The sequence below is a fragment of the Apium graveolens genome, chromosome 11 (assembly GCF_009905375.1).
Source record: "Apium graveolens cultivar Ventura chromosome 11, ASM990537v1, whole genome shotgun sequence".
In the NCBI taxonomy this organism is placed as follows: domain Eukaryota; kingdom Viridiplantae; phylum Streptophyta; class Magnoliopsida; order Apiales; family Apiaceae; genus Apium; species Apium graveolens.
In genome coordinates this window covers 156,720,397-156,792,485 of record NC_133657.1, presented here as the reverse complement: position 1 = coordinate 156,792,485, position 72,089 = coordinate 156,720,397, and the positions used below count along the sequence as shown (strand labels likewise).

Sequence of the window (72,089 nt, the reverse complement as noted above, 5' to 3'; positions counted from 1 at the left end):
GCAAAGAAATTTCAGCAAGGATTGGAGCCTTGGATCAGAGATAGGGTAGCTATGTTTGAGCTTGAAACTTATGCGGGAGTAGTACAGAAAGCTGCTCTGATTGAGAATAATGGGATGCAGTCAAGGAAAGAGAGGGATAACAAGAAGAAGAAGGTTCCATTTTATGGAGAAAAGTCTGAAGCTGGAAGTTCGCAAGATCGGAATGTAAAGAGGATTGGTTTCCAGAAGGGCGGAAATTTTCAAAAGAAGGGAAATTTGGGCAAAAGGCAAGAATCAAAAGGGAACAACTAGGCAAGCCAAGGGCAAGTTGGAGAAAACAGGTTCCAGAGGCCAGAATGCAAGCACTGTGGAAGAAGGCACCCCGGAGTATGCAATAAGCTAGGCATGACCTGTTATAGGTGCAATCAGAAGGGACATTTGGCAAATGAGTGCAAGATGGCGAAGCCAGGAGTTACATGCTACAAATGTGGGAAGACTGGACACATGGCTAGGGAGTGTAAGGCAACAGGACCAGTCAAAGCTCTGATGAACGTGGCAAGTACCAGTGCAAGCGTGCCAGCTGAGGTATTGGCATTACCTCCACCACCCGCACCAACCCCGCAAGCAACAGCAAGGACGTTTGATCTAAAGATGAAAGATGCTGTTCAGAATTCTGAGGTGATAGCAGGTACACTTTTACTCAATAATGTCAAAGCTAAAGTATTGATTGATTCGGGAGCAACAAGATCTTTCATATCAGAATCTTTTGTTGATGAACTTCAATGTGAGAAAATGATTATGAGTGAGGTAGTAAATGTGGTAATTGCAAACCAAGAGAAGATTCCTGTGAATCAATTTTGTCCAAAGTGTGAGATCGATATTTCGGGATATAAGTTTTCAGCCGACTTGATACTCTTCAAGTTGGGAGAGTTTGACATAATTTTAGGAATGGATTGGTTAGGAGAGAATAGCGCTCAGATTAATTGTAAGACCAAGAGAGTGTATTTAAAGACGAAGAGTGGAGAGAAGGTAGTATTTAAGGGGCAGAGGCAAGAGCAACTATTTCTTACAATCGTTCAGGCTAAGAAGTTGCTTAGAAAAGGTTGTGAGTCATTCCTAGCTTATGTAGTGGATTCGGAAAAAGGCAGCCCCAGCGTGAAAGATATTCCTGTAGTTAGTGAGTTCCCCTATGTGTTTCCCGACGAACTACCAGGCTTACCACCAGATCGACAAATTGAGTTTGAGATCAACCTTGCTCCAGGCACGGAACCAGTTTCAAAGGCCCCATATAGGATGGCACCAGCAGAAATGAAAGAGTTGGTGAGCCAGCTACAAGAATTATTGGATAAAGGAGTGATACGACCAAGTATGTCGCCATGGGGAGCACCTGTTCTGTTTGTAAAGAAGAAAGATGGGAGTATGCGTCTATGCATAGATTACCGGGAGTTGAATAAGGTGACGATCAAGAACCGATACCCGCTACCAAGGATAGATGACCTTTTTGATCAGTTGAAGGGAGCAAAATGCTTTTCGAAGATTGATTTGAGATCAGGATACCATCAATTAAAGATCAAAGAAGAAGATATTCCTAAGACCGCATTCAGGACCAGACATGGGCATTATGAATTCCTAGTAATGCCGTTTGGATTGACCAACACTCCGGCCGCATTTATGGATCTGATGAATCGGGTATTTAAGAAGTATTTGGACAAATTTGTCGTGGTATTCATTGATAACATCCTTATTTATTCTAAGTCGGAAGAAGAACATAAGCAGCACCTCTGGATAGCCTTGGAGATACTCCGACAAGAGAAGTTGTATGCCAAGTTCACCAAATATGAGTTTTGGTTAAAGGAAGTTCAATTTTTGGGGCATGTTATTGGAAATGAGGGAGTTAAAGTGGATCCGGCAAAGATTGAGGCAGTTATGAGTTGGGAGAGGCCAAAGACTCCTACAGAAGTGCGAAGTTTTCTAGGATTGGCCGGATACTATAGAAGATTCGTCAAGGATTTCTCGAAGATCGCCACGCCATTGACCAAGTTAACCAGAAAGAATCAAAAGTTTGAATGGAGTGCAGAATGTGAAGATAGCTTTCAAGAGTTAAAGCAGAAGTTGGTAACAGCTCCGATGTTGGTACTTCCAGATGATCATGGGAATTTTGTAATATTCAGCGACGCTTCACATAAGGGTTTGGATTGTGTGTTGATGCAATACAGTAAAGTGATCGCATATGCGTCAAGACAGTTGAAGCCGCATGAGTTAAAGTACCCGACGCATGACTTGGAACTAGCCGCCATAGTGTTCGCACTCAAGATCTGGAGACATTACCTCTATGGAGAGAAGTGTGAAATCTACACGGATCACAAGAGTTTAAAGTACAATTTTACTCAGAAAGAGCTCAATATGAGGCAGAGGAGATGGCTGGAATTGATCAAGGACTATGATTGCTCGATAAATTACCATCCTGGAAAGGCGAACATAGTAGCCGATGCTCTGAGTAGGAAGGAGAGATTGAATATGATGATAACATCAAAAGAGTTAACTGAAGAAATCGAAAAATTGGAATTGGAACTTTGTGCTTATGGAAAAGTCGAGGAAGTTTGTCGTGCAATGACCTTTCAGCCAACACTAGTGGAAAAGATAAAGAAGTGTCAAGAGGAAGTAATGGAAAAAGAGACGAAACAATTATCTGGAGAGGAGATTAATACTCAAAGGGATGAGCAAGGGATACTAAGGTTTTCATCCAGAATATGGATTCCCCATGTACCTGAATTAAAGAATGAGATCCTCCATGAAGCCTACAATTCGAAATTTTCAATCCACCCGGGAAGCACCAAGATGTATCGAGACTTTAAGAAGAACTTTTGGTGGCCAAATATGAAGCGAGACGTGGCAGAATGGGTTGCGAAGTGCTATACTTGTCAGAAAGTAAAGGCAGAACATCAACGACCAAGCGGATTAATTTAGCCCCTGAAGATTCCAGAATGTAAATGGGAAAATATCGCTATGGACTTTATAGTAGGACTACCGCGAACGAAATCCGGACATGACGCAATATGGGTTATAGTTGATCGTCTTACGAAGTCGGCGCATTTCCTTCCAATAAACGAGAAGTCGTCATTGGACAAGTTGGTTCATTTGTATGTGCACGAAATCGTACTAAGTCATGGAGTACCCGTATCAATAGTTTCAGACAGAGATCCCCGATTTAACTCGAGATTCTGGAAGCAATTTCAGGAATGTCTTGGCACAAAGTTGAATATGAGCACGGCGTACCACCCGCAGACTGATGGCCAGAGTGAAAGGACAATTCAAACGATTGAAGACATGTTGCGCAGTTGTACAATCGATTTTGCAGGAAGTTGGGACGACCATTTGCCGTTGATTAAATTCTCTTACAACAACAGCTATCATTCCAGTATCGGCATGCCACCATACGAAGCTTTGTACGGGCGAAAATGTAGATCACCAACAAGTTGGGATGAAGTAGGAGAAGGAAGAATTCTCGGCTCGGATTTGGTACAACAGTTGCATGACTCGGTCAAGTTAATTCAGAAAAGGTTGCTTGCTGCTCAAGATAGACAGAGGAAGTATGCGGATCCAACACGTAAGGACGTTCAATTCCAAATTGGCGAAGCTGTGTTGCTGAAGGTGTCACCTAGAAAAGGGTTGATAAGATTTGGCAAGAAAGGGAAGTTAGCACCTAGATACATAGGTCCTTTTGAGATTTTGAGTCAAGTGGGAAAGGTAGCCTATGAGTTGGCCTTACCACCTCAGTATCAGCATGTGTATAATGTGTTCCATGTGTGTTGCTTAAGAAGTACAATCCTGACGCTAGCCATGTGATAGAATATGAACCTGTACAAATTCAGGCAGACCTGTCATTTGTGGAGCAACCGGTTAAAATACTCGACTGGCAAGTAAAGAATCTTAGAAATAAGTCAGTAAAGTTAGTAAAAGTACTTTGGAGGAACCCTAAGGTCGAAGAGTCGACTTGGGAGTTAGAGTCTGATATGCGTTCCCGGCATCCTCATCTTTTCTCTTAGATTCTGGGGACAGAATCCCTTAAGGGGGAGAGGATGTTACGAACGACATTTTATGTAATATTATTTGTGGATTGGGTATAATATTAAAGTCAAATGAAAATATATTCAATGATTGTACGCTAGTGTGAGTGAAAGTTTCTGCATTATAAATTTGCTTTGTGTAGTATATGATTTTTCAAAGCAAGAGTTTATTTAATTTCTTTATTTTTGATTTATAAGGAATATTCTAAGCTTTGGAAAATTTTTCTTTTAAAAGGTATTTTGTTCACAAATTTTGAAAATGATTTATTAAAGTCTCTAAAAATCCAAGTTATTTTATGATATAAATTTTATAATTTTTGAACTTGTATTTTATTTTATAAAAATAAATCATTATAAATTTTAGTTGTCATATTTATCAAATTACATAAGAGACCATGCATGTAAATCACCCTTCTATTCTCTCAGAGGGCAAACAAGACTTTTCCAACCCCACTAACTCATTTGATTATTACCAAATTACTACCTTAGCCTTGCATGCAAAATGGCCTAACTTTAATCAAGGGACATTTTTGTAAGTTCTCACTTCCACACATCATTTGTAAACCAAATAGCATAAAATAAAGAAATCAAAGTGGGAGAAGTCATTTCACTCATTCCACACTCCAACACACCACAAATTTCTCTCCTTGTCCCCCTCCCACCTTGCTCTCGGCCGAAGGCCAAAATCCCCCACCCCCTTCCATTTTTCATAACATTCTTCATCTTCCCAAGTGTAAATCTTTTACCTACATTCATCTTATATACTTTCCAAGTGTTTTGTGACTTGGAAGTTGAAGTTCCATGGATGCATGTGTAGTTCTTATGTGATCTCCAAAGAGAAACTCTTGATTCTTGTGAATTCAAGAGCTCTCTATGAGATATATTATGTATATGTGCTAACTAAGTGCTTTATGGAGATATCATGCTTTAAAATCCTTTGCATGCTACTGAAATTTCATTATATATTTATATTTAGCCATGCATGTTAGTTTTAAGACATTAAAATGATGATCAACCATGTTTTGCATGCTACTCTTTTCGAAATCATGTAGTTATGTTTAAAAATTTATAAATTCGAAATATGTGTGCTTAAAATAGATTGTTTCCATGATAAATTTCTTATTAATACTTAAAAGAAGTTATATTTCATGATTATTAAGGATGAGTATTAGGTGCAAGTAGATTTTGCAATCATTTAAAACTTTATGCCTAGCCGAAATCTTGTTATGTGCTTTCCATGAGTTGCATGTTATATATTTGGTTGCATGTTGTTGTTATTGGGCATGGATGATCTCACCCAATTTTATTTTGAGAATAAGGGAGTTATTTCAGTAGATCACCATGTATAAGTCTTGGTTTAAGTATTGAGTTGTTGTTAGTTGAGTTTGTCAAATCAAAACCTTGGAAAATGAGAGTTATAGTTTCTGCAGAAAAATCAGTATAGCACCCTGAGGTTTAGAGTGAGTTTTGACCATGTCATTGGTGTGCACTTTGAGGCCCAAGCTACCAGAAGTTAGTATTGGGAGTATATAAAAGGTTTAGGAGTTGGTTGGAGGTTTGCATGTCATTTGATTAGGTGCACAAGTAGAATAACAAAATCTGTCCAGCAGGGGACAGTTTTGTTGCAACTTAGAAATAGGGAGATTTGACCATGTCATGGGTAGGCCCTCATTAGGCCCAATTGGGCCTTAGTTAGAGGGTATGTCAGAGAAGTTTTTAAAACCATAGTTCATAGGATATGAGTTAGAACCATGTGTCACAAGGTAATTCAAGTCAGGGCATTTTCTGTCCAGAAAAACAGGGGAACCTTGGACTTTTAGCTTAGGCCCAAGAAGGCCCAAGCCAGGCCCTTGAGCCACATCAAGTTTTTCAGATTTCATTAGGTCAGGAGAGTCATGTGTAAAAGTTTTGATGGAAAACTTGTAGTTTAAGAGTGTCTAATGTACTCAAGAAACCATAGTTGTCATTCTGAAATTTGCACCAGTGAGCACTATCACTTATCACATAGTTTTAGAACACTTAGAAGTGAGTATTAGGTAGACCACCATAGTTGTAAGATAGTATAAGGTCAGTAGAGAAAAAGGCACAAGTGAGGGTCAATAGGTTTTGGATAATTTAGGAAAGGCACATCGAGTTAGGAAGCCAAAATTTGAAGACCTTGTCTAGTTTAGCGACCAAGTGACTTAAGTTGTGAGTCGAGATCATCCAAGCCTAGTGTTGCATTATAGTATATATGGTGTTATTTGGTGTTAATATATGATATGTGAATATGTGGCTATGTGTGTGCAATTATAATTTAAAGGTGAATATAAATTAAGTGCATATAGGCCTAAGTGCCATCCGTGTTTAATTTCGAGTTGTAAATAGGTTAAGTTGGTGAGAATATATTATAATGAGGATTATTATTATTTATGTAGGATCTGGAGATGAGGGAAAACTTGCCATAAAAGTCGAGTGAAGCTCCAGTTGTTGCTCCTACCAGTCAGACCAGACCAGCCTATCTCAAGGCAAGTGATTCAACTTGACCTTCGTATTTACTATAAACAGTTCATATATATATCGATGTAATTATCCTGAGTCATTTTGATATATTTAAATCAAGCGTATCTTTTGTTTATCTTTGAGTTACATAGAGATGCCATGAACCCTCGAGTATGTATTACAAGTAGTTCAAAAGTCTTTCATGATAGTTTAATGCCATGATAAAATGAAGAGTTTATATATTTCTTGATTGATCCTCTTGATTAACATGTTGATGTTTCCTATGTATTGATATCTCATCCTGATACTTGAATCCCTATAGAACCTTACTTTGAACCCTGCAAGTCAGAAACTTATCAACATGAACCCTCAACGATTGATACCCCTCCTTCTTATCCTAAAGCTTGTCAATTCTGATATACCCTGAGTTAAAAATCATTCTTCATACCTTAACACCCTTAGTATTCATAAAGCTTACATTCTTGATGATCCAGCACTTGAACCTTGATGAGAAACCATTGCTTTAAGCCTAATTTGGCACTTCCTTTCATGATATCCAATAGCCTCACTAAATTCCCTTGTCCAAACTTTGATACATGAAAACCATTCAGTTACCCTAATAGAGTTTAGTTTTGTGAATCATGGCTCTGAGATTTAGTACCATACTTCCCGTGTTTCGAGTTGATCTATATTCCCATAATAAAAATGTTTACTGTTAAAAGAGATTTTGTTACAATTCGGCATCAGCTTTTGAAATAAATAAAATGTGGGTTTTCAGTCCCAAATGGGGATAAATGTTTTCTTGAATGGTGGATCTGGATTGAGACGCGAGTCCTTTCCACACTTATATTAGGCTTAAAAGTTGCCTAGGGATTCCCATTAATGTTTTAGAACCCAGCGAGGTTCGGAATTACTTCGCGGCTGATCACCGGCTGTAATCCGTAGCATCATAAAATGATTTTGATTAAGACATGATTTTTAAAATTGTTTTGATACAAGCAAAATGATGCCATCTCACATAGTTTTATCTCTCGTTATCATTAGTTATGTCTTTCCATTGACATTCTTAAAAGTATATCTCAATTTATGTTTTATGTCGTACTGTTAGCACTTGTTGAGCATTTGGCTCACTTCTTGCTTTACCCTGATATTACAGCTAGCAGCTATGGTTAGATTCAAGCAGACTGCCCGTAAGACCTGTGATGCTGATGCTTATGTTCGAGCTCAGGTAGAATAAGTAATAATAGTTGTGTGAGGACTCGGTATTTTAAATCAGATGTAATAGTTGGTAGTGTTGGGCTGTTCCAAACCCTAAACTGTAAGATCTTGGATTTGGTTGTGTATTCTTCATTAAAATGATGTAATAGCTATATTTATTTTGCTGTTTAAGTTGGGGGTGTGACACAGAGAGTCCAGATGAGCTTGAAGAATTGCCTTGGTACCAGCATCTGTAGTCTCCTGAAGGGCCTTCTGAATAGTCATTACTTGCCTGACCAAAGTGACACCAAACTCTCCTGGTGTAGATGCCTTTGCTCATGCCCAATCAGGGAGATCTGGAACAGAACTTGGGCTTGCTTCTCCCCCTAAGTTCATGCTCTCATCCAAAGAATCAGAGTCATCATCATTAGAATTTACTCCAAATTCTTCAGATGGCTCACCAGCTAGAGAAGGCAGCCTGTTAACAGCAGCTTTGTCTCTGAGAAGAGATTCTGAAGTGTGTACAATGTTTAAAGTCTGTTCTGCCTCCACATTGCCCTGAGCAGCCAATAATTGATAGGCTGGAACAGGGTGAGTAAAAGTGTCAGCATCCAAGGAAATGTTATCAATTACAGCTTTGTAATGTTGCTAAAATTGTCTTTCCTTTTCTGCATCATCCACTATCATTGACTCACTAGCAATGGCTGGATGCACCCTTATAGCTTCTGTACCTGCCTTTCTCTCATTTTCTCTATTTTCTTGCATCAAGGGCTCCCCCTGGCTCACACACACCCTCACACCCTCACCCTCACCCTCACCTTCTAAGGTGGCACTCCCCTCACTCACTTTTGCCATGCTGGAAGAAATAGCATGCATATGGTGACTCTCAACCTCTCCTTTTTCCTGGGAGCAACCCAGCCTCTCACTCAAATTATCACTCCCTTCCCTCAAACCTAAAAGTGATTGTACAGTAACCATGTCCTCTACAGTTGGAATTGTTTCTGTTATATGTGTAGAGACCATCAACGGATAGGTAGTATCCGTTGAAGTGGAAACTGATGGTATCAACGGATAACTACTGTTAAGCTTATCCGTCGAAGAACAACCACTTGTCAATGGATGAGAGATATCCGTTGAAGAAGGAAAAGATGTAGATATTGAAAGTGACATAATTGTTGAATCTGTGTGAATTGATTTTAAGTGAGGTGACACAGATTCTTCCACTATATCTGAAAGAATTGGCTGATGATCCAACAAATCATCTAAAAGATGATGATCATCAGGTTTTGAGTGGGGCTCCTCCCTAAGTTTTAATGAGGGAGAATCAGGAATTGAGGTGAATATCATATCCACATCCAGAGAGGGTGATGGAGAGTTTGATGATTGATGTGTTTCTATTATGAGAGAATGGGGCTGTGACTCCACATTTGCTGGAGTCACATCAAGTTAAATTTCAGAAGGCAAAGATACAGGTGGATGTATCTGTGCTGTGTGTGCCCCCTCTGTGGAAACTAGGGTCTTGGCCTTCTTCCTTGAAAAGGCTTTGATTGGTGAGTGTGTAGCCTCAGTGTCCCTCCCTCTTTTATTCTGTGTCCCTGGTTGGGGACTATTTTCAATAGTTGCACCCTTTTGGGATGATGCAACTAGGGATGTGTTTGACTCCTTTTGAACCACCACAGTCTTTTGAGAGACTGTGGCTTGGCTGGCTGGGGTACCACTCACCTCTCTCACCTTATCCTGTGGGGTTTTTTGATGTTCACCCCTCCCCTCACCACTCACACCCTGTTCACTCCCTTCAGGGTTTATGGTAGTTGTTACAACTGTTGACTCTTGAGAGACAACATAGGTGGTTTTCTTTGTCTTGTGTTTTGAAATTTTAGTTTTGGTGGCTTTGGTAGGAATCTGTTTGGACAAAGACACAGATTCCATTGCCACACTGGAAGGAAAAGAAATAATGGGGTTGGAAACAGTAGGAGTTATAGAAGTGTTTACCTCACTTACCTGTGGTGCATTCATGTTTGGAAAATATACCAATGGCACCTGGCTATTGAGGTTGATTCTCAAAAGGTCTGCAAGGACCCTTTTCTCTTGTGCCCAGCATTTGAGTTTATTGTTCTCATTAGATATAACCAATCCTTCAGCAACATGGTTAGCCAATAACATAAAGAATCTAGCGTAGTAGATGTTATGTGGTCTATTAGCTTTTTTACCTAATCTGGAACCTAATTCTAGCATGACATAGTTGCTAAAATTAAAGTATCTATCAGAAACTAGCATATAGAGCATATTAACAAGAGATGAAGTTATGGCATCAAAATTGCTAATCTTCCCAGAGAAAACCTTGATAAAGGCATCTCAAAGAAAACTCCATTCTTTCCTAAGGCCCTTCCTTCTAATACTACCTAAGCTAGCAGAATCAAAAGCATAGCCTATGGAATCTAACATAGCAGATACATCTTTATCAGTGTGTGGTGTCATGGCATTATTCTCAGGCAACTTAAAGCAAGACTGTATATCATCACAGTTAATGCAATAATACTTACCTTTGAGAGAGAAGGCAATAGTCATATCTGTGGAGTTGAACTCTGCAGTTGTCCAAATCTCCTCAATCACCTCACAGTAGATGGTTGGGGCTTCCAGCATTGCATAGCTTAGTTTGCAGTTTTTGATGAAGTCCATCATCTTGTGATAATCAGAATGGGCTTCATTCTTTTCAACCAAGGCTACGAAATTATTCTTTTCATAAACAAATCCAGATTGAGACATAATTTTGACTACTGGTGCCATTGTTGTGAGTAGAGGTTGCAGAGAAAAACTTGAGAATTTTGGGAGAGAAGAAGAATAAAAATTACAAGAAAGCGTAAAGTGAAAATAAGAATTCAATGGGCTTTTATACTTTCTTGAATTAAAACGTAAATAAAATGATTAAATGATACTTTTAAACAAATTACAGCCATTTAAGAATAAAGAAAGCTGTAGAAATTCTGAAAACTGCCTTTAATACAAATACATACAACAGTGTATATCTGTATCAACGGTTAAGTAAAAGAATCAACGGTTGTGACTCACTTAAAGTAACTGATGTGACACTTTAATGGATAAGGTAAATAGTTATCCGTTGATGATCAACACTATTTTATCGGTTGAGGGATAAAATTACCAGAAATGTATTTGTCTTTCAACGGATAATGAACATCCGTTGATAGAACAATTTTGGCTTTCAACGGATAGAGAATATCCGTTGATAGAATAAGTCTTATTTAAAGCCAACTTTGTTCTTGCAGCAAATTCATTTCAGGCTTCAAGGCAGATTATATAGAGGACATAAATTTATGAATAATTAAGCATACCTAGCTCACTTACTAATCTTGTGAATGTTGGTTCATCAAGTGGCTTGGTAAATATGTCTGCAATCTGCTTTTCACTTGGAACAAAATGAAGTTCCACTGTACCTTTCATCACATGTTCCCTAATGAAGTGGTACTTGATGTCAATGTGCTTGGTTCTTGAGTGCTGCATTGGATTTTCAGTAATGGCAATGGCACTTGTGTTATCACAGAATATAGGAATTTTTTCAACAGTTAGTCCATAGTCAAATAGTTGATTCCTCATCCATAGTATCTGTGCACAGCAACTACCAGCAGCAATGTACTCAGCTTCAACTGTTGATGTAGAAACAGAATTTTGCTTCTTGCTGAACCATGACACAAGCTTGTTCCCTAGAAATTGACAGGTGCCAGTTGTGCTTTTCCTATCTATTTTGCAGCCTGCATAATCTGCATCTGAGTAGCCAACCATGCCTCTATAACTAGAAATGTCCACAGACTTTTCATCCTTGTTTAATTCAAGCTTGGTGGCAGTGGAGTTTTTGTAGATGAACAATCCATTAAGTCAAACTTCTTTAAAAGATCATAAATATATTTAGTTTGACTAATGAAAATTCCACCACTAACTTGTTTAACTTGTAAACCAAGAAAATAAGTTAGCTCTCCCATCATGCTCATTTCATATTTACTTTGCATTAACTTAGCAAACTTTTTACAAAGCTTATCATCTGTAGATCCAAATATAATATCATCTACATAAATTTGAACAAGTATTGTAGAGCCATTAACATTTCTAAAGAAAAGTGTTTTGTCAACAGTACCTCTTGTGAAGTGATTATCTAGAAGAAATTTTGACAAAGTCTCATACCAGGCTCTAGGTGCTTGCTTTAGTCCATAGAGTGCTTTCAATAGATAATACACATAGTCTGGAAAGTTTGGATCTTCAAATCCTGGAGGTTGGCTTACATAAAATTCTTCCTCCAATTCCCCATTTAGAAATGCACTCTTGACATCCATTTGATAGACTTTGAAATTGGCATGGGCTGCATAGGCTAGAAAGATTCTGATGGCTTCAAGTCTGGCAACTGGAGCAAATATTTCATCAAAATCTATTCCCTCTTGTTGAGAATAGCCTTTAGCAACCAATCTGGCTTTATTCCTTATGACAATGCCATTTTCATCCATCTTGTTTCTGAATACCCATTTTGTGTCAATAGAACTCTTGTTCTTTGGCTTGGGTACCAGCTTCCAAACTTTGTTCCTCTCAAATTGGTTTAGCTCCTCTTGCATTGCTAAAATCCAATCTGGATCCAATAGAGCTTCTTCCATTCTCTTAGGTTCCTCATGTGATAGAAAGCTACTATACAGACATTCATCTTGAGTTGCCCTTCTAGTTTGCACTTTAGATGTAGCATCACCAATGATAAGTTCAAAAGGGTGATTCTTGGTCCATTTCCTTTGAGGTGGTAGATTAGCTCTAGATGAGGTTGCCTCAGTATTGTCATGATGTGAGATAGAATGTTGATTGGTTGAAACTCCCCCTGAGTTGCTGATCCTTTGAAAGGAATTGGGAGCTCTATCAACTGATGAAGTGAATTGATTATCCGTTGACAGACTATGATCAACGGATGCTTCATTATGAACTTCAACGAATGATGCACTTTGTCTTTCAACGGATGCTGCATTGCTTCTTTCAACGGAAGCTGAATTATGACTTTCAACGGATGCAGCATTCTGTGCATTATCCAAAGGCAGATTTTGAATTCTTCTTGAGATGCCTTCTTCATCATTCTCATCTTCACTATCATCACAATATATCTCAATATTGTCAAATTTGAGTCCTTCATGATGTCCCTCATCTGTTAGTCCATCAATCTTTTTATCATCAAACACAACATGCACAAATTCCATGACAATGTTGGTTCTTAGATTGTAGACCCTATATGATTTTCCAGCAGAATAACCAACAAATATTCCTTCATCAGCCTTTGGATCAAACTTCCCTTTGTGATCAGATTGATTCCTTAAGATGTAACATTTACAACCAAAGACATGCAGAAAGTTTAAAGTTGGTTTTCTTCTCTTGAATAATTGATAGGGAGTCATGCCTTTTGCCTGATTGATTAGAGAAATATTCTGAGTGTAACATGCACAGTTAACAGCCTCAGCCCAAAAGTAAGTTGGGAGTTTTGACTCTTCAAGCATTGTCCTTGCAGCTTCAATTAGTGATCTGTTCTTCCTTTCCACCACACCATTTTGTTGTGGAGTCCTTGGAGCTGAGAACTCATGCATGGTCCCATTTTCTTCACAGAACAACTTCATGGTTGAATTTTTGAACTCAGTTCCATTGTCACTCCTAATATTCCTTACTTTGAAATCAGGATGATTGTTGACTTGCTTGATATGATTGATAATGATTTCACTAGCTTCATCCTTTGATCCAAGAAAATAAACCCATGAAAACTTTGAGAAATCATCTACAATCACTAGGCAATATCTTTTCCTTAAAATTGACAATACATTGACTGGTCCAAAAAAAAGATCCATGTGTAGCAGTTATAATGGTTCATCAATTGCAGATTCAAGCTTCTTACTGAATGATACTTTCTTTTGCTTTCCTTTCTGACAAGCATCACACAGTCCATCCCTTGTGAATTCTACTAGAGGCATTCCTCTAATTAAGTCCTTTTTGACTAGATCATTCATTGTCTTGAAATTCAAGTGGGACAGCTTCTTGTGCCATAGCCAGCTTTTAACTGAACTTGCTTTGCTGAGAAGACAAGTAATAGATTCTGCATCTGTAGAGTTGAAGTCAGCTAAATAAACATTCCCTTTTCTAACTCCAGTTAGAACCACTTTATTGTCCTTCTTACTTGTGACAATACAGGCTTCAGAATTGAAGGAAACAGTATTCCCTCTGTCACATAGTTGACTGATGCTCAATAAGTTGTGTTTGAGACCATCAACCAATGTAACTTCATCAATGATGACATTTTCTTTTGAAATCAAGCCATATCCCATAGTGAATCCTTTGCTGTCATCTCCAAAGGTTATGCTAGGGCCAGCTCTCTCCTTAAACTCTATGAGCAGGGTGAAATCTCCTATCATGTGTCTTGAACAGCCACTGTCCAAGTACCATAGATTCCTTCTTTTTCCCTGCACACAACAAAATCAATCAAGTTGATTTTGGTACCCAAGTTTCTTTGGGTCCAGCCTTGTTAGTCATTTTCCTAGACTTCATTCCTCCTGCATCTTTTGACTTAGGTAACTTTGGGTCAACCTTGATCTCAGATGTGGTTGGTTGAAGTGTAGGGTTAGTCACTGAATCATTTAACACATTTGATTGAATTTGATAAGGCATAGATTGTGCAAACATGTTATTCCATATAGGCATATTGTATGGCATTTGAGGCATACTAAATGCAGTAAAATAAGGATTATTAATATATGGCATGTTTGCAAAATGTGCATGGGGATTCTGATGAGACATAACAGGCATAGCATGCAGAGGTGACATAGACATGTTAGGCATGGAGGGATTTGAAGGCATGGGAGCATTTTTAACAGATTTGCAATTATCAGATAGGTGATTAACACTTTTACAATGCACACAGCTTTTTCTAGGAGCATACCTATCAGGTGTGTAATTGTTATGTTTATTAATCCCTACCTTCCCATTTCTTTTAGATTTTCTTTTAGTTTCCTTCTTATCCTCAACCAACTTAAGTCTATTTTTTAGATGATCTAAAGTCATGTGTCCTATATTCACCTTACTAGCATCTTTGGATGTGCTAGCTCCTTCTTTGACAAAGTTCTTGAAAGTTGAATCATCCTTCTTATTGTGATTTTAAATTTTAAAATTACTTGCCTATTTTAATTGATGAGCCTTCAACGGATGCTCCTTTTCTTCCTTCAACGGATAACTTTCATCATCCGTTGATTCCATATCCGTTGACAATCCATCAATTAATTTCAACTCCTTTTTGTTTTTCTTCCCGGCATCCTCACAGAATGATTCAATTCCCTGAACCTTGGCAATCTGAACACTAACATCCCTAGATGTTTTCCAGGCCTTGATTACCTCTTGCTCACTTTTTAACTGTTTAGAAAGAATTTCTACTTTCTTAACAGCTTCTTCTAGTTCACTCTCAACAATCAAGCATTTAAGTTTAATCTTTTCAAGCTCAATTACCCGATCCTCTAACACAACATTCCTATCACTTAAAAACACATTATTCTCTTTGATCCTAGTGTTTTCCTTGGCTAGTGATTTAAGGGAAACTCGCAAATGATATAATTCATTGGACATATCATTTATGGCTTCATTGCATTCATTTTTAGAAAGCTGAGAGAGATCAGTAGTAATTACCTGGTTGCTTGATGAACTAGTTTCATTTTCATCAGAATTAGCCATCCGGGCTAGGTTGACATATTCCATATCATCATCTTCATTGACTCCATCTGCTGTCCAATCATCTTGAGTGAGAAAAGCTCTTTCCTTTTGTTTGAGCAAATCAAAATACTTCTTTTTGTAATCAACTTGCTCAAATTTCTCCTTATCAGAGGTTGGCTTCCTACACTCACTTGCAAAGTGTCCACTAATGCCACATTTATAGCATTTGAACTTGGATTTGTCCACCATGTTTTTGTTTGGCTTAGTGAATTTTGTATTTTTCCTGAACTTCATCTTTGCAAATCTCTTGGACAGAAAAGCCAGATGTTCATCAACATCAACAGAGTCATCCTGACTGGAATTGTTTTCATCCTCACCTACTTGCTCTTTACCCTTGCTTGATTTTGATTTGCTTGTGCCAATTTTGAGACTTGGCATTGTCTTCTCCTCATTCCTGGCTCCAACCTTCTCACTGTCAGCTACAAGTGCAACTGATCCTCCTTTTCTCTTTCCCTTTTCCAACAGCTCGTCTTGCTCCATCTCAAGTTCATATGTCTTCAAAATTCCATATAATCTTTCACGTGTGAAGTCCTTATAATCTTGAGAATTTCTTAGAGAAACAGTCATAGGCTTCCATTCCTTTGGTAGAGACCTTAGAAATTTTAAATTGGAGTCCTTGACTTGGTACATTCTGCCATACAGCTTCAATCCATTCAACAGTTTCTGAAATCTGTTGAAGGTATCATTCAATGATTCTCTTTCTTCAAAATGAAAATATTCATACTGTTGAATGAGAAGCTGCATTTTGTTTTCTCTAACTTGCTCAATGCCTTCACAGATAAGCTGCACAGTATCCCAAATTTCCTTAGAAGTTTGGCTGTTATTGACATTGTCAAACATATCTTGATCTAGGCCATTAAACAGAATGTTCATGGCTTTCTTGTCCTTGTGAACCTCTTCAATATCTTCAACAGTCCATTCTGCTTTTGGCTTGGGAATAGACTGTCCAACAGCAACTGTTGCAGTAGCAGCTGTGGCCACCTTGTGAGGGATGTGAGGACCATTTTCAATGCAGTTGATGTAGCTTTCATCTTGAGAGAGAAGATGTAAATGCATCTTCACTTTCCAGTGATGATAGTTATCTCTTTCCAAGATTGGAATCTTTACACCAATATCCTTCTTACTCATGATGTTAGCAGAATAGATCTTTAAACTCTTTGTATGTTAAGAGCTTGCTCTGATACCAATTGTTATTCCCAGTGGACTAATAATGAGATTTACAGAAGGGGGGGTTGAATGTAAATCTTAAAACTTTTTCAAGTTTTGAGTAGTTTCTAAGGCTAAGTGTTTTAGTGAGCAAATGTGTGTGAATGGCTTGAAGCTAATACAGACAAATATATATTCAAACACAAATGTAAAGAACACAAAGAACTTAAAAACTTTTCTGGTGGATTTGTTGTTCCACCAGAGATGTGTTATTTCAGAAAATCTGTGATTCAAAGAATTAAATCACAGCTGCTTCCTAGTACAAACTAGATGATTTTCTCTCTGGATTTTTCTAAACAGCTGTGGAAAATTCACATCTAATTACTAGCTGCTACTTGGTTTATATATCACCAAGTTTACAAGTGAAGACAAAACTGTAAAATACAATTAAAAAGGCTCTTCACATGTTTCTTCTTCATTTCTCTATCCAATGCAATTTAGGCTTAGCTGTTAATCTTTGAATACTTCCTTGTTTGCACCAGAATGGAAATGCTGCATTTTCTTGATTCCTCCTAGAGGCTTCCACATTCCAGTTTGTCTCTATCAACCCATGTGCCTCTGTCAGCTTATGAATTGTCACTATCAACTGCTAATGAACTAAGCATCCGTTGAAGCTTTCATCCGTTGATGCCTTATCCGTTGAGGCTTTATCCGTTGAAGCTTTATCCGTTTATGCATTAGCAGTTGAAGTCTTTATCCGTTGAAGCACTTATCCGTTGATGGATATTATCCGTTGAAGCTTTAGAGACATCCGTTGAAGCTTTGTTTCTTATCCGTTGAAGGTCTTCAATATCAGTTGATACTTCTTCACTTATACAAAATTACAAGGCATGAAATATTTACAATTAGCCCTCCTATTTGCATATCCACTAGTAGTCAACATGACTGATAATTTCCTACAGCATCTAAGAATTACAACTTCAATCAAGAGAATGAAATGTGCTACAATACTAAACTTATTGCTAAGTAAAGCTACTCCTTCAACGGATAGCCAAGATGGTCTTATCCGTTGAGGCTACAAACACTAGATTTCTACTTAAGTATTTTGTATAACTTATCATCAAACTAATACACATATTCCTAACAGGATCCTTCCTGGTTGGTAGTTAACCAAGCAATCATATCTCATAATCAATTATAAACATAATTCATATCTTTGAAGCTGAGAATGCAGTTGCTATTTTTCAACTCTTCGTAGGCATATCTTCAGGCGTTCAACTTGGTCTTCCTTAGTCCTTGAAATTAGCGAGGGTCTTATCAATAAATACAATTACACTATCCAAATACTTCTGGTACATTATGTTCATTTAAATCTTCAGACTTACAATTTCTGATAATCGATGCATAACTTTATACCTCCATTCTTCTTTTTCCCATGATCACTTTTGTGCATAGCGAAAACACTCTTTATTTCATCATTCTTTCATTCCATATTTCCTAATAAAAATAATTACATAATATTTCCCAGACATTACAAAGCTTATGATCTAATTGAACTGATGGCTGCTAATGAATATCAATATCCAGCCCAAAGATTTCCACAGAGCAAAGTAGCAGGAGTTTTTTAGGTGGATACACCTACGGCTATCACTGCTCAACTTAAGGCATTGTCTATGAAGATCAATTCTCTGGCTAACTATGGTGTTAAGCATATAACCGGTGTTTGTGAGCTATATGCAGGTTCGCATTCGACAGAGCAATGCGCTATATCTAGTGACTCAGCTCTGTTTGTGAGCAACTTTCAGAGATCGCAGCAACCAGTTCCAGACACTTATCAACCTGACAACTGGAATCATCCTAACTTCAGCTGGAGCAACAATCAGAATGCGATGCAACAGCCGTTCCAGCAGTTTGGAGCAAAACAATTCAGCCCTCCTGGTTTTTAGCAACAATTTGCACCAAGACAACAACTCCAACAACAAACTCATGATGCATGTCTATCTTCAAACGAAAAATCTGAATTGGAGGAGTTGCGGCTTATGTGCAAAAACCAGGCTCTTATATGCCAAAGCCAGGCTGTTTCTATCAAGACTCTGGAGAACCAAATAGGGCAAATTGCTAATGCCTTATTGAATCGACCACCAGGAACGCTTCCTAGTGATACATAAATTAATCCAAGTAAGAGGGAAGTTGAAGAACAGGTGAACACCATCACATAAAGGTCTGGAAAGGTCGCAAGCCCCCAAATTCAGCAAGATAAAGAGCCTGAAAAATCTCAAGTTTCAGATAATGCAGTTGTGGTTGAAGAAGAAGTGCAGAAGGAAGCAGAGGCGGAACCAAGGAAGACTACTGTGGAACACACTCCTCCTGAGGGTAATACAGGGGAAAAACAGATCTATCCTCCACCTCCTTTTCCTGGGAGGCTGCAAAAGAAGAAGCAGGATAAGCAGTGTGAGAAGTTTATGAAGGTGTTCAAGAAACTTCATATCAACATACCTTTCACTGAAGCTCTTGAACAGATGCCTAGATATGCGAGGTTTATAAAAGGTATTCTCTCTCAGAAAGTAAAGCTCGATGACTTAGAGACCATTGCTCTAACGGAGGAATGCAGTGTTGTGCTGCAACAGAAGTTGCCTCTGAAGCTTAAAGATCCTGGAAGCTTCACTATTCCTTGCACCATCGGAAACTTGTCATTCGACAAGTGTTTATATGATTTAGGAGCTAGCATCAATCTGATGCCTTATCTATCTTCAAGAAACTTGGTCTGCCTGATCCGAAACCAACATACATGTCATTGTAACTAGCTGACCGTTCCAATGCTTATCCACGAGGTATAGTGGAGGATGTCCTGGTCAAGGTGCATAAACTCATCTTCCCTGCTGACTTTGTAATTCTTGACTTTGAGGAGGATAAGAAGATTCCTATTATCTTGGGGAGACCATTCTTAGCTACTGGTCGAAGTATAATTGATGTATAAAAAAGAGAGCTCGCGATAAAGGTTCATGATCAGAAGGTCACTTTTAATGTGTTCAAGACAATAAAGTTACCCACAGCTAAAGAGGAGTGCTTTAAAGTAGAATGGGTAGACTCTCTCGTGAATTCGAAACTTGAGCAATTGCCAAAGTCAGAGACCTTAGAGAGATCCTTAATGGGGAAATCAGTTATTGATGACAAGGAAGAAGCAGAGCAACTGCAGGTTTTGAATGCACTTCCGTGGAAGAGGAAGTTGGATATGCCATTCGATTCTCTTGGGTTAGCAGAGCTGAAAATTTCTCAGGAGCGTCTCGAGCCATCTATTAAATATGTTTCCACACTTGAGCTTCATCCACTACCAGATCACTTGAGTTATTCATTCTTAGGTGCACCTCATGATAAAGGGTTGGGATATATTTTTGATGATGTAGAAAGTGGTTGGACGGATATTGCCGTTCTTACAGAGGGTTCTTCTCATGTGCAACAGGTAGTTGATAGGACTGGTGTTGGTGATGCATAATATAGAAGATTGACTAGGCATATGGAGGCCATGCATGTCATCCACTGATATTTTGCTGAAGATTTGACATACGCTTTTGGTACTGTTTTTCGAGACACTGGTGGCGAGGTTGATTGGCCACCTGATCCTCCACCCGAGGAGGGTGATCTTTCCGCTGATTAGGTATGCCCTAAATCCTTATTATTACCTTCAATGAGGACATCGAAAATTTTAAGTTTGGGGGTGATAATGGAAGGATTAGTAGTGTATGTCCATATAGATTCATATAGATTCATATTGCATGTTTAGTTATAGTTCATTCATATTTTTGCATGATTGTTCATTTAGGACATATTTGTTTGTTTTTATGTGATTTCATATAGTTGTATTTGCATGCATATTTAGCATGATCCCTTAAGATGAACTATGATATTTGATAAGTTGATGTTGATTTGAGTGTGGTGATGACAAATAGAGGGATGTTTAAGTCCTAATGAATTGATTTGCATGCCAGAAACAAATATTTTCACAAAGTCTTATAGGGTTGCTTTTGATCTAGATCATGATCATACTTGTTTGTTGTTGAGATTTAATCATTTGGTTATATTTATAATTTGTGATGTTCTCGTAATGACGTAAGAACACTAATTTTTTTATCTGGAGAAAAACTTGAATTTCATTGCTAGTTATTGTAAGGCTAGGCGTCAAATGGCTAGTAGCCGGCTCATATTTTTATGAGTAGTCTAGGGTTGAATGAGATGGAGCGAAACACACTCATTCAGAAACTATTAAAAAAGAGAAAAAAAAAGAGAAAAAAAAGTATGTGTTTATGCATAATTGATCAAGAGTGAGCTCTTTAATACTCGAGTTATTAAGTTCTAGGGGACTTTGTGCCTAGTGACCTAAGGATTTTATAGTTTGGGATCCGCTAACCCAACGCTCGCTACATGGGTATTATTGCATAAGTCTTTTGGGACCTCATTCATTGCACGGTCAAATAAACATCTTTGTTATGTGTTCAATAATAGTGTGAATCCTTGTATAACTCTAGTAGAAAGGAGGTGTTGTGATTCATAATGCGTTTACTGTCTATTCTGTTTATAAACTTTTGATTATTTTGATGATAGATAAGTTATGGTTATTGATCTAGTATCGAGAGATATCTGTTAAGCATTCCACACACGCATATTTCTGGTTTGTGAGTTGGTTTGTGGGATTTATTCGAACTCTGTTTTAAGTCATTGCATTCTTAGAGGCATTGGCTTATTCATTTGGTTATGGTTATTCCGAGGGGATCGATTGCATTATCATTTAGTTGCATTCACGTAGTTGCATTCATGCATTAGGTTTGTTTTATAGTTTTGACTCTGTTTTGAATCTGTCTATCATACAATGCAGATCTATATCTCCCCATATAGATCCAGTCGGGTACCCAGGCTCTACGGCCCATCTCAAGGATCCGGTTATGCCCCGGTCCTTAGGATTAAGTAAAACTTAATCTCCAAAGTATCACTATCCAGTCCATGAAGTAGCAACCGGAACAATCGGTGTGCTTTGATATATTCTAGCCACCAAAATATACCAATATGTGTGTGTAACAATTGGAATATGAATAAGGGATTCAAAGAAAAGAAGAAATCAAGAATCAAAATGAAATATGAACAAGAGAATAACAAGTGTATATCAGTGTCTATGCACAAGAATCAAAAGAGTACAAGCGTTACATGAATCTGAAGAAATATCACTATTCTGAAATTAGAATAGGGGAAAAACTTGCCTCCTTCACGACTCACTTCAAATATGTCACCTTTGTCTATCACCGGCTCAATCTGCTTTGATGGCTCAACTTCTGTTAGAGAAATAGACTGATTTAATCATATCATACTTTAATTGCGTCTTGAACCGACTCCACGTCATTCTTATTATCAACCCATGAGCATATTATTTACTCATATATTATTTATTAACAAGAAAGACTCGATTAACCAAATAATACACATAAGCACATAAGCCACATAATCTTTTTTTGTAGTTAAAATAATTTTTAGAATCAAAATCGACTCGCTGATCGCTTAACTGATCATTATCTGTACAATTTCCTATTTTCGGGATTTATCGGACTCGTCTCGGCACATAATTCGGCTTATAATCAAATAAATAACAAGGGTCAACTAATTTCTAGAAGGAATTTGGTTTTAATATTATTTTTAATGAAAATAATTCATTTTTCTGAGTCTAAGGGCTTTCATCTCGCTCGAATCGAGCTAACGGTCTAATTACTATCAATTAAATACAGATAAATCAATTTATTATTCAATACAAGTAGTTATTACTAATTTTTAAATAATTATTTAAGAAAAATCAGAACTAAAAATGATTTTTCCATAATTTTTGAAATTAAAATAAATTTATTATAATTTATTGTAAATTATTTAATTAATTAATAATTAATTAATTATAATTAAATAAACCTTAATTATATTTTAAATAATTATTTACTATTTTTTTATTTTAAAAATAATTAGTCCTTAATTATTAGAATTAATTACAAATTATTACAATTAATTTCAAATTATTACTAATTATATAACTAAATTGATCAGTTACGAACAATTATTCGATACGAATAATTATTACGACATTCTTCGAATAAATAGACTAACACTCAGATAATAATCCAACTTATCTGTCAACCACTCGTATCAATACGAGTTACTCATATTATTTGGTTAATTATCGAATTATTATTCGAATTATTCTATATATTTAATCTTTATTTATTAAGTAATTACTTAATTATTAACTAATAGATAAATAAATAATTAAATAACTAATTAAATAGTTAAATAAATAATCAATTTGGAATTTCTAAATTAATAAAATAATTTAGAAATTGATTATAGAAATTTTCAGAATTTAAAATTAATTTTTAATTAATTTTTAGAATTTACAAAACTGATTTTGATTTAATAAAATATAAATAAATAATTAATAAATCAAAAACAGAAACAGGGAATTGGAATTGGGACTTTGAGGATCAAACCCGGGTCGTTTATGATAAGTGGATTTTATATCCACTTGGAACGCTTCATTACAAGTTTAAATTGGTGTTTTGGACTCAAGTTGTTGGTATTTTGATGTGTTTTGTGTTATTGCATTTCAGGTATCAGTTAAATTAAGAAAAGATCTTTTAAAGGAAATATGATAAAAAAGTGATCAGAATTCGAAGCCTAGGCCATTGTCAAGTTGTAGAGAATCTCGTTAGCTTCGCGTGGACAGTTGAATCGCCTAATTCTGACGAGTAGAACTCAAGTTATGGGCAAAATAAGATTCATCAGAATTTTCCAGAAAGTCTGCAGGCGCCCGCCTGCTGGTGCCAGGCACCAGCCTGCTGACACGCGGCCGCCTCAGACCCGCGCGCGACCGCCTGCTGATGCGTGGCTGATTTCGCTGAAAAAGCCTTTTTTGAGTGGAATTTGATAATTTTAAGGGTACAGGTCCACTAGGAGCTTATATATACTTAAAAAAGGGGGTTTTCATCATCCGGGAAGATTGGGAGATCAAGGAGAAGACCTAGAAGCACAAAACAACTCCGAAAAAGAAGATCTTATTTTCTACTTGTGATTCTTTGAATTAGTTGTAACTTTGGATGCTCGTTTTTGTTCTTGTTGAACCTAGATCTCGTTTATTCGTACTTTAATTATTATTCAGTTTATTAAGACCTTGTTTTATACCATGCTTTCATTGGAACCCATGGTGACGATGAGTTCGATTATGAACTAATCGTTATCATGGGATTCTAGCGGATTTACTTATGGATTTCAATAATTAATTTGTTTTGATATCTTGGTGTGTGGTGATTGATTGATATCCTAGTATTGGTTGTGCTTATTCGTCTTATGTGCATAGCTAACATATAAGATAGTGTGTTAATCTCTATTGAAGCGACAATGAATATAGAGGTTTAGAATTTGCCATGCTAGCATAGGTTCATGTATTTGTTATGCATGATTCGTAGGTAATTTTAACCATCTTACTTGCCCTATTTAATCATGATAGATAACTTGCACATTAAACCGTTATGTTTTCAATTCTTATACACATATAAGGACTAAGCATAATTGGTGTCTATTCAACTTCTATCTCTTTTATGGATGTTTGGTAGTAGGGTATTCGTACAACGAAAGTTGGCGTTTACTAGTTTCGTGTTATCAGATTAGTGTCATCACCATTACATGCTAAGGTTAAGAACAATAAGGCTATTGAATGAAGTATTTAATGAAGTTAGAATCCCATGTTTGTCATATATAGTAATTCAACCTCAATTCTCTTAGTTAATGTTATTTAGTATAATCTCTTAGTTTAATAAAAACCAAATTTGTTATTTGTCTTAGCATTAAGCGATAACCATGCATTGTTGCATAGGTGCATAAATTGAACTTAACCTAAACCAGTCTCTGTGGGAACGAATATGATTTATATCTTTTACTACTTGCGAACGCGTATACTTGCGTGAATATTAGCGCCTGATTCGCCCTAACAGTTTTCCGGGTCGTAACCGGGTCGACTCGGGTCGATAAGAACATCGGAGTGTCGTCGGCCGGAGGAGCAGATTCCGGCGACCCCTCCCTAGTTTCCGGCAGCCATCATATCTCAACCAAATCGAGATGAAATTGAGTAATTCAAAGAGAGTTTTCACTCAGTTTCATCCCAGAAACTCAACCCTATCGTCCAAGACAACCGACGATTGTTGGGTTGTCTTTCTCCAGCCAAAAACAAAGATTTTCCGGCGGGTTAAACCGAAAAAATGGCTCTTCTTAAAACGGGAACCAAACTCGATGATTCGGGTGTTAAATTAAAGCTTAAGACATTTAAAATCGATCCCCAACCACCACAACAGTCACAGATCAATCGATAATTCAGAAAATTAAAAACAAAATCACCAAAATTTCAAGACTTCGTTTATCACTTTCAGGGAATCGTTTAGTCTAAATCTATACTCGAATCATTTGTAAACTAGCAGGCAAAGCTAATCAAATCATCAATTTCATCAAATAACCCCAACGTCGAAAAGTACCAATTCTAGCATAAACCCTAGAATTATAAATTGAAAATCTAGATATCAGAACATGAAATTGATTGCATAAACCGAAAGAACAACTCAAAACCATCGATTTGAGTACTTACACGATACGATTTGGTGTTTAGAAACGTTCACAATCACTGGTTGATTCTTGACCCGAATTCTGACCCGACTTTGTTCTTCAGAGAATTTCCAGAATTTTGCAGAATTTTTGTAATTAATTAATGATAATAAAAATAAAAATTAACTATTTATAGTAGGTAAAATAATACTCCTAATTAAAATTAAGGTCCTACATCTTAAAAATTAATAGGCCCCTAATTTTATAATTTTTGAGTATTAAAGTTTAATTTATAAATAATTTATATATACAATATATATGCCAAAATATCCCAAAAATTGTGAATAATGCAAAAATACAAATAAATGATATAAATAAAAGTCCTATAATTTTATATAAAAATGTGATTTTTGTGGGGTTCTTGACACCCAATGGGGCCCGGAAAAGTCATTTTTCGCGGAACGATAAAAATTGTAAAATACCTAGATGTTCAAAATAATGCGATGGTAAAAGTCGTTTGATGAAAAAATAAGGGCCATTATTTTATTTGAAATATCAGCTATAAAATCATGATTCGGGTCTATAACTTTTGATATGAAAGCTATAAATGCAAAATTAAATATATGAAAAATACCTTAAAAATACCTGGAAAACACAGAATGCACGTAACCCATAGCAATTAGGGGTTTACCGCTAATTACACATAAATGACACATTAACACACATAATTTATTATAAATATGATATAATACAGACGTAATTTTCCCAGACATTACATCCTTCCCCCCCTAATAGGATTCTGTCCTTAGAATCACGCTAAGAAAATAAATGAGGATATTTCTCTAACATCTCACTCTCAAGTTCCCAGGTTGATTCTTCAACCATAGGGTTTCTCCACAATACCTGTCACACCCCCCAACTTAACAATACATAATATATAACTATTACAATATTTAAAAGAAAGTAAATACAACTGAATCCAAAATCTTACAGTTTAGGGTTTGGAACAGCCCAACACTACTATCTATTACAACTGGTTTTAATATCGAGTCCTCACACAAAACTATCTCTTATTCTACCTGAGCTCGGACATACGCGTCGGAATCACAAGTCTTACGTGGTGTCTGCTTGAATCTAACCATGGCTGCTAGTTGTAATATTAGGGTTAAAGTAAGTAGTGAGCCAAATACTCAACAAGTGCTAAATAATATGATACAAAACATAAATCGAGATATATATTAAAGAATGACAATGTGAAGATATAGCTAATAATAACAAGAGATGAACTTTTGGGTGATGGCATCATTTTCTTGAATCAAAAACTTTTTCAAAATCATATCTTAATCAAAAACCATTTTATGACGCTACGGATTACAGCCGGTGATCAGTCGCGAAGTAATCTCGAACCTCGCTGGGTTCTAAAACATTAATGAGATCCCTAGGAAACTTTTAAGCCTACAATATCAGTGTGGAAAGGACTTGCATCTCAGTCCAGATCCACTATTTAAAGAAAACATTTATCCCCCTTTGGGATTGAAAATCCAAATTTTAATCATTTCAAAAACTGATGCCGATTGATAATAAAATTTCTTAAACAGTAAACATATTTATCAAGGGATTAGAGATTGACTTGAAACACTGGAATTATGTTCACTAAATCTTAGGGCCATGATCCACTAGACTTTACTCTATCAGGGTAATTGAAAGGTTTCCATTTACAAGAATTTTGACAAGGAAATTTAGCAAGGCTATCGGATAATATGGAAGAGTAATGCCAGACTAGGCTTAAAGCAATAGTTTCAGATAAGGTATATGTATTAAAATATCAAGAAGATAAGCAATATTGGTTCCAGGTATGATATAGGTGTTAAAATACAAAGAAAGCGATCATCAGCTCAAGGTATATCAGGGTATCCAGCTTTAGGGTAAGGATATGATTATCAAACAATCATGAACGACTTTAAAGAATAACTGCCTTTTAGGTATCAAGATAAAGTTTCTATCGAGGATCTTACAAGAGTTGAATTAAAGCATCAGGGTGCAATATCAAGATTTCTCAGAAATCATTAGCATGTTAATCAAATGGATCAATAAAGTATGATAACAAATCTCTATTTTATCATGGCATCCCGATTACTTTGGTATACTAGCATGGTATGATTTTTGATCTACTTGCAATAAGTACTTGAGGGTTCATGGAATTTCTATATAATACAAAATAGATTTGAGAATCACTTGGTCCGGGTATAACAAGGTAAATCAGGATACTCACATCATATATATAAGAACTAGTTATCACACATTCGCAGTGTAAACTAAAAAGTAGGTTGAATCACTTGCCTTGAGAAGGCTGGACTGGACTGGACTGGAAAGTAGGAGCAACAGGAAGCTTTACTCGACCTTTATGGAAAGTTTACCCTCGTCTTGAGATCCTACACAATTAATAATAACCTCATTATAATATATTCTCACCAACACAACCTATTTACAACCCGAAATTAAACACAAATGACACTTAGGCCTATATGCACGTAATTTATAATCACCTTATAAACATAATAGTACACATAGCCACATATACTCACATACCATATTTTAAATACCAAACAATATCACACACACACCATATTGCAACACTAGGCTTGGATGATCTCGTTCCACAACTTAAGTCACTTGATCGCTAAACTAGACAAAGTCTCTAAATTTTGGCCTCCTAACTCGATGTGCCTTTACTAAACTATCCAAAACCTATTAACCCTCACTTGGGCCTTTCACTCTAATGGCTTTATGCTATCTTGAAACTATAGTGGTCAACCTAGGCTTCTCTCATAAATGCTCTAAAACTATGTGATAAGTGAAGGTGCTTACTAAGGTAAATTTCAGAATGACATCTATAGTTTCTTGAGTCCATTAGACACTCTTACACTACAAGTTTACCTCCAAAACTTCTACACTAGACTCTTAGGATCATAAGGCAACTCCCAAACTTGATGTGGCTCAAGGTCCTAGCATGGGCCTCCCTAGGCCTAAGCTTAAAGTCCATGGTTCCCCTGTTTTCTGGGCAGAACTAACTTGTGACACATTATTCTAACTCAAATCCTATGAAATATGGCTGGAAAAACTCCTCTGACACTCCCTCTAACTAAGGCCCAACAGGGCCTACCTATGACATGGTCAAAACTTCCTATTTCTAAGTTGCAACAAAATTGTCACCTGCTGGACAGATTTTGTGATTCCACTCATGCACCTAACCAAACGTCTTACAAACCTCCAAAAAACACCTAAAACCTATTATATACTCCTAGTGCTATCTTCTGGTGTCTTGGGCCTCAAAGTGCACAACAAATGCTTATTCAAAACTTCCCCATAAACTAGTGCATCAAATCTGGAAAAATGCAAACACTAGCTAATCCCTTTCCACCTTGACGCCCACTTATTAACCAAACATCCAACCTTTACCAAAGCAAACCTAGTGCATCAACATCCTAAAATAGTGCCTCAGCAGGAGTGGAGATCATCCATACCCTAGAACACCAACATGCAAATAAAAATATAACATGCAACTCATGGAAAACACTTAACAAGATTTCGGCTAAAACATAGAGTTTAAATTCTTGTAAATTCGACTTGTACCTATTACTCAACCTTAATAATCATGAAATATATCTTCTCTTAACTATTATTAAGAAATATATCATGGAAACAATCTATTTCAATCACAAATAATTCGAATTTATAGATTTTTAAACATGATTTCGAGAAGAGTAGCATACACAACATGGTTGATCATCATATTAACATCTTAAAACTAGCATGCATGGCTAAACATGATTATATAGTAAAATTTCAGTAGCATGCAAAGGGTTTTAAAGCATGGTTTCTCCATAAAACACTTAGTTAAAATATATATAAAATGTATCTCATAGAGAGCTCTTGAATTCACAAGAATCAAGAGTTTCTCTTTGGAGATCACACAAAAGCTACACATGCAACCATGAAACTTCATCTCCCAAATCACAAAACTCTTGGGAAGTATATAAAATAAATGTAGGTGGAAGAATTACACTAGGGAAGATGAGAAATGGGATGGAAAAATGGAAGGGAGTGGGGGAGGGGGTTCTCGGCCGAGAGCAAGGAGAGGGAGGGGGAGGAGAGAAAAAGACAGGTGAGTTGGAGTGTGGAGTGAGTGAAATGATTTCTCACATTTTGTTTTTGGTTTTATGCCTTTGATTGACTAAAAGAAATGAGTGGAAATGAGAATGTACAAGGATACCCTCTAGCTAAAGTTAGGTCATTTTGCATGCAAGGTTAATGTGGTAATTTGGTTAACAACAAGTGAGTTAGTGGGGTTGGAAAGGTCTCCTTTGCCCTTTAATAGAATGGAAGAGTGATTTGCATGCAAGGGTTTCCATGTAATTTTCTAATTATAACAAATAAATTTTTAAAGATTTAATTTTATAAAATAAAATATAAGTTCAAAAATTATAAAATTTATACCATAATATAACTTGGATTTTTTAGAAACTTTATAAGATCACTTTTGAAATTTTTGAATGAAATAACTTTTAAAAGAAAATTTTTCCAAGGTTTAGAATATGCCTTATAAATCAAAAATAAGGGAAATAAATAAACTTTTACTTTGAAAAATCATATTCTACATAAAGCAATTTATAATGCAGAAATTTTCATTCATACAACGTACAATCATTAAGTATATTTGCATTCGGCTCTAATATTATACAAAGTTCATAAATAATATTACACAAAATGCCGGTCGTAACCTCCTCTCCCCCTTAAGGGATTCTGTCCCCAGAATCTAAAAGAACAGATGAGGATACCGGGAACGCATATCAAACTCTAACTCCCAAGTTAATTCTTCGACCTTGGGATTCCTCCAAAGTACTTTCACTAACTTTACCGACTTATTCCTAAGACTCTTTACTTGCCAGTCGAGTAATTTGACAAGTTGCTCCACAAATGACAGGTCTGCCTGAATTTCTACAGGTTCATATTCTATCACATGGTTGACATCAGGATTGTACTTCTTAAGCAATGACACATGGAACACATTATGCACATGCTGATACTGAGGTGGTAAGGCTAACTCGTAGGCCACCTTCCCCACTTGACTCAAAATTTCAAAAGGACCTATATATCTAGGTACTAACTTCCCTTTCTTGCCAAATCTAGACAACCCTTTCCTTGTTGACACCTTCAACAAAACGGCTTCGCCTACTTGAAATTTAACATCCTTACGCGCTGGATCCGCATACTTTCTCTGTCTATCTTGAGCAGCAAGCAACCTTTTCTGAATTAACTTAACTGTCTAATGCAACTGTTGTACCAATTCTGAGCCTGGAATCTTTCCTTCTCCTACGTCATCCCAACTTGTCGGTGATCTACATTTCCATCCGTACAAAGCTTCATATGGTGGCATGCCAATACTAGAGTGATAGCTGTTATTATAGGAGAACTCTACTAATGGCAAGTGTTCATCCCAACTTCTTGTAAAATCGATTGCACAACTGCGCAACATGTCTTCGATTGTTTGAATTGTCCTTTCGCTCGGACCATCAGTCTGCGGGTGATATGCCGTACTCATGTTCAACTTCGTGCCAAGACTCTCTTGAAATTGCTTCCAGAATCTCGAGTTAAATTGGGGATCTCTGTCTGAAACTATCGATATGGGTACTCCATGTCTTATTACGATTTCACGCACATACAGATGAACCAATCTGTCCAATGATGACTTCTCGTTTATTGGAAGGAAATGCGCCGACTTCGTAAGGCGATCAACTATAACCCATATAGCGTCATATCCGGATTTCGTTTACGGTAGTCTCACTATAAAGTCCATAGCAATATTTTCCCATTTCCATTCTGGAATCTTTAGGGGCTGAATTAATCCGCTTGGTCGTTGATGTTCTGCCTTCACTTTCTGACAAGTATAACACTTCGCAACCCATTTTGCCACCTCTCACTTCATATTTGGCAACCAAAAGTTCTGCTTCAAGTCCCGATACATCTTGGTGCTTCCCGGATGGATTGAAAATCTTGAATTGTGGGCTTCTTGCAAAATCTCATTCTTCAATTCAGGTACATGAGGAATCCAAATTCTTGAGGAAAACCTTAGTATACCTTGCTCATCCTTTTGAGTACCAATCTCTTCTCCAGTTAGCTGATTCTTCTCTTTCTCCATTACTTCTTCCTGACATTTCCTTATCTTTTCCACTAGTGTTGGCTGAAAATTCATTGCACGACAAACTTCTTCAACTATTCCACAATCACAAAGTTCCAATCCAAATCTCTTAATCTCTTCAGACAATTCTTTTGGTGTTGTTATCATATTCAATCTTTCCTTCCTACTCAAAGCATCGGCTACAATGTTCGCCTTTCCAGGATGATAATTTATCGGGCAATCATAGTCCTTAATCAATTCCAACCATCTCCTTTGCCTCATATTGAGCTCCTTCTGAGTGAAAATGTACTTTAAACTCTTGTGATCCGTGTAGATTTCACACTTTTCCCCGTAGAGGTAATGTCTCCAAATCTTAAGTGCGAACACTATGGCGGCTAGTTCCAAGTCATGCATCGGGTACTTCAATTCATGCGGTTTTAATTATCTTGACGCATACGTGATCACCTTATTGTGTTGCATTAGCACACAGCCCAATCCTTTATGTGAAGCATCACTGAAAATCACAAAGTTTCCTTGGTCGTCTGGTAGTACTAACACCGGAGGTGTTACCAATCTTTGTTTCAACTCTTGAAAGCTATCCTCACATTCTGCATTCCATTCCAACTTCTGATTCTTCCTGGTTAACTTAGTCAATGGCGTGGCAATTTTCGAAAAATCCTTGACAAGTCTTCTATAATACCCTGCCAATCCTAGAAAACTTCGCACTTCCGGAGGTGTCTTTGGCCTCTCCCAACTCATAATTGCCTCAATCTTTGCCGGATCTACTTTAACTCCTTCATCTCCAATGACGTGTCCCAAAAATTGAACTTCCTTTAACCAAAACTCACATTTAGAAAACTTGGCATACAACTTGTCATGTCAGAGTATCTCCAATGCTATCCACAGATGCTGCTTATGTTCTTCTTCCGACTTTGAATAAATAAGGATGTCATCAATGAATACCACTACGAACTTGTCCAAATACTTTTTAAATACCCGATTCATCAAATCCATAAATGCTGCCGGGGCGTTAGTCAATCCAAAAGGCATTACTAAGAATTCATAATGTCCGTATCTTGTCCTGAATGTTGTCTTTGGGATATCTTCTTCTTTGATCTTTAATTGATGGTATCCTGATCTTAAGTCAATCTTTGAAAAGCACTTTGCTCCTTTTAGCTGATCAAATAGGTCATCTATTCTTGGTAGCGGGTATCGGTTCTTAATCGTCACCTTATTCAACTCCCGATAACCTATACATAACCGCATACTTCCATCTTTCTTCTTTATGAACAAGACAGGTGCTCCCCATGGCGACGTACTTGGCCGTATCACTCCTTTGTCCAACAATTCTTGTAGCTGGCTCGCCAACTCTTTCATTTATGCTGGTGCCATCCTATATGGGGCCTTCAAAACTGCTTCTGTGCCCAGAGCAAGGTTGATCTCGAACTCAATTTGTCGCTCTGGCGGTAAGCCTGGTAGTTCATCTGGAAAACACATCTGGAAATTCGTTAACTACGGGAATACCTTCTATGTTGGGGTTTCCCTTTTCTGAATCAACTACATAAGCTAGGAACAGCTCACAACCTTTTCTAAGTAACTTCTTAGCCTGAACGATTGTAAGAAATAGTTGCTTTTGCCTCTGTCCCTTAAATACTACTTTCTCCCCACTCTTCGTCTTTAAATACACTTTCTTGGACTTACAATTAATCTGGACGTTATTCTTCCTTAACCAATCCATACCTAAAATTATATCGAACTCTCCCAACTTGAAGAGTATCAAGTCGGCTGAAAACTTATACCCCGAAATATCAATCTCACACTTCAGACAGAGTTGACTCACATGAATCTTCTCTTGGTTCGCAATTACCATATTTACTACCTCGTTCATAACCATTTTATCACATTGAAGTTTATCAACAAAAGTTTCTGATATGAAAGATCTCGTTGCTCCCGAATCAATCAATAATTTAGCTTCGACATTATTTAGTAAAAGTGTACCTCCTATCACGTCAGAGTTCTGAACAACATCCTTCATTTTCAAATCGAATGTCCTTGCTGTTGCTTGCGGAGTTGTTGTAGGTGGTGGAGGTAATGCCAATACCTCAGCTGGCACGTTTGCACTGGTACTTGCCACATTCATCAGAGCTTTAACTGATCCGGTTGTCTTGCACTCCCTAGCTATGTGTCCAGTCTTTTCACACTTGTAACATGTAACTCCTGGCTTCGGCATCTTACACTCGTTTGCCAAATGTCCCTTCTAGTTGCACCTATAGCATGTCATGCTCAGCTTATTACACACTCCGGGGTGCCTTCTTCCACAATGCTTGCATTCCGGTCTCTGAAATATGTTTTCTCCAACTTGTCCTGGGAATGCCTGGTTGTTCCCCTTTGATTTTTGTCTTTTGTCAAATTTCCCTTCTTTTGAAAATTTCCGCCCTTATGGAATCCAATCCTCTCTACATTCCGATCTTGTGAATTTCCGGCTTCTATGTTTTCTCCATAAAATGGAACCTTTCTTTTCTTGTTATCCCTTTCCTTTCTTGACTGCATCCCATTATTCTCAATCATAGCAGCTTTCTGTACTACGCCTGCATAAGTATCAAGCTCAAATATAGCCACTCTATCTCTGATCCAAGGCTCTAATCCTTGTTGAAATCTCTTTGCTTTTTCCTCCCCACTGCTGGTATACTTTGTCACAAACCTTGACAATTCTATGAACTTCTTCTCATACTCCAGTACAGACATATTCCCTTGCTTCAATTCAAGAAATTTAAGCTCCGTCTGATTCTGCATGTACTTAGGGTAATACTTTTCCAGAAATAACTTCTTAAATCTTTCCCAAGAAACTTACTGATTTGCTTCCATAGCTTTTACTGATTCCCACCAATAGATGACTTCGCCCTTCACGAAGTAAGTAGCATATGGTGTCTTCTGATCATCCCCTAACGGTACCAACTCAAAATCCCTTTCCATTTCCTTAATCCATGTGTTAGCTATTATTGGATCAGTGGTATCATGAAATGCAGGTAGGTTCACATTCTGAAAAGCCTTGAAAGTAACAACTTGTCGAGGTGGTACTGGTGGATCAGGTGGTTGGTGTGGTTCACGGTTATCTTGGTTTTCTAATCATTGTTGAAGAGTTAGTTGTTGCTGAGCTATAGCATTTGTTTGTTGTTGTAAGGTTTCCAGTAATCGAAGAATATTTGGATATGTGGTAGATGTGGTTGTTGGGTTCTTCTTTTTGGGTGGCATGGTCTTGAAATAAGAGTTACGTCAAAACAGGTATGAATAATGAAATAATTCGAGGGTGTCCCATGGAATTTTTATTTACATATGAGGTCAAGTTTCAAATTAATCAAATATGGTGATGCATATAAAGGCGTAAGATAACAGTTGAAAGCATATGGAACGGTAGTGCATAATAATTGAAATTTAAAGGTCACAATTGTAATATCCGGGATATATCGTGTAAGTATTTTTGCTAATAAAGAATTAATATACGTGTGTTCAGTATCTGTTCTGTGAATTAATTGTTAAGTGTTAAATATGTTTGGATATATAAAAATATTATTAATTGAGTATTTTAATTTTTATATGTCCAAAATAAAATATAGATAATTGTCATATCTTCCTAATTATTTTTATGTTGATTTATGAATTTATAAGGATCATATGAAATTTATAAAATCTTTTTCCGAGTATTTAAAATCTATTTTATAAAAACGGGAACCAACCAACGTCATCCGTTGTTACGTTTTTGGAACCCGAAAATCTTCCGAGAACTCCTTCCTAACCCAATAATTGTAATATTCCGAGCATATTCCATGTTTCGACTTTTTCGATCCGGCGTACGGTTTGTCCTGCGCGGGTCCCAGCGCAACATTTTCGATACAATATTCGTTTCGGTAAATCAATAAAACTCGTATTTTCAATAAACTGGAGATTTTTATTAAACTATCCCAATTATCACCTCGTAGTACGTGTAACCAGGCGCTGAGACCAAGACCGCAGTACAAATTGTACTGGTTTGGATAACTGTCCCGAAAACCAATACCGTTTGGATCAGTTTTTACAAATAAACGTACCATTTTATATCCGGAATGATCCAACGGGATACTAATTTTCCGTAATTATAAATAGCCTTTTTCCGTACTTTATTTCGTATCAAAATCATTTGCAGACAGTTAATTATATAATTTTCCGAGAATCAAACAGCAAAACGAAGGTGTTACTGATCTCTGTTTTCAAAGCTCGAGTACTCAATCCAAAGGTCTTGAGGTGTTCTATCAGATACTGTGTTCCAAATCACTGCAGAAATCAAGGTTTATAATCTGAAAATTTATTTATTTTCGAATTATTTTTATTAAAAATATGAATTTTTGTTCGGATGATTGTTTATATGATTTGATGATTGCATGTTGTAGAGCTTGTTTTCCTGATAATTTTCATATGTCATACGTCTGATTTGGAGTTCAATAACATGCTCAAAAGTGGGTTTAATTCTCGAATTTCAAAATTAGGGTTTATAACCCGTATGAATGTTTTCAATTGAAATTTGGGGCTTTTTGATTTAGGGGTTATTAGCTGTTGATTTATAGTGGATTATGTTCCTTATGAAATTTGCAATCGATTGGTATATAGCTCGTTAACAGAGGATGTCTGAATCGAAGGGAGTTGTGTTTTAAAAATTTCCGAAGTTCGCCGGAAACCGGCGATGTTCTTGGCCAATTTCTGGCCACGTCTGGGGTTATTTGAATGATTTGATTGCATGAATAAGTTCCTGGTTGTCTGTAGATGCGATCTGGAGCTTGTGGTGAGGTGAGGGTGCCAGAATCGTGTTCTCCGGCCACCCCTGTATTTTCCGGCGACGGGTGTTGTAAAATTGCAGTTTGGTACCTGGACTTTTGGGGACGATGCAGTTTGGTCCCTGAAGTTTCCAAAGTTTGCAAATTTAGGATTCCTGTTTTAAAAATATTCAAAAATCATATTTCCTATTTATTTTTATTATAAAAATTAGTTTTTAATTTCTGAAAATTCTAAAAATTATTATTTTAATTCCAAAGATTATTTTTAATTCAAAAATAAATCTGAATTAATTAGTTAATTAATTTCAGTTAATTTTTAATTGATTAATTAGTCAATTAATTCGAAAATTAATTGATTAATTGATTTAATTAATTATTAATTGATTTTAGTTAATTATTTAATTAGATTTAATTATTTAAAAATGATTTAAAAATTCCGAAAAATAGTTTCGAGCTTTAAAATATTATTCTAAATTATTTTCAAGGCTCGATAATTATTATAAAATTGTTTTAAAGCCAAAATGGGCCAACCGAACCCTGTTTATTACTCTGAAATTGATCTAGCGACCCGTTTTAATTCCGAAAAATGTTTTAAAAATCATTTTAAATATCCGAAAGCCTATTTATGACCCGAGACTTCTTTATAAATGATATAAAATTGATTATGTGACGTGTTATGTGATATATATGATTTGTTCGTTAACTGTCGGTCTGTATATTCGATGTTTACTTGTTTATTGCGTAACTTTCAATCCGTTAATCGGATTTGGGTGAAACGAAGGGTAGATAGAAGTATGTGTCGAATAGAATCGTATGAGTTAAATATTGATAGATGATTATGATATGTGAGCAGAAGAGGAAAGGCGTAGAAAAGGAAAACAGGTAGTCGGGGAGTAAAAAGTGGTGCTTGAAAGCGAGTGTAGTAGAGTAAGCTAGTATCAGGCAAGTGTTCTGAAATTTCTCGAGATATTGTAGTAATTGATATTCCTATTTTATATTGCAAGTGCTTTGAAGCACTGAACCCTAAATCTTGATTCCAGTTATTGATCTTGAGTCGTAAACCTGATTCTTTCTAGATTATTGATTGTTGCATACCCAAATACGAACCTCAAATATACGATACTACTCCACAAATACATACAAACTAAATATTAAACACTGAACCAGATTGCTTACACATTCAAACCATTGTATCTTATATTTTGAAAGACCAAATCCTTGGAACCTGAAATGTTGATTCCTTTGTTATCGAATTCTTTCATTACCTAACAGCCAAGATTTGGAAATGCCATATTGATCTTTACACAGATTGAAACCATTTTCATTATAGAACGTCCAATGTTGTTAATGATGATGTTTATTGTTTATTACTGCTTATTCTGTTATTATGTTAGAATTGGATTGTTTTTATAAAATTGTGGACCAGATTCGTGGTCAGACCATATAATGGTCAAGTTAGGCCAATGTGTGCCTTGGATCCAGTAGTTAGAGCAGTGCTGTGTGCTTTGCTCGGGGTTAGTGCGTGACTGATCAGCAGCCTAACCTTGATTTTTAAAATGAAAATATAATATCCAATTCTAAATCATAATCCATTGTTCACTTGATATCATAACCATATTTCCCTATTGATCATTATTCTCAGTTTTGTCATTGTGACTTGCTGAGCTAGTTAGCTCATTTGTGCGATGTTGTTTATGTTCTTTTCAAGTTAAGAAGGAACCTGTTGGTACCGAGGATCCCCCGTCCAGCGCGAGAGCTAGGGGTTCAGGTTGATCGAGTTGAGCTAGTAGGCTTCTTTTGGAATAATTTTAAGTTTGTAAAAGTTTGTAATAATGTTTAATACTCAGTTCTGAGTTTGGTTAGTTGGGATTTGAACGGTTTGTAATATAAGTAGATGTGTTTGGCTTGTGTGCATACTTTAACCTGTTGCGGTCCGTGGTAGTTGGTAAGTAGGGTCGTTGTATATTATTATTATCTTTATTATTGTTATAAGCAGGTTATAAATAAGGTGTGTGTGGACCCCAAACTTCTGACCCGGGTTTGGAGGGCGCCACAACAATACATCAAGATTAGGATAAAGTCTGATTCTAGGAATAACATGCTTATTTAAAGGAAACAACTGGGAAATCTACAAAGTCCAATAATACAACAACATAAAAGGTAGATAATGGAAAGAACTAAGGCTCCACTCCATCGGAACGGGGCTTGGTAGTCTTCTCCTCTCGAAGCATCTTCACAATGCTCTGGAGCTCATCCGCCACCATCTGGATGATATACTGACTGGTACGGTCTCGGTGTGATGGCATTTCCTCAAGCTTAGTGTTGACGTACTGAACGAAAGTCTCAAGTCTCGCAGTCATCTGCTCCTTAGGCTTCCCTTCATAGTTTCGGCTGTCCGGATACACGTTCTTCAATCGATCTATCAGTCGGTCGTACTTGCCCTGAAGCATGTCAAACTCGCGCCTCAACTCAGCATACACGAATAAAACAATAGTGTCATCCGACCCAGAGGATGACGAGGAGTTCGCCCTTTGCTGACAAACCAATAAGAGGAGTATTAATAATAAATTTACTTAACCTACTCTCTCGTATATTATCTATAACCTATACATATATCCTATAACCTATTTGGGTTGTCCAGGGACTCTAAACCGTAGCTCTGATACCAAAACCTGTCACACCCCCCAACTTAACAATATATAATATATAACTATTACAATATTTAAAAGAAAGTAAATACAACTGAATCCAAGATCTTACAGTTTAGGGTTTGGAAGAGCCCAACACTACTAACTATTACAACTGGTTTTAATATCGAGTCCTCACATAAAACTATCTCTTATTCTACCTGAGCTCGGACATACACGTCGGCATCACAAGTCTTACGTGATGTCTGCTTGAATCTAACCATGGCTGCTAGCTGTAATATCAGGGTTAAAGCAAGTAGTGAGCCAAATGCTCAACAAGGGCTAAACAATACGATACAAAACATAAATCGAGATATATATTAAAGAATGACAATGTGAAGATATAACTAATAATAACAAGAGATGAACTTTTGGGTTATGGCATCATTTGCTTGAATCAAAAACTTTTTTTCAAAATCATATCCTAATCAAAAACCATTTTATGACGCTACGGATTATAGCCGGTGATCAGCCGCGAAGTAATCCCGAACCTCGCTGGGTTCTAAAACATTAATGGGATCCCTAGGCAACTTTTAAGCCTACAATATCAGTGTGGAAAGGACTTGCATCTCAGTCCAGATCCACTATTTAAAGAAAATATTTATCCCCCTTTGGGACTGAAAATCCAAATTTTAATCATTTCAAAAACTGATGCCGATTGATAATAAAATTTCTTAAACAGTAAACATATTTATCAAGGGATTGTAGATTGACTTGAAACACTGGAATTATGTTCACTAAATCTTAGGGCCATGATCCACTAGACTTTACTCTATCAGGGTAATTGAAAGGTTTCCACTTACAAGAATTTTGACAAGGAGATTTAGCAAGGCTATCGGATAATATGGAAGAGTAATGCCAGACTAGGCTTAAAGCAATAGTTTCAGATAAGGTAGAGGTATTAAAATATCAAGAAGATAAGCAATATTGGTTCCAGGTATGATATAGGTGTTAAAATACAAAGAAAGCGATCATCAGCTCAAGTAATATCAGGGTATCCAGCTTTCGGGTAAGGATAAGATTATCAAACAATCATGAACGACTTTAAAGAATAACTGGCTTTTAGGTATCAAGATAAAGTTTCTATCGAGGATCTTACAAGAGTTGAATCAAAGCATCAGGGTGTAATATCAAGATTTCTCAAGAATCATTAGAATGTTAATTAAATGGATCAATAAAGTATGATAACAAATCTCTATTTTATCATGGCATCCCGATTACTTTGGTATACTAGCATGGTATGATTTTTGATCTACTTGCAATAAGTACTTGAGGGTTCATGGCATTTCTATATAATACGAAGATAGATTTGAGAATCACTTGGTCCGGGTATAACAAGGTAAATCAGGATACTCGCATCACATATATAAGAACTAGTTATCACACATTCGCAGTGTAAACTAAAAAGTAGGTTGAATCGCTTGCCTTGAGAAGGCTGGACTGGACTGGACTGGAAAGTAGGAGTAACAGGAAGCTTTACTCGACCTTTATGGCAAGTTTACCCTCGTCTTGAGATCCTACACAATTAATTATAACACCATTATAATATATTCTCACCAACATAACCTATTTACAACCCGAAATTAAACACAAATGGCACTTAGGCCTATATGCACGCAATTTATAATCACCTTATAAACATAATAGTACACATAGCCACATATACTCACATACCATATTTTAAATACCAAACAATATCACACATACACCATATTGCAACACTAAGCTTGGATGATCTCGTTCCACAACTTAAGTCACTTGATCGCTAAACTAGACAAAGTCTCCTAACTCGATGTGCCTTTACTAAACTATCCAAAACCTATTGACCCTCACTTGGGCCTTTCACTCTAATGGCTTTATGCTATCTTGCAACTATAGTTGTCAACCTAGGCCTCACTCATAAATGCTCTAAAACTATGTGATAAGTGAAGGTGCTTACTAAGGTAAATTTCAGAATGACATCTATGGTTTCTTGAGTGCATTAGACACTCTTACAATACAAGTTAACCTCCAAAACTTCTACACTAGACTCTTTTGATCATAAGTCAACTCCCAAACTTGATGTGGCTCAAGGGCCTAGCTTTGGCCTCCCTAGGCCTAAGCTTAAAAATTCAAGATCAAAATTTTCAAGATCTTGAAAACACTATTTACTCTCTTCTTCTATGAATTATTAGAAGAGATTGTGAAGGAAATGGAAGCTTAGATTCATAGGATAGATATATCTATGCTTAAGGAACCTTGGATAATTACCTCACAAATTATCAAAGCTTGGATCTTGGAATCTGATTTTTTTCTTCTTGAAAAAGAGAAGAAGCCGAGAGCTTCTTGCTTGGAAATGTGAAGTCAATTTTTGTGTTATGATTTGCTTGGCTTGGTTGATATCCTTTTGTTTGTTAATTAACTTTTTACCATGGTAAAGAATGAATGGTTCACAATCAACCAACCAATCCCTCCTTTTTGTCATGCTTAAGTCACCATGCTTATGTCATCTTCCCACACTTGTCTTCTTCTTGTTGGTGTGATGACATCATCATCCACTAACCTCTTTGATTAACTCCTAATTACTTGGCTAATGATCGCTAATCTGTTATACGATTCGTTTAACTTTCGTTCTCGTTTATCATTTGAGGGATCATACCCGGGATCTTATTACTTGGGTTCCCCTAAACCCTTCTCAATATTTTATATTCCTTTTTATGATCCTCTCTTACCATCGTTGAATTTAAATCCTTTTTATCATGTTACCTTATACTCAATTATTTCTGTATCTGGTGGGTTTTCGGGAAAAATCAAAGTGTTCGAATTTGGATTCTGACGATCTTTACATACACTTATATACCATATAGAATACTAATAAGATCTCAGAATATCAATAAAAGAACCCCTACATAGTGTGGCATGAAAAGTTTTCTTATTCAGCATAATCAGCAAAATCACTATTCATAAGGGTTACAAAAATTTCAAAATTTTTAGGGTTATTACAGTCTCCCCTCCTTAAAAGGATTCCGTCCCGGAATCAGATAGAAAACAAATGGGGGTACTTTTCTAGCATTGCGCTCTCTAGTTCCCAAGTTGATTCCTCCACATTATGATTCTGCCATAGCACTCTGACTAGCTTGATCACTTTGTTCCGAATCACCTGCTCCTTCTTATCCATAATTTTTACTGGTTTCTCCATACAAGTCAGATCTGGTTGCATATCCACCTGCTCGTACTCCACTATATGTCTGGCATCCCGATGATACTTCCTTAACATTGACACATGGAACACATTATGAACTTGTTGTAGGTTTGGGGGTAAGGCTAGCCCGTAAGCTAATTTCCCAATCCGTCTTAGTATCTCAAAAGGTCTAATGTATCTTCGGCTTAGTTTCCCTTTCTTTCCGAACCTCATTAATCCCTTCCAATGGGATACTTTTAGCAGTACTAAGTCCCCTACTTCATACTCCTTGTCCTTTCGGGCTAGGTCTGCATATTTCTTCTGTCTGTCTTGGGCTGCTACCAGCCGTCCTCTGATAAGATCCACTATGTCTTTGGTCCTTTGGACCATTTCGGGTCCGAGCATCTTCCGCTCTCCTACTTTATCCCAGTATAAGGGAGATTGACACCTTCTTCCGTACAGGGCCTCGTAGGGCGGCATTCTGATGCTGGCATGAAAGCTATTGTTATAAAAAAACTTGATCAGCGGCAAGTGATCATCCCAACTTCCTTTAAAGTCTATTGCACAGACTCTCTACATATCCTCTAGTGTCTGGATGGTCCTTTCACTTTTCCCGTCCGTTTGGGGATGGTAAGCTATACTCATGTTTAATTTGGTTCCCGCACATTCTCGAAAGCTCCTCCAAAATCTGGAGTTGAATCTGGGGTCTCGGTCGGAGACAATGGACGCTGGAACTCCATGACGCGTCACTATTTCCTTAAGGTAAATGTCCACCAGTCTATCGACTGTGTATCTCTCATTGATAGGAATGAAGTGAGCTGACTTTGTAAGTCGGTCTATAATTACCCATATGGCATCATGATTGGCTTTCGTCCTTGGTAAGCCTACAATAAATTCCAGAGCTATCTGTTCCCATTTCCATTCGGGAATCTCCAGGGGTCATAAAAGTCCACTGGGTCTCTGGTGCTCTGCCTTTACTCTTTGGCAAGTCAAACAGTTGCTTACCCATTCTGCCACGTCCATCTTCATGTTGGGCCACCAGTAATACTCCTTCAAATCCCTATACATCTTGGTGCTTCCCGGGTGAATGGAATACCTTGAACTATGGCTTTCATCCAAAATCTCATCTTTAAGCTCTTGAACATTCAGAACCCAAATCCTGTAGGAATACCTCATTATCCCCTTATCATCTCTCTCAGTATGAATCTATTCTCCAGTCATTGACTCAATCTTGGCACAATCTAATCTTTTCCAATACCTCATTATCCCCTTCATTCATTACTTTTTCTTGGCACAATCTAATCTTTTCCAATATCTGGATGTATCGAGATCTCAAACAGCTTTTCAGTTCCGGTTCCGGTTACCTTTACTTCTATTTCCATTTTCTCGAAATCCCTTATCAATTCCTCCGAAGTCATTATCATTTTGAGTCTTTCCTTCTTGCTAAGGGCATCAGCCACCACGTTGGCTTTCCCTGGATGATAGAGAATCTCACAATCATAATCCTTTATTAGTTCTAACCATCTTCTCTGACGCATGTTGAGCTCTTTCTACGTGAATATGTACTTGAGGCTCTTATGGTCTGTGAAAATCTCGCACTTCTTTCCATACAAGTAGTGCCTCCAAATTTTTTAAGCAAAAACTATTGCCGCGAGCTCAAGTTCATGAGTAGGATATCTAATCTCATATTCCTTCAGTTGTCTCGACACATACACAATCACCTTACCGTGCTGCATAAGCACACACCCTAATCCTTTTTGCGACGCGTCACTATATATCACAAAATCTCATTTTCCGTCTGACAATGCTAACACCGGGGCCGTTACCAACCTTTTCTTCAATTCTTGAAAACTGTTCTCGCATTTTTCTGTCCATTCAAACTTCTCTGTCTTACGAGTAAGTCGTGTCAAAGGAGCTGCGATCTTCGCAAAATCCTGTACAAATCTACGATAGTAGCCGGCCAATCCTATGAAACTCCTTACCTCCGTGGGTGTGGTTGGCCTTTCCCAATTTGAGACCGCCTCTATCTTGGAGGGGTCGACCAATACTCCTTCCTTATTGATCACATGTCCTAAAAACTGTACTTCGTTCCGCCAGAATTCACACTTCGAAAATTTGGCAAACAACTGTTCCTCTCTGAGTATTCCTAGAGCTATCCTAAAATGCTCTGCATGTTCTGCCTCGGTCCTTGAGTAGATTAAAATATCATCGATAAAAACTATCACACACTTGTCCAAGTACTTCTTGAATACTATATTCATTAAATCCATGAAAGCCGTTGGGGCGTTGGTTAATCCAAAGGACATTACCAAGAACTCATAGTGCCCATACCTGGTACGGAACACAGTCTTGGGAATATCTTCGGGTTTAATCTTTAGTTGGTGATATCCAGTTCTCAGGTCAATCTTGGAAAAGTAAACTGTTGGGAACTACGGACTTAGGGTGTTACTACGTTTTACGATAAAGATTACGAAAAGAGGATTACCTTGTTAATGGTTGATTCCACGCTCTTGATAAGTGGCATTTTATACCACTTAGAATGTCTTAAAATGGCTTAAATTGGTGTCTTGAAATCAAGTATTTTATGTATTTGATGCGTTTTTCTAGTGTTTATGCATTTCAGGGTATTAGTTGCATTTCGGAGGAGGAATCATCAAGAATAAGCCTTGGCATGTGTTCAACATTGCGAGAGGAAAAGAACGGGCAGATTACGGCGAAGAAATGGAGCAAACCTGGATTTTTTCCAGTAGGGTCCTGCGCGCCCGCGCAGCAATGCTGAGCGGCCGCGCAGCAGCCTTGCGCGCCCGCGCAGAAATGCTGAGCGGCCGCGCAGGGTCGGGGAAAAGGATAGATTATTTTAGACTTCTACTTCTGTTTGGCTTCCAACTTCTATGTAATCTGAGTTTTATGGGACTATTATATAAGTAGATTTGAGACGTTTTAACAGAAAAAAAGGAAAAAAAGGAGATTATGTTTTAGATTGTGTTTTACGCAAGAAGCGAAGGAGATAAGGAAGAAGACCGATTTAGCACACCGCAACGAAGAGGAAGCATCTATTCTTGTGATTCTTGTTTCGTTGTAACGTTGGATGCTAGTTTTCTTGCTTTGACTTATTTACTCTTGTGACGTACTCTGTTTTAATATAATTAGTTTAGTTATTATTTTCTTGTGTTTGTTTATCATGATTTTATATGAACCCATGATGGCGATAAGTTCTATTATGGGCTAATCGTGATCATGGGGTTGCAACGGATTTATTATGGAATTCTTTAGTTAATTGTTTAATACTTTAGTGTGTGATGATTGCATGATATCTAGTATTGGTTGTGCGTATTCGTCTTATGTGCGTCGCGAACATATAAGATAGGGTGTTAATCTCTTTTGAAGCGACGGTGGATCTTGAGATTTAGAACTTGCCATGCTAGCATAGGTTCATGTACGTTGTGCATGATTAGTGGGTAACTCTAACAGTTTTATTTGCCCTATGTAATCAAAAGGAATAACTTGTGCTTAAATCGTTGTGTTGTCAATTTCTGTAGACATATAGGAACTCAACATAATTGATGACTATTCAACTTCTATCTTAATTGTGGATGCTTGGTAGAATGGTATTAGTACAATGAAAGTTGGCTTTTATCAGTTTCGTGTTATTCGATTAATATCATCACTGTCACATGCTAAAGGTAATAACAATGGCTATAGAAGGAAGTAATAATGAAGTTGTGATCTCATGAGTGTTTTATTATTGATAATTTGAAGTGTTAGTTAAGTGGTTAATTAAGTAGTTAATTATAGTTAATATTTAATCAACAATTTTAAGTGTTATCTTAACATTGAGAAGTAATCATACATTGGTGAGTGAGTTTAATTAGACAATAACTTAGTCTGAGTCTCTGAGGGAACGAACTAGAAAGTATTCTATATTACTTGCGAACGCGTATACTTGCGTGAATATTAGTGCATGATTTCGCCCTAACAAGTTTTTTGGCGCCGCTGCCGGGGACTCGGCGTATTTGTTTAGTTTATGTACTTACCATCATTGGTCATTAGGACTCAGTGATTAGGACGTAGTAGTTAATTACTCTTTTCGGTTGTGTTTCAGGTACTTTAGCAAGCGTTTATGCAAACTCGTTCTCGTGCTCGCAAGAGGACTTTAGATACAGCTGAGGAGAAAGACGAAGTTCTTGATACTCCGGAGAAGTTAGATTTTGAGGATTCGGATTCAGGAACTGAGCAGAAAGAACCAGTAAACATGGGAGATCGTATTGTTCAAGCTGATCCAGCTCTTATGGATTTTTCTCGGCCTAAAATTGATGACATTCAGTCAAGCATCCTTCATCCGGCTATTCAAGCTAACACCTTTGAAATCAAGCCGGGCACTATTCAGTTGGTGCAGAATTCTGTTTCTTTTGGAGGAGCGGCAACTGAAGACCCCAACATGCACATAAGGAATTTTGTCGAGATCTGCAGCACTTTTAAGTATAATGGCGTGACTGATGAGGCTATCAAGTTGAGGCTTTTCCCATTCTCACTGAGGGATAAGGCTAAAGACTGGTTACATTCTGAACCAGCTGGGTCCATCACTACGTGGCAAGATCTTGCGCAAAAGTTTCTGGTGAAGTTTTATCCAATGGCAAAGACTGCTGCTATGAGGAGTGCTCTTACTCAGTTTGCGCAGCAACCTACAGAATCTATGTGCGAGGCTTGGGAACGCTACAAGGAAATGTTGAGAAAATGTCCACATCATGGAATGCCGGATTGGATGGTAATCACTGGTTTTTATAATGGTTTGGGGGCCCAATCTCGGCCCATGCTCGATGCAGCAGCTGGAGGAGCCTTATGGGCTAAAAGCTATACTGAGGCGTATAATCTTATAGAGACAATGGCTGCAAACGAGCATCAAAACCCAACTCAGAGGATGACGTCAGGAAAGGTCGCAGGTATTCTGGAAGTTGATGCAGCCACCACTATTGCAGCCCAGCTCCAAGCGCTATCAATGAAGGTTGATTCTCTGGCTACGTATGGAGTTAATCAAATAGCTATGGTTTGTGAGCTTTGTGCAGATTCTCATGCTACGGATCAGTATTCTCTTATCAACGAATCTGTTCAGTATGTGAATAATTATCAGCGACAACAGCAGCCTGTGCCAGCGACCTATCATCCTAACAATAGAAATCATCCAAATTTCAGCTGGGGAAATAATCAGAATGCTATTCAGCCACCATATCAGCAAGGAGTAAGTAAACAGTTTAACCCACCTGGATTTCAGCAACCACAGCAGTATGCTACAAGGCAATCATATCCTCAACAGGGAAGTGCAGCTGCACCTACTAGTGCTGATTTTGAGGAACTTAAGCTGTTGTGCAAGAGTCAGGCGGTTTCTATCAAGACCTTGGAAAATCAAATCGGTCAATTAGCCAATGCAGTGCTCAATCGTCAACCTGGCACTCTTCCCAGTGACACGGAAGTACCAGGCAGGAAGGAAGCTAAAGAGCAAGTCAAGGCTATTACCTTACGGTCTGGAAAAGTAGCTGATGCTGAAAAGGCAAAAGAAGTCGAAGCTGAAGTTAGAGATGAAGAATCTAAGCAAAAGGAGAAAGTGGCGGAACCAAGGAAGACTACTGTTGAACACACTCTGCCTGAGGCTAATACAGGGGAGAAACAGCTCTATCCTCCACCACCTTTTCCTAAGAGATTACAGCAACAAAAGCTGGATAGACAGTTCGGGAAGTTTCTGGAGGTGTTCAAGAAACTTCACATCAATATACCTTTCGCTGAGGCTCTGGAACAAATGCCTAGTTATGCGAAGTTTATGAAGACTATTCTTTCAAGGAAGGTGAAACTGGATGACCTTGAAACCGTTGCTCTCACGGAAGAATGCAGCGCTGTTCTGCAGTAAAAGTTACCACCAAAACTGAAAGATCCAGGAAGCTTCACCATTCCTTGCACCATTGGCAATCTAACTTTTGACAAGTGCCTTTGTGATTTGGGAGCGAGCATTAATCTGATGCCCTTGTCGATCTTTAAAAAGCTGGATCTGCCTGATCCAAAACCCACATACATGTCGCTACAATTGGCGGACCGTTCCATTACTTACCCAAGGGGCATAGTTGAGGATGTGCTCGTCAAGGTGGATAAGCTCTTCTTTCCTGCAGATTTTGTTATTCTGGATTTTGAGGAAGATAAGAAGATTCCCATAATCTTGGGGAGGCCTTTCTTGGCTACTGGCCGTACCTTGATAGATGTGCAAAAAGGGGAACTTACTATGCGGGTCCAAGATCAGGATGTGACCTTCAACGTATTCAAGGCAATGAAATTCCCTACAGAAGATGAGGAGTGTTTAAAAGTGGATGTGATTGATTCCGCAGTTACTTCGGAACTCGATCACATGCTAATGTCTGATGCATTGGAAAAGGCCTTAGTAGGGGATTTTGACAGCGATGATGAAGATAGCAACGAGCAATTACAATATCTGAACGCTTCTCCATGGAAGCGAAAGCTCGACATACCATTTGAATCTCTTGGTACTTCTGACCTTAAGAATGCTGAAGGGAAGCTCAAACCATCAATAGAGGAAGCACCTACCTTGGAGCTCAAACCATTACCTGAACACTTGAGGTATGCTTTTTTAGGTGATTCATCTATGTTACCTGTTATTATTTCAGCTGACCTTTCAGGTAGTGAGGAAGACAAGCTCTTAAGGATTTTGAGAGAATTCAAATTGGCTATAGGATGGACCATAGCAGACATCAAGGGGATAAGTCCTTCATATTGTATGCATAAAATTCTGTTAGAGGAAGGTAGTAAGCCAACTGTGGAACAGCAGCGAAGACTGAACCCGATCATGAAGGAGGTGGTGAAGAAAGAAATTCTGAAATGGCTAGATGCAGGCATCATTTATCCTATTCTGACAGCTCGTGGGTGAGCCCCGTGCAATGTGTACCTAAGAAAGGAGGTATCACTGTGGTCGCAAATGAAAAGAATGAGCTCATCCCTACTCGAACAGTTACAGGATGGAGAGTATGCATGGATTATAGAAAATTGAACAAAGCCACAAGGAAGGATCACTTCCCTCTCCCATTCATTGATCAAATGCTTGACAGATTGGCGGGACATGAGTATTTTTGTCTTCTGGATGGTTATTCTGGGTATAATCAGATTTGTATTGCACCAGAGGATCAGGAAAAGACTACCTTCACTTGTCCATTTGGCACATTTGCTTTTCGTAGAGTTTCGTTTGGGTTATGTGGCGCCCCGGCCACCTTTCAGAGATGTATGATGGCTATATTCTCTGACATGATTGGAAATAACGTCGAAGTGTTCATGGATGACTTCTCCGTCTTTGGACACTCATATGATGAATGTTTGAATAATCTGCGCGCCGTACTCAAAAGATGCGTGGAAACTAATTTGGTGCTTAATTGGGAGAAATGTCATTTTATGGTGCGTGAAGGCATTATCCTTGGGCATAAGGTCTCTAGCAAGGGTCTGGAGGTGGACAAGGCCAAGGTGGGAGTCATTGAAAATCTTCCCCCACCCAATTCGGTGAAAGGAATCCGTAGTTTTCTCGGTCATGCGGGTTTTTATCGGCGATTCATCAAGGACTTTTCAAAGATATCTAAGCCGTTGTGCAATTTACTTGAGAAAGATGTGCCTTTCAAATTTAATGATGAATGTTTGGCAGCATTTGAGACTCTCAAGGAGAGTTTGATCACGGCACCAGTTATTACAGCACCAGATTGGACAGAACCGTTTGAGATGATGTGTGATGCGAGTGACTATGCGGTAGGTGCAGTTCTGGGACAGCGCAAGAAAAATCTCTTCCATGTGGTCTACTATGTGAGTAAGACTTTAAATGGGGCCCAATTGAACTACACCACTACTGAGAAGGAGCTTTTGGCTATAGTCTTTGGCTTTGAGAAATTTCGATTTTATCTGCTTGGTACGAAAGTAACAGTATTCACTGATCATGCAGCTATTCGCTATCTAGTTTCTAAGAAGGATTCGAAGCCGAGACTCATTCGTTGGGTGCTTTTACTTCAGGAATTTGAGTTAGAGATCAAAGATAGAAAAGGTACCGAGAATCAAGTAGCTGACCATCTCTCTAGGTTGGAGAATCCCGATTCTACTTCACAAGATAGGACGTTAATCAATGAATCTTTTCCGGATGAGCAGTTGTTTGCAATTCAGGAGAAAGAACCATGGTTTGCAGATATTGTAAATTATCTTGTCAGCAATATAATGCCGCTTAATTTGACATCCGCTCAAAAGAAGAAGTTTCTGCATGAGGTGAAGTGGTATATGTGGGATGAACCATATTTGTTTAGACAGGGAGCTGATCAGATCATCAGGAGATGTATCCCGTTCTGTGAGACGGAGGGGATATTACGAGACTGCCATTCCACGGTTTATGGTGGACACTATGGAGGTGAGAAGACGGCAGCTCGTATTCTTCAAGCAGGTTTTTTCTGCCCTACTTTGTTCAAGGATGCTCATCAGTTTGTTTTAAGGTGTGATCGTTGCCAAAGAGTGGGAAATTTGTCAAGGAAGGATGAGATGCCATTAAATATGATGCTTGAAGTCGAGGTCTTTGATGTGTGGGGAATCGATTTTATGGGGCCTTTTATCGCGTCTTGCAATAATCAGTACATCTTGCTGGCAGTCGATTATGTCTCAAAATGGGTCGAAGTTAAAGCTTTACCGACAAATGATGCAAAGGTAGTACTAAATTTTCTTCATAAGCAAATTTTCACAAGGTTTGGAACGGCTCGGGTAATCATAAGTGATGAAGGATCGCATTTTTGCAACCGTAAGTTCACTTCTATGATGCAGCGTTATAATGTGAATCATCGAGTAGCTACTGCCTATCATCCGCAAACAAATGGTCAAGCGGAAGTGTCTAACAGTGAGATAAAGCGCATTCTAGAGAAGGTTGTTTATCCGTCAAGGAAGGATTGGTCTTTAAAGCTCGATGAAGCTGTTTGGGCTTACAGAACAGCATACAAAACTCCACTTGGGATGTCACCGTTTCAGTTGGTGTACAGTAAGGGATGTCATCTACCGACGGAGCTTGAGCATAAGGCCTACTGGGCATTGAAGAAATTGAACCTGGATTTAGATGCAGCTGGTAAGAAAAGAATGCTTCAGCTTAATGAACTTGATGAATTTCGACTGCAAGCGTACGAGAATAACAAAATGTATAAGGAAAAGGTGAAGAGGTGGCACGATAGGAAGCTACATCCTAAGTTATTTGTGCCAGGGCAACAAGTTCTTTTATTCAACTCTCGGCTCCGACTTTTTCCTGGGAAGTTGAAATCAAGGTGGTCTGGACCTTTTATTGTCAAAACTGTGTTTCCACATGGAGCGGTGGAAATTTTTGAGAATGATTCGGACCAAGCATTCAAAGTTAACGGTCAGCGGTTGAAGCACTACTATGGGGACATGGCAAACCGAGAGGTGGTTAGTGCCATTTTGTTGACTACTTGAGAAAGGTACGGAACGTCAAGCTAATGACGAAAAAGAAGCGCTGCGTGGGAGGCAACCCATGAATTATTGTTACAGGAACAATTAGAAGTTAATAACCTATCCAAAAACACAAAAAACTCAGAAAACAGAGGCTAAAATTTTTTTTTTCCAGAGACCCTCTGCGCGCCCGCGCAGCTATGCTGAGCGGCCGCGCAGCTTGCTGCGCGCCCGCGCAGAAATGCTGAGCGGCCGCGCAGGGGTCGAGTTCCAGAAATTTTTTTTGCAATTCAGAAAAAAAAAAAACAAAAACACAAGAACCCATCATAGCCCATAAACCCACGAATTCTTTTCCCATTACCCCATGATTTTATCCTTCAACCCCACTCCTAATCTAATTTAACCTACTCCACACCCTATATATACATACACCTATCCTACATATCTCCCACAAACTTCCTACACTTAAACCCTCTCATAAACATAAAAAATCAGTTCTTACACACTTTTATTCACAAATCAATGGCACCCAAGAGAGCACGCACTATTGACAGCAGCAGCACAGTTCCTACTGCTGATTCATCAAGGGGTACTGCTGCAAGGCCTCGGTTAACTGACAGAGCTGCGGAGGAGGAGTACACTAGGCTGTTGGGGAAGCCGATTCTGAAGGAGAGGGGGTTTTTACCATCAGGGAGGGATGGTGAGTTGTTGCCCATGATTGCAGAGAAGGGGTGGTAGCTTTTTGTGAGTCACCCGAAGCAGTACCGATGAGTGTTGTTCGCGAGTTCTACGCGAAGGCTGAAAAGAATGGGTTTTCTGTAGTTCGTGGGCTGACGGTTGATTATCATCCTGCGGCGATTCACCGTGTGATTGGACAGCGAGAGAGGAAGCCCGAGGAGGAGAACTGGAATGAAAAGACTGCTGAGGATTTTGACTTGGATTTGATTTGTGCGACTCTCTGTCGACCGGGCACAGTTTGGAACCGCAGTCCAGCCAATAATGAGTATCGTCACTTTCCGGCGATCTCCATGAACAGGTATGCCCGTGCATGGAATGCATTTATATGTGCTAATATTTTGCCTTCTTCACATGCACACGAGGTCACAGTTGAGAGAGCACAGTTGTTGTGGGGAATTCTGAATGATGAATACTATGTGGACCTTGGTGAGTTTATCTACCAAGGAATTCTGAAGTTTTTGAGGGGAGCAAAGCATATAAACATCCCTTATGCATCCACGGTTACGAAGCTATGCCGAGCAGTAGGAGTGAACTGGCCGGCTCATGAGCAGTTGCAGTTGCCAGCAGCTCCGATAGATTCTGGCACTCTAAATGGGATGCAGGAGTGGACCGGTGGTGAGCCTGAGGAGCATGGGCTGGGTTATCATCTTCCAGGAGGACGTCCAGCACGAGGTGCTACTATGGCTAGGCCAGGGCGTGGTGAGGCTGGTTCTTCGAGAGCTCAGGAGGGTGCTGGGATGGGTGATGCCCAGTATAGGAGGCTTTCACGGTGGATGGATGCCATGTATGAGACGCAGAGCAGGTTTGCTCAGGAGCTCACTCTTGCGTTAGGGACTGCTTTTCGAGGCCTTGGAGCTGATATCCAGTGGCCAGTTTTTGGTGAGGACTCGGCATACCCGCCGCCTGATACTCCACCCACTGAGGGTGATGATGATGATGACTCCGAGTAGGTATACCCTGTCTTCCTTTCTACTACCTTCACTAGGGACAGTGAAGATTTTAAGTTTGGGGGTGGTAGTTAAGGAATATTTTGTGTGTGTCATATAGCTGCATATTCATGATAGTTAGTTCATATAGTTGCATAATTTTTGCCATATAGTTTTTTTTATATAGCTTTATTTGTTTGACATATCATATAGCTTATGCATATACCATGATCCCTTTTGCAATGATTTATCGACTGAATTGTGATATTAATGCGAGTGTAGTGATAGCATTAAAGTGATATTAAGTTGTGTAGGTTGATATGCATGCTAGAAGCACTTGTATTTTCACTAAGTCTTAGAGAATGCTTAAGGGCTAGATTGTTGTTATGATCTGATTATTTTTGAGGATAATCTATTTATTATGCTTAGAATTTGATAATAGGTTCTTAGTGGTAAAGGCATGAAAAAGAAAAAAAAATAGAGTAAAAATGGAATTTGTTGCTAGTTGTGGCTAGGCGTCAAATGGCTAGTAGCCGGCTCGCATGTTATGCGAGTAGTCTAGGGTTGAGCAAGATGGAGCGAAACGCACTTGCTCAGGAAAAAAAAAATTTAAAATTTTGCATAATTGATCAAGAGTGGGCTCTTTGGTATTCGAGTTATTAAGTTCTTAGGGGACTTTGTGCCTAGTGACCTAAGGCTTTTAGAGTCTGGGATCCGCTAACCTAACGCTCGTTACATGGATACCATTGTATAAGTCTTTTGTGGACCTCACTCATTGCACGGTCAAATAAGCATTTGAGTTGTAAATAAAAAGCACGATTCCGTAGTAAGCTCCAGAGTTCTTGTAGTGTTGTATATCACTTTGTGCCTAGAATTTTTATTCTTTGTATAATCGTAGGATTGCCTTGAGGATAGTCTAGTCATAGTAATTGGTCTAGTTCCGAAGCATATCTGTTAAGCATTTGCACACACCACGTTTCTGGCTGTATGTCCGTTTGCATGAGTTTATTGATCTTTAGTTGTCTAACTGCATTCGTTGAGACGTGACAAGTTGGTTGGTTAATTGTAGTAAGGGGGATCGTTGCATTTTCATATAGATTGCATTCATGCATATTTTTATTTGTTTTGAGTCTGTGACGCTTGAGGACAAGCATCGATTTAAGTTTGGGGGTGTGATAAGTGGCATTTTATACCACTTATAACGTCTTAAAATGGCTTAAATTGGTGTCTTGAAATCAAGTATTTTGTGTATTTGATGCGTTTTTCTAGTGTTTATGCATTTCAGGGTATTAGTTGCATTTCGGAGGAGGAATCATCAAGAATAAGCCTTGGCATGTGTTCACCATTGCGAGAGGAAAAGAACGGGCAGATTACGGCGAAGAAACAGAGCAAACCTGGATTTTTTCCAGTAGGGTCCTGCGCGCCCGCGCAGCAATGCTGAGCGGCCGCGCAGCAGCCTTGCGCGCCCGCGCAGAAATGCTAAGCGGCCGCGCAGGGTCGGGGAAAAGGATAGATTATTTTAGACTTCTACTTCTGTTTGGCTTCCAACTTCTATGTAATCTGAGTTTTATTGGACTATTATATAAGTAGATTTGAGACGTTTTAACAGAAAAAAAAGGAAAAAAAAGGAGATTATGTTTTAGATTGTGTTTTACGCAAGAAGCGAAGGAGATAAGGAAGAAGACCGATTTAGCACACCGCAACGAAGAGGAAGCATCTATTCTTGTGATTCTTGTTTCGTTGTAACGTTGGATGCTAGTTTTCTTGCTTTGACTTATTTACTCTTGTGACGTACTCTGTTTTAATATAATTAGTTTAGTTATTATTTTCTTGTGTTTGTTTATCATGATTTCATATGAACCCGTGATGGAGATAAGTTCTATTATGGGCTAATCGTGATCATGGGGTTGCAACGGATTTATTATGGAATTCTTTAGTTAATTGTTTAATACTTTAGTGTGTGATGATTGCATGATATCTAGTATTGGTTGTGCGTATTCGTCTTATGTGCGTCGCGAACATATAAGATAGGGTGTTAATCTCTTGTGAAGCGACGGTGGATCTTGAGATTTAGAACTTGCCATGCTAGCATAGGTTCATGTACGTTGTGCATGATTAGTGGGTAACTCTAACAGTTTTATTTGCCCTATGTAATCAAAAGGAATAACTTGTGCTTAAATCGTTGTGTTGTCAATTTATGTAGACATATAGGAACTCAACATAATTGATGACTATTCAACTTCTATCTTAATTGTGGATGCTTGGTAGAATGGTATTAGTACAATGAAAGTTGGCTTTTATCAGTTTCGTGTTATTCGATTAATATCATCACTGTCACATGTTAAAGGTAATAACAATGGCTATAGAAGGAAGTAATAATGAAGTTGTGATCTCATGAGTGTTTTATTATTGATAATTTGAAGTGTTAGTTAAGTGGTTAATTAAGTAGTTAATTATAGTTAATATTTAATCAACAATTTTAAGTGTTATCTTAACATTGAGAAGTAATCATACATTGGTGAGTGAGTTTAATTAGACAATAACTTAGTCTGAGTCTCTGAGGGAACGAACTAGAAAGTATTCTATATTACTTGCGAACGCGTATACTTGCGTGAATATTAGTGCATGATTTCGCCCTAACAGCTCTTCTATTGTATTCCCAAATTCCTTTGAGCGAAGTGTGGCCTCCGTCTTCTCAAGTTATCCTCTCTTCTTGCTCCTTGGTGGCTACAATATGTTTTCACACAATTGCCAAGCAAGAAAAGAATAAGAATATATATATGCTACAATAGGCACCATGGATAATTAGATTGGGCCTTCTAATTACATCTTGAGCCTAGCACAATGTAATTAAATATTAATTCAATCCACTAAAGAATTAATATTTGCACTACCTTTCTTAATACCGTAATTTAATTAATTCGGTTCCAATATTATTTGCTTATTAAATTCCCCATGTTTAAAATATCATATGTCCATTAATTAAATAAATTACTGATAATTTATTTAATTAATATATTTTATCCTTGATCATCCACTCAACCTTTATTTAATTATGCCAGAATAAATTCCACCTGCAGGGTTTCACATAATTAAATCTTTTTGAGCTTTCAAGGGGACATCATTAACCCCAATATTATCAGGACATGGATTCCTTCAATAAATAATATCCACCATGTATATAATTCCATCACCCAAAATATAATGATATAATTCAAAAGAATTATTTCATATATAAATCAAAGCATGTAAATAATATACACGTGTCAATTACTATTTCCGGATTAAGAACCTAAGCATTAATAATAACATAGAATCTCAGTTCTCCTTCTTAATCAGTATTAAGGGAACAATTCTAAATTTGATCCTGTTCAATATACACAAAGTATACTAGTATTATTTATTAGTCAATATAAACTAATCTAAATAATACTATAGCCATACCAGTGGATTGTCCAACACCACCTGTGCTGTGAACCTTATTATATTATAGAACCGTATTTAACAATCTAATATTCTGTATCCCTTTGATACTAGATTGTTCACAATATATAATATTAGACAACATGTAAACATTCAAATGATTCTCAAATAAACTGGCCAGAAATAAATGTACATACTTCAAATAAATATTTTCAGTATACACTAACAATCTCCCACTTATACTCAAAATATTCTATGTGTACATCAGTGTTTATTTAATCCACTATTACATAAAAATCTATGTGTCCATCCATCTAACTCCTATCGCTTCCAAATGCTTGTCAAAAACCTTGGTTGGCAAGCTCTTTGTGAAAGGATCTGCTCGGTTGTCTTCTGATGATATGTGAGCCACAACTATATCCCCTCGCTTTACGATTCCTCGTATGAGATGATACTTACGTTTAATATGTTTAGCTGCTTTGTGGTCTCGTGGTTCCTTTGAATTTGTCACAGCACCAGTGTTATCACAATACACTGTCAAGCTCCTAGGCAAATTAGGTACCACATCTAAGTCCAAAAGGAAGTTCCTGAACCATACAGCCTCCTTGGCAGCCTCAGAGGCCGCCATATACTCGGCCTCCATGGTGGAGTCTGCAATGAATTTCTGCTTTACATTCCTCCATATAACGGCTCCACCTCCCAAAGTAAAAACATATCCCGAGGTTGATTTCCTCTTATCCCTATCTGATTAGAAATCTGAATCAGTATATCCCAAAGGAAATAGATCTGAGGCTTTGTAAATTAACATATACTCCTTAGTCCTTCTCAGGTACTTGAGTATAGTTTTTACTACACTCCAATGTTCCTGACCTGGGTTCGACTGATATCTACTAACCATGCCTACAGCAAAGCAGATATCAGGCCTCGTACATAACATAGCATACATTAAGCTTCCATATGCTGAAGCATAAGGAACTGCTTTCATGCTCTCTATATCCTTAGGTGTCGAAGGACACTGCTTCTTAGATAGAGCAACTCCATGCTTAAAAGGTAAAAAACCATTCTTGGAGTTCTGCATGTTAAAACGAGCTAATACTTCATCAATGTAGAGCTCTTGAGATAAAGCCAACATCCTTTTCTTGCGATCCCTTATAACTTTGATCCCAAGGATGTATGCCGCTTCACCTAAGTCCTTCATGTCAAATTGTTTGAACAACCATGCCTTTACTGATGACAACATCTCAACATTGTTTCCAATGAGTAAAATATCATCTACATATAGTACTAGAAAAACCACTGCATTACCTTCACTTCTCCTATACACGCACGATTCGCTTGGACTTTGATCAAATCCATATGACTGGACTGCCTGATCAAAACGAATATTCCAGTCTCTAGAAGCTTGTTTAAGTCCATAAATAGACCTCTTAAGCTTACATACCAGATGCTCTTGGCCTTCCTTAATGAATCCTTTTGGTTGCTGCATATAGATGGTTTCTTCAAGACTTCCATTAAGAAAAGCTGTCTTGACATCCATTTGCCAAATCTCATAATCGAGATGAGCTGCTATAGATAAAAGAATACGGATTGACTTAAGCATGACTACCGGTGAAAAGGTTTCCTCATAATCGATACTTTCTTTCTGAGTATACCCTTTCGCAACAAGTCTTGCTTTCCAGGCTTTCACCTTTTTATCTAATCCCCTCTTTTTCTTGTAGATCCACTTACATCCAATAGGTTTTATACCTTTGGGTGGTTCCACGAGCTCCCAGACCTGATTAGAATACATTGATTCTATCTCAGATTCCATCGCCTTTTGCCAAAGATCTGCATCTTTGTCTTGTACTGCCTTTCGTATGTACGGGGATCATCATCATGTTCACCAGGGACCAAGTCTGAAGACTCTCCCAAAAACATGAATCTATCAGGTTGTTGAACAACCCTCCCACTACGACGAGGCACTGGTGCGGTATTAGTGACAGGTTGTACATTATGTTGTGGTTGTTCTACTTGTACTACAGCTTCATGGGTATTATTTGTCCCTCCCACTAGTTCCTCTAAAACGACACTACTCATGGGTTTGTGATTCATTATATAGTCCTCCTCCAAGAATCTTGCATTGGTGCTAACAATGACATCCCGATTCTTCGGACTATAAAATAAATATCCTTTCATTTCCATGGGGTAGCCTACAAACAACCTTACTTTTGTACGAGATTCTAACTTAGTCGCGTTCTTGTTCAGCACATGTGCTGGATAACCCCATATTCGAATATGTCTTAGACTCGGTTTATCCCCGGTCCACAATTCTAAGGGGGTTTTAGGAACCGACTTAGAAGGTACTAAGTTCAGAAGATAAGCTGCTGTCTCTAAGGCATGTCCCCAAAACGACTTGGGTAAATCCGAATAACTCATCATCGATCTAACACTCTCTAAAAGAGTCCGGTTCCTTCTCTCTGCTACACCGTTCTGCTGGGGTGTGCCTGGTGCAATTAACTGGGATTCTATCCCTTTTTCTGATAAATATTCCCTAAATTCTCCAAGCAAGTATTCGCCATCATGATCTGATCGTAGTGACTTGATACTTTTATTAAGTCGCTTCTCCATTTTAACTTTGTACTCTTTGAACTTATCAAATCACTCAGACTTACGGTGCAACAAATAAATGTACCCATATCTAGAATAATCATCAATGAAAGTGACGAAATATTCATAACCACCTCTTGCTTGGATATTCATGGGTCCACATAAATCAGAGTGAACCAATTCTAACAGTTGTTTGGCTCTATTCCCTTTTGCCTTGAAAGGCCTATTAGTCATTTTACCTTCCAAGCAGGATTCACAAACTGGAAATGGCTCAACTGCCAATGAGCTTAAAGGCCCGTCTACTACCAGTCTTTGAATCCTCCTCAAGTTAATATGACCTAATCTCAAGTGCCAAAGATATGTTTGGTTCAAACTAGAAGGTTCCTTTCTTTAAGTAGAGTTAGAAGATGTGTTGTTCAATTCCCTAAATTACAGTTGCTGTGCAGGTTGACTAGGATTAATTATATATAAATTGTCTTGCAATGTACCAGAACATATAATTCGTTTATTCATCATAATAGAAACATTACGATCCAAACAAACATTATAACCATCCAAAGCAAGTTTAGAAACCGAAATTAAATTCCTTCTAAAAGAAGGTACATAAAGACAATTGTTCAAAACCAAAATCCTATCAGAACCAAAAGATAAATGAATAACTCCTACTGCAACTACTGCTACTTTCGTAGCATCTCCCATGAACACGTATATCTCACCATCTCTAAGCATTCTGGATAGTTGGAACCCCTGCATAGAATTAGAAACATGATTAGTGGCTCCTGTATCTACACACCAAGTGCTCATAGATATAGCCGCTATAAATGTTTCTGTAACTAGAGAAAGAGACATACCAGTATTATTTGTCTTCTTAGGAAGAGGACAATCCTGTTTCCAGTGACCTGACTGTTTGCATCTGAAGCACTTTCCTTTAGGCTTTTTCACACCACCCTGAACTCCCACTGCCTTCACAGCTTTCTGTGTCTGAGCCTTTTTCTTCTTCTTAATACCTTTCGGCTTAGAGGAAGAACCTTTCTCAGCCACATTCACTTGAACACTCTGCCGAAATAATCCTTCAGCTGTCTGAAGTTCTGTCAGCAGTTCCGCGAGACTATACTGCGTCTTGTTCATGTTGTAATTCGAGCGGAACTGCTCAAAACTCTTGGACAAGCTCATAAGGATAATGTCAATCTGGGTTTCCCCGTCAAGTTCAGCACCAAGGATCTCTATCTCATTCAGATGGGATATCATCTTGAGAACATGATCCCTTACAGGTGTGCCTTCAGCCATCTGAGTGTTCATTAAAGCCTTCATGGCTACTTGCCTAGCAGCCCTATTCTGATCTCCAAAAAGTTCCTTGAGATTAAAGAGCATATCCGAAGCAGTGGCCATAGACTGATGCTGATGCTACAAAACACCCGATATTGCTACCAGAATGTAACATCGCAACATTTCATCAGCCTTAGTCTACCATTTATAATACTCTTTCTCATCTTCAGGACCATCAACAGCAGGCTGTTCAGGCTTGGGTTCATAAGTGCAAAACTTGTACTCCTCAGCAGTCAACACAATGTCCAAATTTCGTTTCCATTCAATATAGTTAGGTCCGGTAAGTTTGTTATCCTTAAGTATGGTGAATAGTGGATTAAAACCCATTTTATCCTGAGAATCATGCATAAAAACATCACATAAATAAGGGTGCATTAATTATTAAGATCTATTGATTCCTCTAACAATTATTAAAATTTAATGCACTAACATATAAACACCATAAGCTTCTGGTACGCCACGATGTGTGACATGTATACCACCTAATTTTGTTTAAATGTTACTTCGGTCCTATTACTAAACAATATGCCACGTTGGGGTGGACTATATTATTTTTCATAGCTAAGTGTATACCATCATCAAATCTTAAATTATTTGAAATCTATGGAACTTGGTACGCCACGATGGGTGGCGTGTATACCTTCCAATTATTCGTAATTTTTCCTTGAATAGAATACTTCAATTCAATATTCATCAATGGTTTGATTTCCAGGTAGTGGAGGAGTCACATCGGTCTCGCTTAAAACCCACAGCCTTACAAGTTCGATGAACCCGTTTTTGACAAAATCGCCCCAAATCAGAAATAAAGAAAATCTGTATTTATTCCTTTCAAAATTTATTAATTTAAGAAGTTTGTTCTAGTAATTTCTATAACATTCTAGACACCATAAATTACATGCCACGATGGGTGACGTATATATAATTTATATTCGTCTTTGTGTTAAATTACCTACAACCAATAATGGAGACCATGGGATTTAATTTCATATTAATTCCCTCTCCCACTTAGAATTTTTTTTTATTAAAATTGAGGAATTTTAAAATTAAATGGGGCCCTATGTTGTTATAATTATGTCTAATCATGCATTCAAAATACACACATAATTTAAGCAACATATAACATTTAATTAAAGCAATAAATAAAATTTATGTTCATGTCGTCCTAATTAAGTTAAACATGCAATTTTAAAAGAATTACACACATAATTAACGACACACATAATCAATAAATTAAAGCAATAATTAAAATTTAATGGAAAAAATTAAAATAAATTTTCCACTATTATGGCCCTTGAAAAAAAAAATCCAGCTCTCAAAAAAATCTGCCCCAAGCGCGCCCCGACGCCCCCAGCAGTCCAAGCAGCCCCAGCAGCCCCAGCAGCCCCAACAACCCCAGCAACCCCAGCAGTCCCAGTTGCCGCAGCGGCCTCAGCCCCGACGCCCCCAGCAGTCCAAGCAGCCCCAGCAGCCCCAGCAACCCCAGCAGCCCCAGCAGTCCCAGCTTCCGCAGCGGCCCCAGCAGCCCCAGCTGCCGCAGCGGCCGCAGCGCGCGCGCCTGTTGCTTTTCTGTGAGTTTTGTTTTCATTTTGTTCGATCCAAACATCAACAACAGCCCCTTGTAATCGCACAGCGGAACAAAAAACTACCGGAATTGATTTCCGATCGCACATAACTATTACAAAATACCCGGAACAATTACAAAAAAATAGATCTAATACAAAACTAATTTTGTAAAATCTATTCTAACACGATCAACCCTCGTGTAAATTACAACCACGATTAAACCACGTGGAAACCAAACAAAAATTAACCACGATTAAACCACGTGAAATTTAAACACATAATTAAAATATACATGGCCATAATAGTGAATTAACAACCTGCATCAAAACCAATACAAGCAAAACACTATATACACGCATATATAATTACGATATGGACATTATATCATAAAACGTAGAACCCACTACCAGGCTCTTGATACCAATTATTGGGAACCACGGACTTAGGGTGTTACTATGTTTTACGATAAAGATTACGAAAAGAGGATTACATTGTTAATGGTTGATTCCACGCTCTTCTATTGTATTCCCAAATTCCCTTGAGCGAAGTGTGGCCTTCGTCTTCTCAAGTTATCCTCTCTTCTTGCTCCTTAGTGGCTACAATATGTTTTCACACAATTGTCAAGCAAGAAGAGAATAAGAATATATATAGGCTACAATAGGGACCATGGATAATTAGGTTGGGCCTTCTAATTACAACTTGAGCCTAGCCCAATGTAATTAAATATTAATTCAATCCACTAAAGAATTAATATTTGCACTACCTTTCCTAATACCGTAATTTAATTAATTTGGTTCCAATATTATTTGCTTATTAAATTCCCCATATTTAAAATATCATATGTCCATTAATTAAATAAATTACTGATAATTTATTTAATTAATATCTTTTATCCTTGATCATCCACTCAACCTTTATTTAATTATGCCAGAATAAATTCCACCTGCAGGGTTTAACATAATTAAATCTTTTTGAGCTTTCAAGGGGACATCATTAACAAGAATATTATCAGGACATGGATTCCTTCAATAAATAATATCCACCATGTATATAATTCCATCACCCAAAATATAATGATATAATTCAAAAGAATTATTTTATATATAAATCAAAGCATGTAAATAATATACACGTGTCAATTACTATTTCCGGATTAAGAACCTAAGCATTGATAATAACATAGAATCTTAGTTCTCCTTCTTAATCAGTATTAAGGGAACAATTCTGAATTTGATCATGTTCAATATACACAAAGTATACTAGTATTATTTATTAGTCAATATAAACTAATCTAAATAATACTACAGCCATATCAGTGGATTTTCCAACACCACCTGTGCTATGAACCTTATTATATTATATAACCGTATTTAACAATCTAATATTCTGTATCCCATTTGATACTAGATTGTTCACAATATATAATATTAGACAACATGTAAACATTCAAATGATTCTTAAATAAAGTGGCTAGAAATAAATGTACATACTTCAAATAAATGTTTTCAGTATACACTAACATAAACAACATCCTTTAGCTGGTCGAAGAGATCGTCTATTCTGGGTAACGGGTACCGGTTCTTTATGGTTAGCTTGTTCAACTCTCGGTAGTCGATGTAAAGCCTCATGCTCCCATCTTTCTTCTTAACAAATAATACTGGTGCTCCCCACGGAGACACACTGGGTCTTATCATACCCTTATCCAAAAGTTCTTGTAATTGGGTAGCCAGTTCCTTCATTTCTAATGGGGCTAACCAGTAAGGTGCCTTTGAAACTGGCGCCGTCCCTGGGGCCAATTCAAAAGCAAATTTAATCACTCTATCGGGTGGTAGTCCCGGAAGGTCTTGTGGGAATACATCTTCAAATTCGTTGACTACCGGAATATCTTGCAAGTTGGGCACCTCCTTCTGCATGTCCACCATATAGGCTAGGTAAGCCTCGCTTCCTTTTCGTAGCATCTTATTAGCCTGGGCCATGGTCCAAAATTTTTGCGTCTGCCTCTTCCCTCTGTATATGACTCCTTTCTTCCCTGGGATATTCAGCTTAACTTTCTTCCCTTTACAGTCTATCTGAGCATCATTGCTAGATAGCCAGTCAATTCCCAAAATTACGTAAAATTTCCCTAATTTAAAAGGAATCAGATCAACACTAAAAGATTGTTCCCCTATGCCTAACTCATAGGCGGGGTGAATCTGGTTAACATGAATAATTTCATAGTTGGCTATTTCCACTTGTAAGGGTTCTATCAAGGGTTCAGTCTTAAGTCTTAATTTATGCGCAAAGTCCTTTGATATAAAAGATTTAGTTGCTCCCGAATCAAATAAAACATTTGCACTGACTGAATTTAGAGAAAGGGTACCTGCTATCACATTTGAGTCTTTCATAGCATCTTGCACTGTCATGTTGAAAGTCCTCGCGGTAGGTGTCTTATTGGAGGCAGCCCTGCTGGCTCCCGAAGCTTCTGGTTTGTTCATTGGGCATTCCCTCTTCTAATGACCCGGGCGTCCACACTGATGACAAGTGGTGGTTGGGATGACGGCAGGGGTTGACAAAGGGCACTTAGTTGAATAGTGACCCTCTCGACCGCACTTAAAGCAGGTTACTGGCTTTCCCTTACACTCCCCAGAATGCATCATTCCACAAGTGTTACAGGCTAGAAATGGGGGTCGAGACTGGTTGGAATAGGACATTCTTGACTTTTGGCCGCTCTGGCTCACGTTCACACTCACGGGTCGCTTAAACCCAGCGCTCCTTCCCGGTAGGGACACTGCTCCTCGATTAAATCTAGTTGGGAAGCTCCCTCCTGCGGAACCTCCACCCATGCTCATATGTGTCCTCTTTATTCCCTTCTTCTCTCTTTCCTTTTGCATCTGTTCACTTTTGGCTTCTACAATTGTTGCCTTTTGCACCAGGGTGGCATAATTTGTAAGCTCAAGAATTTCCACCCTATTCCGAATCCACGGTTTCAGTCCCTGCTGAAACCTCCTAGCTTTCTTTTCCTCGGTGCTCACAAATTCTGGCACAAACCTTGATAACTCAGTAAATTTTGCTTTGTACTCTGCTACAGATAAATTATTCTGCTTTAGCTCCAAAAACTTAAGCTCCATCTGATTCTCCATAAACCTCAGGAAATATTTTCCCAAAAACAACTGACTGAACCTCTCCCAGGTTATGATAGCATCTGTCTCCATGTTTTTCTTGGCCTCCCACCAGTAGTTGGCCTCTCCTTTCAGAAGGTAGGTAGCAAATACACTCTTCTGTGCTTCATCGGTACTCAGAATCTCAAAGGATTTCTCCATTTCCTTTAGACATGCCCTTGCCTCAACTGGGTCGGCTGATCCGTGCAACTCAGGGGGCTTAAGGGATTTGAAAGCCCTGAAATAGTTTGCCTTAGCATTGTTATTTCCTTGAAGGGGTGGGTTGGGTTGACGTTCCAAGTTTTGGCTTAGTAGTTGCATGAACTGCCCCATGGGATCCATGCCTGGGTTTGGTACCTGTAGCTCAACCTCAGTTTCTCCTTCTCCAGCCTCTATCTCAAATCCTTCAACATCAAATGTTTCCTCCTCCTCTTCATACTGGGAGTCATCCTGTTCAACATAATCCTCATCTTCCTCTTCACTGTTTTCTTGGTTTCTACCATCCTAGTTATGGCTTCCCTGGTCCTCAAATCCAGGGTTCGCCCTAGTTCCAATCCTTCTTGGGGGCATGACACTGATAAATTTTGGGAAAATTCAATGTTAGGTCACAATCATACATAAAATTGTGCCTTGCACAGTTTCTATAATGGGGAGAATGTATCTCGCAATTCTATTATATTATGACAGTTCTAATAAGAAGTGCAGTAATAATAACGATAAAAAGAGTGATCTCGTCACTAAGGAACTGAACTGAAAGGAAACAAATATATACATAATGCGAGAAATACATAGTTTTATCTGGTCAAAAGTACAACAGTGCTATAGTCATCTGCCCAAAAGTGAAATACATGAGTCTATTTGTCTAGTCAGAGAAAAGGATACTATATACAAGTTAACTATCTTGGAAAATTGGCTCTTACTATTGCCTCGACTAACTAGACGACTAGACTACCACATCACTGGTCCTGAATCAATGACCGGAGCGGGTCAGCTCCCACACTCTCTCCATCGCATGACGGAAAATGTAGTCAGCCTGCCTCCTAGAGATCCTGCCATGTCTGTCCCCTGGAGGGATCAGAGTCTCGTACGGGCCGTGAGCTCTATCCCAGTCAGCTCCCTCCTCAGGGATCGGGGTATGGTAGCTCTAGCCTCATGAGCTCGGGCACGCCTACCAGCCCTCTCCGATCCAACTCCCTCCTGACCTCATCCAGCCGGGCCTCAGCAATAGCCACTCGAGTCCTCAGAACATCCTGAACATAGCTGTGAGCTAACAAAGACTGCCTATGGGCAGGGTCGAGAGGTGGTGAATCCGGAGCCGTTGGGGGTGCCTCATCGGTCTGCCTAAGCTCGGGAGTATGGGTCTCAGAGCTGATATCATAGGGTCTCCAAGATAGTGGTGGAGGGATAGGAGCTCTGACCACCGGGAGTGAGGGTAAAGGGGTACCAGTGTACTCTACCATAGCTCGGACATGCTCCTCAGCTACTGGGACCTCATCCGGGTCCTCCTCATCTGAAATCGCAATAACCTCTGTCTCTGACTCTTCTGAGGGGTCCTCCTCCTCCATCTCAGGCTCCTCCTAATCCTCGGCATCTAGCAGTGCCTCATCATGCTCACCCTCGAACATCTCTGGGTCCTCTATCACATGCGCCTACACATTAAACGAGCTAAGTTACTATCATGATACTTATAAAAATTCCTGTAAGGGTTTTAACCGTCAGCGCTACTTTAAGTAGTCCGACCATGAACTTGGCAAGAGTTTTTATTATCTTTGTGAGTTTATTATTATATCGTCGCATCATCTCTGAGGTTTATAACGCTTAGCTCTGATACCATTTCTGTAACACCCCCAGATCCGGGGTCGGGGATCCGGGTCGTCACGGTCTTTCTTTCCACAATATCACTTAACTTAATTAATAATAAATAACCTCATGATGTGACCCCACACTAACACACACCACAATACGTTATAGTCTCAGAAAAGAAATTGAAATAAGTACAAGTCCTTGAATCGACAATTTAAAAGTTATTACAACCCAAAATGATTACTTGATAAGTTTACAGTTAATTGCCATTATCTGCCACAAGTTATAATTATACATAATTGATCCCCAAAAGTAGAATGCCTGATCTACAAATAGATCTACCTCTGCAGCTATAGCAGCTACGATATCAATGGGAAGACGCGGGATGCTTCCCACGCTCTTGCGCTGGGTCTGCTTGAGTCTGGCCATCTTTCCTAACTGTTGTTGTGTGATGAAGAAATGAAGCAAGAGTGAGCATTACAGCTCGCAAGATAATATACAGTATAAACAATAATGCAAGTATTTAAATTGATAACTTACTGGAAACCTTTATCAAGTGTAAGGTAATTACTTACCGGATATAAGCTTAAAGGAAGTTGAAGTTACCAATTACTACACTATACTTATACCATTTAGAAATCTACTTGAACTACCACTGTTCAAAGTATTCTAAGTTTTCGAAGTTCATCACATAGGTGGGACTACAATATAAAACTTGAATAGATTCGAGCTTTGAATATTATTGAATGAAATGAAGTTACGAGATACTTCATTAAGTCCCGATATATATATATATATCCATATATATCTCTCATACATTTCCTGAAACCTCTGTTATGTAAAGTATAAACAGAGTTGCAATATCCAATGAATTTGGAAAGAAAAGAATTTTGGCATAAACCCAATATCTTGCTGATCAGGCAAAGATACCAATAAGTAACCTTTTCTACTAGTAGATGGATGAATTCCCCACTGGTCATCACCCTAGCCGCATTAGGACCTATGTTGGACTGCCACTCAGCCACTTACGGATTGATGGACTCCCACTGAGCCACTTACACTTTCATGGACGCCCAGTGAGCCCATGTTGCTTATGCCGACTCAAATAGATGGACTTACTTCCCGAACGTTGGGCAAGTAATCAAAATGTTTTCTCAAAACAGCAACCTCGTTGCTAATATAAAATACACCACAGAGCCGGATCCCTCAGGTTTTGAGCGAGTATTTAAATCCCCTTCGAAAGGAAGATCTTAAATCTAAAAATGAGTTTTGGGATCCGCTCTAAATTTTAAAAATCATTTTGAAGACTCAAAAATATTTTTAAGAATGTTTGGAGTAATGCTGAATTAATAAAATAGATCAGTCTCGATATGTTAGAAATTATCTGAATATTATTATTTAAATAATATTCCCATAAAGGATAATCTTTATAAAATAATTGAAGTAGAAGTTTTACAACTCATACTTGAAATGAATAATAGATAACCAAAGATATACTTATACGAAAGTACGATCTTTATTTGAATAATCGAAAATAAGTTTGATTATCGAAACATTATTCTTTAATAAAATAAAGAATATTATTTAATAAAAGAAGCGGAGTCATAAGTCCTCGAATGAATATTCAAAATAATATTCATTAAATAAAACAAAGTTATCGAATAAACCTTATTCGATTAATAGTTTTGAAAACTATATCTATATATATATAAATATATATATATATATATATTATACTCGGGAACATCGACTCCCGGTTTAGAAAATGTTCACCTTTGGGTCCCCTATACTAAGGGTATACGCAACTACTGCTTATCTCTAGTATAGGTATTATGCAACTTATAAGCATTTGAATCAAAAATTAGATATCAAGATTACGAAACAAGCATGCATATAAACCATATCGGCATGCTCCAATATATCGCAATATTTGCTAATAACAATCATGCACTTATCACAAGACAATGCATATACATATATACATCACAACAACAATAAAACGGGTAGAAAACTTTCCTGAGCGACTGGGTGTGATAAAAGGCCTAGGGCGAGTCTGGTAACCTATAAACAACATACAAGTTGGAATTAAACCAAAGTCGCTTAAGAATCTATACTTTAACCAATTAAACCCTAACGTTCGCTTTTGCGCTTAACGATTCACTTAAGTCGCTCGAGTACCCTCGGCTCCATCATTTTTAATAAATTAACCATTAAGAATTTTAAGGTGATTCTTTCGCGATACTCTAGCAACTGCCTAATCCATTTTACATAATTGTTTTATACTCCAATTAGTCATTTAAGGGCCTTAACCAAGGTTTCAAATTAAGGCGAGGGGTAATGGTTCGTTCGCGAACGCCGTTACTTAAAACGGTCATTTCTTCTAAACCGTACATCGGATTCAAGGGAACCACATATCAAAATGAAGCTCGTAACATGAACTATCTAATCATGGCAATGGTCAAAACCTAACAGTGAGTTCACGGGTCCTGAAGTTAAGAACAAAAACAGTCTAAGGTAAATTGGGCATTACGACGGCTATGTTTACGCGATTACCAAATTTGTACCACTCCAATTCAATCCACAATCAACCCACAATCATTACTACAACCAAACTCCATCCATACTTTACTACAACAGCCCCAACATCTCAAGATTTCCAATTTATACTACCCTCAAACATGAACTAAAAGCTATACTTAAGTTCATTAACCAATAATCAAGATTTACAACTTCAAACTCATTACAAATCCAACCACACTCTAAGTATACAAGAATCATGCTTCTCATGAACCATACCAAACATAAAAACTCTAAATATTCAAAAGTAGGGCTAGGGTATGAGATTATTCCTTCCTTGGTGAGTAGAAGTAACTAAGGAGCTTGGAATCACCCTTGAAAATCCTTACCAAAGCTATATCTAAACAAAAACACAAGATCAAAATTTTCAAGATCTTGAAAACACTATTCACTCTCTTCTTCCATGAATTATTGGAAGAGATTGTGAAGGAAATGGAACCTTAGATTCATAGGATAGCTATATCTATGCTTAAGGAACCTTGGATAATTACCTCACAAATTATCAAAGCTTGGATCTTGGAATTTGATTTTTTTTCTTCTTGAAAAAGAGAAGAAGCCGAGAGCTTCTTGCTTGGAAATGAGAAGTAAATTTTTGTGTTATGATTTGCTTGGCTTGGTTGATATCCTTTTGTTTGTTAATTAACTTTTTACCATGGTAAAGAATGAATGGTTCACAATCAACCAACCAATCCCTCCTTTTTGTCATGTAGTCACCATGCTTATGTCATCTTCCCACACTTGTCTTCTTCTTGTTGGTGTGATGACATCATCATCCACTAACCTCTTTGATTAACTCCTAATTACTTGGCTAATGATCGCTGATCTGTTATACGGTTCGTTTAACTTTTGTTCTCGTTTATCATTTGAGGGATCATACTCGGGATCTTATTACTTGGGTTCCCCTAAACCCTTCTCAATATTTTATATTCCTTTTTATGATCCTCTCTTACCATCCTTGAATTTAAATCATTTTTATCATGTTACCTTATACTCAATTATTTCTGTATCTGGTGGGTTTTCGGGAAAAATCAAAGTGTTCGAATTTGGATTCTGACGATCTTTACATACACTTATATACCATATAGAATACTAATAAGATCTCAGAATATCAATAAAAGAACCCCTACATAGTGTGGCATGAAAAGTTTTCTTATTCAGCATAATCAGCAAAATCACTATTCATAAGGGTTACAAAAAGTTCAAAATTTTTGGGGTTATTACAAAATACTTATTCAAAACTTCCCCATAAACTAGTGCATCAAATCTGGAAAAATGCAAACACTAACTAATCCCTTTCCACCTTGACTCCCACTTATTAACCAAACATCCAACCTTTACCAAAGCAAACCTAGTGCATCAACATCCTAAAATAGTGCCTCAACAGGAGTGTAGATCATCCATGCCCTAGAACACCAACATGCAAATAAAAATATAACATGCAACTCATGGAAAAACTTAACAAGATTTCGGCTAAAACATAGAGTTTAAATTCTTGTAAATTCGACTTGTACCTATTACTCAACCTTAATAATCATGAAATATATCTTCTCATAACTATTATTAAGAAATATATCATGGAAACAATTTATTTCAAGCACAAATAATTCGAATTTATAGAAATGAGTGGAAATGAGAATGCACAAGAATACCCTCTAGCTAAAGTTAGGCCATTTTGCATGCAAGGTTAATGTGGTAATTTGGTTAACAACAAGTGAGTTAGTGGGGTTGGAAAGGTCTCATTTGCCCTTAATAGAATGGAAGAGTGATTTGCATGCAAGGGTTTCCATGTAATTTGCTAATTATAACAAATATATTTTTAAAGATTTATTTTTATAAAATAAAATACAAGTTCAAAAATTATAAAATTTATACCATAAATAACTTGGATTTTTTAGAAATTTTATAAGATCACTTTTGAAATTTGTGAATGAAATAACTTTTAAAAGAAAATTTTTCCAAGGTTTAGAATATTCCTTATAAATCAAAAATAAGGGAAATAAATAAACTTTTGCTTTGAAAAATTATATTCTACATAAAGCAATTTATAATGCAGAAATTTTCATTCACACAACGTACAATCATTAAGTATATTTGCATTCGGCTCTAACATTATACAAAGTTCATAAATAATATTACACAAAATGCCGGTCGTAACAATACTCGCACTAAAGATACAGACTTATTTCTCAACACTTTCTCTTGCCGATCTAAAATTCTTACCGGCGGTTCTACAAAAGACAAATTAGGTTGGATATATACCGGTTCATATTCTATTACATGCCTAGAATCTGGATTATATCGCTTAAGCATCAATACGTGAAACACATTGTGAATATGCTGCATATGAGGTGGTAAGGCTAACTCATAGGCAACTTTTCCTACTTTCTTTAAAATTTCAAATGGTCCGACTTATCGTGGCTTCAATTTACCATAATTGCCAAATCTGGTTAATT

General features: G+C 37.8%; 1 non-coding gene across 1 annotated transcript; it reads right to left on the bottom strand.

The window, feature by feature from the left end:
• Positions 1–46,740: 46,740 nt before the first annotated feature.
• Positions 46,741–46,847, bottom strand: LOC141698890 (small nucleolar RNA R71). The gene has a single exon (XR_012565387.1). It is a non-coding gene; the product is annotated as a small nucleolar RNA R71 (small nucleolar RNA).
• Positions 46,848–72,089: the final 25,242 nt, after the last annotated feature.